Below are 72089 nucleotides of genomic sequence, written 5' to 3'. Positions count from 1 at the left end.
AAGATATCGGCTCTCCGGTGATCTTGTCTGTATGGCTTGATGAACCCGACATTCAACACTTTCGTGGCTTCTTCTAGAATATCGGCCTTCATCTGACGTGCACGTTGCTGGAACGGCCGAAATCCTTTCTCGAGAGGGAGCCGATGCTCCATGATGCTCCTGTCTAACCCAGGCATCTCTGTGTAATCCCATGCAAAACAATCCGGGTATTCTTTCAATAGAGCTATCATCTGGCTCCTCAGATGTGGATCTAACTTTTTGCTGATAAAAGTTGGTCGTGGCTTATCCCCAGGACCAATGTCAACCTCTTATAGCTCATCAGCCGATGTAAACCCATACCCTAGCTTTCTGTCGCCTGCTAGATCGATGTTAACCACAGGCAAAACGTATGGCGAGGATAGTATGGGCTGATTGCTGGAATCGGCCCCCATTTTGATTGTATTGCTCAATGAAGGTTTACATCTTGTTCGTGCTTTATTACGACTACGTGACATGCTTGAGACGAGATCATCACTTTTTATTTTTTGGGGCCGATCACAGGGATCGGCCTTGCCACGTATGTCGATTGCCTTTGCTCTTGCTATACTGTCAGGCCGGTGGATAAGACCAGCCTCACCCTGTTTTTTGTCACTTCGATGCACTCACAGCCGTCCAAACTGACTCCAGAGAGCGGCTCTTGGTCTTCCGCTTCCCAAATGTTCATGCCAGCCGTTGAGATTTCGGCTGAGTCATCTGCATGGACGATCTCCACTTCATCTCCATCCCACTGTATCAAGCATTGGTGCATCGTGGATGGAATGCAACAGTTAGCGTGGATCCAATCCCTCCCTAACAGGACAGCATAGGTGCTCTTGCTGTCGATGATGAAGAATGACGTAGGGATGGTCTTTCGGCCTATAGTTAAATCCACGTTCAGAACGCCTTGTGCTTCTGATACTTGGCCGTTGAAGTCGTTCAATGTGACGTTGGTTTTGATCAGATCTGCGCTAGCGCGTCCCAAGCGACGTAGCATGGAGTATGGCATTATATTGACTGCCGCTCCCGTGTCAACCAGCATCTTGTTGACAGGCTGCCCGTTGATATAACCTCTTAAGTACAGGGCCTTCAGATGCCTGTAGCTCCTTTCTCGTGGCTTCTCAAAGATAACTGGCCGTGGGCCGCAGTCGAGCTGTGCTACAGGTGCCTCTTCTGTTCCTGGAGCACAAAACTCCGACGGAAGAATGAACACCATGTTTGTGCCAGCCGATGTCTTATCATCGGCTTTCTTCTGTTTGGGGCGCCACTCTTTCTTCTGTGGACGACCCTCTTCGTCCAGAGTTTGCTGGATTTTCGCGGCCAGATCGGGCCGCGCTTTCCTCAGCGTGTGCAGGTATAACCTTTCGGCTTCCTCCAAGCAACGTAGTCGCTGAACCCTACGCTTTTGGGAGTGGCTGAGTCCATCAGGGCACCACCTTGGCCGGTGGTATTTATCTTCTTCTTCTTCGTCGTCATCTAACTCCTCGAGATCTTCCACACGAGAGGACTTAGCTTGCTTGTTCCGCGATGGGAGAGGCCCTAGACGTTTGAACACTGACACGTCTCTTGTGTCCTTCTTCTTCTGTCTACACTCTGGGCAGTTGCCGATTGTAGGCAATCGGCTCATTCCTGAGTCCTAGCAATGCTTAAAGAAAGGACAATCCCAGTGTCTGTTCACGTCGTCCTGCTCTCTTGACTTTTCCTTAGCACGACGCTCATATCTTTCGTCGTCTCGATCATACCGACGATATTTCCTGTTATCCATACTAGACCGACGATCTCTTTCGTCGTCGTCGTCGTATCGTCGGCGTTGGTCGTACTGACGCTCATATTTGCTGAGGAGATGCTCGGAGAGAGGTCGCTGGTATCGCACGTTCCTTACTTGCTCCTCTGTGACGTACCGTCTATCAGCATATCGGGGCCGATCGCGTGGACTGGCCTCCTCCTTTTCCTTGTCACGAGAGCGATTGCTCTCTTCTTTGTCCTTGCTAGGGTGGTATACAGGTCCTACCATATTGATGCTGAACGAGAAACCTGGCTGGCACCTCCCGGGGTAAGTGTACTCCACCATGTTAACGGCAGGGAAAGGATGCGTGTCCACTTTCATGGCGTACTGGCTAAAAATTAGACGGCCTTGTTCTATCGCCATTTGGATCTGCTGACGCAACACTTTGCAGTCGCTGGTGGTGTGGGTGAACGAGTTATGCCACTTGCAGTATGGCCTTCCGTTCATCTCTTGTACCGTAGGGATTTTATGGCCTTCGGGTAACTTCAGCTGCTTCTCCTTGAGTAAGAGGTCGAAAATCTGCTCAGCTTTGCTTACGTCGAAGTCAAACCCTTTTGCAGGGTTTAACCCATTTGCAGGACACGGGGTTTGCCCCCCCGAGTCCATTCAGCCACGGCTACCTCCTGATCTCCTGCAGAGTCTTCATCTTCTTCTGCCTCAACCAGGATTACCGAGCGCTTGAACTTGTCCTGGTACAATTCCGGGTGGCGCTGTTCATATAATGATAGTTTCTGAACCATATGCGCCAATGAAGTGTACTCTGCTTGGGAAGCCATATCCTTGATCGGCGACGCGAGACCCACCACTGCCACCTCGACTGCTTCTTTTTCATTCAAACGAGCCGAATAGCATCGGTTCCTGACGGTCCTGAAGCGCTGAATGTATTCCGATACTGTTTCTCCGCGCTTCTGTCGTACTTGTGCCAGATCGGCAATGCCAGCCTCGGAAGCTTCTGAGTGATATTGCATGTGGAACTGCTCCTCCATCTGCTTCCAAGTCCGGACGGAATCTGGTGGCAGCGAGGTGTACCACCCGAAAGCCGATCCTGTGAGGGATTGCGCGAAAAACCTCACACGTAACGGGTCTGATGCTGAGATCATGCCCAACTGCGCCAAATATCGGCTCACATGCTCAATTGAACTAGAGCCTTCTGATCCACTAAACTTTGAGAACTCAGGGAGCCGATACTTGGGTGGTAGTGGAATCAAATCATACTCATTGGGGTACGGCTTGGAATAGCCGATTGCCCTCCTCTTCGGCACCATGCCGAACTGGTCTCTCAAGATTGCACTGATCTGATCCACGGTGTTAGCTGCAGGAGCCGAGCTCTGATGATTCGTGGCGGTGGCATATTTAGCTAGCCACGCCTGCTTCTCAGGATCCGATCCAGAAACCCCTCCAGCTGTTCCAGAAATCCCTCCTACTGCAACCTGGTTCGTGCGTGCCCAGTTATTGCAATCTGGCACATATGTGCACATGTACCCGTGCGGGATTTCCTTAGGCGGTTCATACAAGAACTGGTAATCACTAGGATCGCCACTGATCTTGTAGACGACGTATGCCGGTGAACTCGGCAGTTCTGGTGCTGCTAGCGCGAATGGCAGCTGTGGTCTGGTCTGGAACGGTATCTCTCCTTGGTGAGTCCCTAGGGTAGGTCCTGACGGAGAGTACTGATGCTTCATGATTTCCTGGACCACGCGAAGCGCGACGCGCTCGAAGGCGTTCACCAGGCTCTCAGAATGGCGGTGTAGCGAATGAGCTACCATGTGATTGATCTCCTGACGTAGAGACCTGGTGCGTTCTTCTGAAGGAGTAGACAGATCCACTCCATCGAGAGCGCCTTCAGCTGAGAACCCTTTCCACCTGATGCCGTGTGAGCGGGTCCTCTGGAAAGAGCCGATGAGGTCGGCTTCGAAGAGAGCTTTGATTTCGTCATACTTCTTCTTGTACTCCTCAGTCAGATCTTCGTACGTGACTGGGTCTTCGGCCATCTCTGATGCAGATGTTAATGCAGTTGTTGTAGAAGAATGTCCCACCGGGCGTGCCAGAATGTGTTGACCACCAAAACCCACCGGCGAGTAGCGACGGGCAACATGTAGAGCCGGGAGGCTCCCAGGACTGCTGGTGGGCCCTGGTCCCTCGGGCGACGGCCCGCAATGCTCCGGCACGCACGTCCGATGCTGGTGCAAGGGCGTGCCACCTGACCTATACCTGGTCAGGAAGGTGATGAATTGCTTCGACTAGTTTTCTGCATGGCATACACGTAAACATTAAATACGGGCCTCGATCGGCTCTCAAGTTATCCTGTGAATCGGCTCAAGGAGCCGATCCACCCATGATTCGTATGAGATCTACGATAACATGGTGGTCCTGCTTGATCAATATTAAGTTAAAACGACCTACGACGATTTAGGGTTTTCACCACATAACCGGAACGTCCTACACGTGATTGAGCCTGGCAGACACGAAAGATGATAACAAACCAACCCTAGACAAGGCCTAAAAACCAACGTGGAGTTGATTCCCGGGACATCCTCTCTAGGATCGGTAAATTACACCTTACGTACTACTGGATCATTCAACCCGTTTGCAAGGCCTAACTATGTAGATATCAAACTAATCCTTGAAGAACAAGGAGCAACCGTAACGGATCGAATCTACCAAATAAAGACTAAGCAAGGTGCCACCCTTACACCTAAGGTAGGTACAAGGGGGGCTAGATATCCAGGGGTAGCATGACTAAGCAAATACATCAAGAAAATACCGATGCTAACCCTAAAATATCTGTGATAACGGTGTTGCTCGCCATCAAAAAGGCTTCAGTACGAGCAACACATGAACAACGAATAAACAAGATACTGCCTAGATTAGCGCTTACCCGGAAGAAACCCTCGAAACAAGGGGTGGCGATGCGTCTAGATTGGTTTGTTGTGAACGTGATCGTCCTTCTTTCTCAATAACCCTAGATACATATTTATAGTCCGTAGACTTTCTAACTTGGGAGTAAATCTAACCGTGTACGAGCTAAACTCTATCTTTTCATCCTAACCGACACGTATCCTACTATAATTTACAGATACACGGGCAATTTGGCCCAAACTCTTTATACAAGGCCGATTCATGAATAATTTCCATGCATATTCTCTAAGCCCATCTCAATCACGGCCCACCTCTGATTCGGTTAAAATCTGGTGATAACAGTACCCTATGCCAAATTCGATCTTCCGTTGAAAATGCCTTTATTCTTATGTATGAAACACATATATCATTCTTGTAGGCCTTTCCCGTCCCCTCTCTCCGCTCGCTACAGTAGCCAGAGGCTCATCCACGAGATCTGGCCCGATCCCGAGCCCCTCCGGCGGCGATGCCGGCCGGAGGTGGCGTAGGTGAGGCGCCAGAGTTAGTTTCCTAGGTTAGGAGTAGATTCCCGGCGGTTTGCCGGTTAGATTTGGAGTAGGAGCTCTGGTTCGCGGCCAGATCCAGAGCGGGCCGAGTTCTGGTGGTGACCCTCTCTGCTCCGGCGGCCGGAGTCCAGGGAGCCCCTCCTCGACCGATCTTAGCAATAAGGCCAGCGTCATCTCCTTCGAGCTCCTCTTAGCGCCTCTTCTTCCGCTCCTTGCCGGCCTTGGTGGTGAGGGGGAGTGGTCGAAGTTGGTGTCAAAGACTTGATCTGGAGGTGGCAAGGGCTGAGTGCCTCTCTGGTGCTCTCGCGCGGCACCAGGTGGCCCGTCGCCGGTGACCTCCTTCCATATCCATGGTGGATCTTTGACTGGAGTTCGTCGGCGGCTACGCTCTTCGATAAGGCGCCTAGGAGTCATCAGCTGGAGAGAAGATGGCCTTCTTGCCTCCTTGGTCGGCCATGGTGGCGGGGGAGGTGGGCAAGGGGTGGGCTGCTTGGTTTCTTACGGCATGTCCGGCCGTGGAGGCGAGGGGGCGGGAGGTGTCATGCAGCTGTGCTTCTCCCTCTTGCTGATGGCGCAGTACTAGTCGCGGTCGGCTCTCTCTCTCACTTGCTCAAGCCCCATGGTGGTGGCTTGCTTGCGGGAGTTGCTTGACGGCGACAGCGACTTTGTTGAGGAGCTCCTCTCCTATGCTATTTGGCGTCGGACTGAATGACAGTAGGGCTATCGCTCCGCCGCTGCTCTGCTCCGGCCAACGGTGTTCTCCTGTGCTTCGTCTCCAAGTGGTGTGTCCCCGGAGATGATGTCGCAGTCTGTCGGTCGAGCCCGATCTGGAGGAGGAAGACGGAGGACTTGATTGTGTTTCTGTTTTTCCTTTAGGGTCCTCTTTGCATATCCTAGACCCCTATGTAATTTTTGGTATCTTTTAGGGTCTCCTTGTACTCCAGTGATTAATGGGGTTTCACCCGAATGAATTTCAAAAAAAAGAAAATCATTCTTGTGAGAATTTACAACAAGTTGCCAATCATGATTATGTCATTCAGTTAATTCTCCATTGCTCTTAGTTCAAGCTCTCTTTTTTAACAAGTTCAAGCTCTGTTAGTCTATGATTGATGTGAGCCGGGTAACTTTTCATTTCGCGGCGGAAACTGTGATAAAATGACAAGAACTTGTCTCTATGCTTGTTTATCCTAGTGTAATGATTACTTCTATCTTAATATCATATCAAATGGAATGGATGCTATGCTACTCGGATGCGAACGGATATCTTCAAGTCTACAACCATTGTCCCTTGTGTTCAACCATGTAAAAAAACAACTATCTAAACCCTCTTCTTCTGTTCCAATCCCGTTCGTACTGGTTCGGGTGTGCGGGGTCGAGGTCAAGTGTATGTATCTTGGGTTATACTACCTCCATCATAAGGCTTAAGCCCTACTACCTCCGTTTTAAGGAATAAGGCGTCCTCGTTTTACGAGCTTTTTGTTTGACCAAAAATTACTTCAAATAGATAAAGGTTGTTTGTATGAAATTAGTATCATTAAAAAGTGCTTTTCAATACGAATGCAACGATACTATATAAATATAATATAATCAAGATTTTGTTGCTTAATTTTTATGGTCAAATTCGTCTTGGAATACGCGTGCGCCTTATTCTTTGAAATGGAGGTAGTATATTTTTTTTCAGAAAGTCAAATGAAGTAAAGTTTGACCAATTTTTTAGAAGAATTTATGAACAAATATGATTTTTTGTAGGTACCATATGAAAATATAATTCATTATCTATCTAATGATATTGATTTTGTACTTTTCATGTTAATGATTTTTTATAAAAACTTAGTGACTTTCTGAAAATAGTTCTTAATCTTTTTGAGTTTTAAAATAGTTCCTAATCTTTGGGATAGAGGTAGTATTAATTTTCTACTGACCAAGCTACTGTCAGTCTGTCACCGGCTGCTGAACTTGGCCTGTGTCTAGGCGATGTTACTAGTCATTTTCTTCGGAATGGCTACTGTCACTGTTCCGCCCAGTGACTCAGTAACTCTAGAGACGGTGTCTTCGCATGCAATTCCTGGGAGTTGTGCTAGTGCCAACGGCTAGATCAAGAGTTCGTGACAAGCTGCTTTGGTTGGTTGGTGTCCTGGCTGAGGTGATGGTTATCCTGTTGTGTGTGTATGCTGCTTTACTTCATAGCTTGGTGATGGTTATCCTGTTGAGGTGATGGTTATCCTATTGCAGTGGCGGTGCCAAACACAAAACTCTTTAGGCTGGTGCCAACGCGGGCGGCAGCGCGGGCGGTACCGCCCGCCGCCGGGCGAGAGAGGGGCGGGAGTGGGGGGGGACGGGAGCGCGGGGCGCTGCGGCTGGCGCCGGGCGGTACCGCCGCCGCCGCCGCTCCCGCCCGCGTTAGCGGCGATAAAGCGCGACAATGAGGCGATAAGCGGGCGGCGCGGTGGCGGGCCGGGGCGAGAGAGAGAGGGGGGGCCGGAATCGCCGGCGAGCGGCGGAGACCGGCGGCGCAGACGTCGGCTTGGCTGCGTGCTGGAGGAAGAAGACAAAGGGGGTTTTGCAGAAAACCCCCTGGACTTTAGGATTTGCTTAGGAAAAATAAAAACATGGTAGGATTTAGCATTTTAGGGTGTTTTGAGCCAAATTTTGAGGGGCTTTTTGCACACAAATTTAAATAGAGCAAACAACCACATTGGCAACATTGTTGCAAACCTTTTTAGTGCAAATTTTTATGTAATTTTTTTTATGATGTAATCGGTAACAATTTTGTTCAATAAAATAATTTCCTTGCATTATTTTTAATGTTGTAATCTCAAAAAGAAATGCTGATGTCGAGGAGAGAGAAATGGTGATGTGGACGAGAGAGAAGTGAGAGTGGGGACTATAGCCCGTGCATTGGCACCGTGGGGTGAGTGTGGGGTGAGAGTGGGGTGAGAGTGAGGGAAAAAGCTGACGTGGCGGGTGAGAGTGGGGTGATGCATTGGCACCAGCCTTAGGGCCAACTTATGGGATAAGGATTTTGTGCACATGGGAGTCAGTGCTCCCTTCACTTTTGAATTTTTGAAAATTTCAGATTCTCATATTTCTCTGCTTTCAATAATTATGACATTAAATATGTAGATAGATGTGTATACGAGGATTGGAATCAAAAAAGTCTCGTCAAAAAATACGTTATATTTTAGTCAGAAATTTGTCTTTTTGTATTTTCCAAAATACAAAGTATTTTTTAATGGGACTTTTTTGACTACACTCCTCGGGTCTAAATCTATCTACATATTTAATGCCATAATTTTTGAAAACATAAAAGAGCGAGATTTTGAAAATTTTCAAAAATCCAAAAGTCCAAGGAGCACTTGTGCACATGTGCACATGGTACTTTCCGCAACTTATGCAAACTCTTCATAGTTTGGTAAAATATCTTCAGATATATATGACTGTCAAAAGTTTGTTCACTATCTAACATGTTGAGTCGCAAGCAAGTTCATTTCAGCCCGCACATAGAATCGCCACTAGCCGACTAACGTGGCCTTAAATATTAGTGAAATGTTTATATTTCCTGTGCCTGCTAAGAGTTGTACAGTTGACGAGTGTGTGTTTCAGAGAGTTGAAAGGGTTTACATAGGAAGGATTACATGATGAGTTTGTATTGAGACCTGGAGTACATCTGATAGCAACTCCTTGTAATTGTCGAGTTATTATGTAAACGACTTCTTTCAGATTTGAACTTGCAAATTCTATAGATTGTACTCCAATTTTTTTACTATTTGTTACATTTGAAAGGTGTTTACTATTGAAGTTCCGAAAAGCTATCCAAAATAATCATATAATTAGATATTATACGTTCACTAATTCCGAAAAGCCATTGTGATAGCACAATTTCGAGCAGCTGGAGCGAAGCAAGAAGAAGAAGAAGAGTCGGAATGTGCGAGTCTCTCCGTACGTAAATAAGTGGACATTTAGAAATTTTATGATAAATTATGAAGTGGAGTAGAAAAATATATTGGTAAAATTTCATCCACCATCTCTCTCATATTTATTTTTCCTCCTCCAATAAGCTATTTTTTTAGAAATATCCTCCTTCAATAAGCTAAATGTATTGTAGAAAATAAAGATACCATGTGTTAGAATGTTACTCTTGAGCTTGATTGTCGTGTGATAAAAGAGAAGTAAATTTCCATTGAAAAAATAATATACACTTTTTATTGATACACTGAACGTCCGAAGCTAGTACTCCATCCATACGGGTTTATTAGTCCACTACATATTTCGAGAAAAAAATTGATCATTAATTTAGTCAACAAAATATAACATATATGTCATAAAATTATACCACTAAAAACTTCTTTTAAATATAAATACAATAGTATAAATTTACTAGCATATTTCTCATATTTTATTAATCAAATTAATGGTTAAATTTCTTTCTCGGAGAACTTAGTGACCTAGTAAATCGGTATGGAGGAAGCAGATATGTTCAGGTGGTGATAAGTGAGTGGTGGTCCAGACTCGATTGAATGTAGAATTTTGAAGTTTTACTGAGAACTGGTGGAGGTTTGTTGTTTGTTTGTGGTAAAAGAGAAGAGGCTTCACTGTGGCACATTTATGGATCAGTGAACTGCCAACAACCTCTGATACTACTGTTCCCGAAAAGCATCTGGAAAATTTATGTACTGTGTGCCATGAATGAGGTGGACGGATGATCGTGAACGATTCCGAGAGAGCGAGGGCGATTTGCACAAAAATAACCCAAAAGTGAAAGAAAAGCACAGACTAACCCTCCGGCGAAACTATTTCACCAATCTAACCCTTTTGTGTGGCGCCCCTTCCACGGGCGCCACACATGCCCATGTGGCTCCCCTCCTGCCGGCGCCACTGACCCAGCCGACGTGGCCCCCTCGCCGCTGAGCTGGTGCGCCCATCCGACGTGGCAGCATGTGTGGCGCCCCTCCCAACGGCGCCACACATGCACTTGGAATTGCCCAAACATACTGTGAGACAAATGCTCTGGGACTTAGCCGTTTTGCGAGGCTCGATGTGTGGCGCCGACTCCACTGGCGCCACACTAGCATATGTGGCGCCGATTCCACGGGCGCCACACATAGAGGCTCGCGAAAACGGCTAAGGACTTATCGTCCGGAGCCCCCTGGATGTTTTCGACCCAATGTTTGATATAAGTTGGCATGTGTGGCGCCGATGCCACGGGCGCCACACAAGCACTTGTGGCGCCAGTTGGAAGGGCGCCACACATTGACTTTTGTTCAAAACATGAAAAATCCTACCAAACTCCAACAGTTACGAGTACAACATTGGACACAACAAGTAGCAATTTCATGACATACACATATAACACTTCATAGGTCACATTGGAGCACGTAGATTCAAACAACAAGTAGCATTACAGACCATGGTTCGACATGACATAGGGTTCACAAATCGATACTTATGAATATAGAGTTCACAACAACACGTGGGCACATCCTAGTAGCGTCCTCGACGTGCCGTCCTCGCGGGCTGCTTCCGGACGGCCATCCTCTTCGTCCGCTGCCGTGGCTGCTCCTGCTGCTGCTCCTGCTGCTCCTGCTCCTGCTCCTCCTCCTCCTCCTCCTCCTCCTCATCCTCCTCCTCCTCCTCTGAAGAGAACGGCTCGTCGTTCCTCATCTTCGACAAAGCTGATCTCCGCCGCGGCCCCTCGTCCTCCTCAGTGACAACCTTCTTTCCTCGGTTGACATAATCTTCCGGAGTGTACCGGTTTGGACCCTTGCCCCTTGGCTTCAATCGGTAAGCCGACCGTGAGGCTTGCTTCGAGGTACGCTTTGGAAGTATGGCTTGACTCGTAATTAGCTCGTCCTCGTGAATCTTCACAGACACGAACACATGAGATTACAAAGTTGAAATTAGTAAGAACATGTTTGACAGCAACAAAATAGTCCATACCTCCCGCTCTTCTGAAGAGGAAGATGTAGCGATTTCGGCTTCCCGGCAACCTAGCAAGCTGGCTAACCGCCGCATCTTTCGTGCAGTGTTCTGCGTCATCCCGTTCATGGTTACAAATCCACCACATCATAGTATCGTACATTCAAAGTTGGTGATCATACCTTAATGAAATACCGCAACAGTCGGACAGGCTTGTCATCTCTCCCGCTCTGCTCCCACATAACCTCGCACTCCTCAGCTGTTTTTTCGATCTCCTTCCGCTGTGACAAATATAGTATACACAATTGAAGCGTTCACATGGCAATGTAGATGATGTACTAGTTAGTGAGAGAATAGAATACCACGAAGTTCAGCTCGGAAGCAATAGAAGTCGATCTCCCTCTGCGAGCAAATGCTGTCGTCTTTGGCTTTGCCCAACCTCATCGAATCGGATGGGGTCGTCCAAGATCTCCTCGGGATACGCGTGCTTAACTAACTCGATACGCGTGTTCTCATGGAACCACTCGAGGTAGTTGTTGAAAGCGGCGAAGTTGTGAGGCACAACCGCTCAGGGGCCGGCATTCCGTGACGCTTCCAAACACTGTTGGAACGCTGCGATGTGGCCGCTATGATGGACTGGCCAATTTGTGATCTTCCTCTGCCGCTGCCTATCAAGCCTGCAAGAATCAACAAGTTAGTTTGTACCTCTTCTATCAAGAATCTTCCATCGCATGATTCCAGAAGTTTACCTATGAAGCGCCTTGTCCGTGTCTTGCCACACTGGTGGGCACTCCACGAAACAGCCCAAAATGTCTCATCACTCTAAGAGGCTGGTGGTGTTCAACAAGCCACATGCATATGAGTGGGCAGCGCATACGCCAGAACCGCGCCTCCTCCGTGCACTTGTGGTTGAGGTCAGTCATCGACGCGCCAATACGGTAGTAGCTACCATATGGCTCCCATTCCACCAATGGGCCAGCTTCCCCCCACTGTCAGGAAAGAGAGTCCTCGAAATCATGTACCATAAGTACACGCGGGCGTACGTCCTCCGAGTGTCCTCGTCGGCCTCTTCCGGGCATTCTCCAAAGTTAGTCCTGATCCATTCGAAAGACGCGCCGGCGGGAGCTCTCTTCTTTGGTTACGTTGGCGCGGAGGAGCCATGCCAATAAGCACTCGCACCGCTCGCGCCACCCATCAGAAGCTGTGTTCATACACAGTGGCTCGCCCTGAATAGGTAGTCCAAGGATCATGGAGACATCCTGGAGAGTAGGGGCCATCTCGCCGGCCCTCAAGTGGAAGGTGTGAGTCTCCGGCCTCCACCGGTCGACAAGGGCGGTGAGTGCCGAGGGGTTCATGAGTGGCCCCCCACGGCTTACAAGGGATATGAACGGGAGAAGACCGGTAGGCCGGATGAACTCCGTGTACCTCTCGTCATACGGTATATCCGCTGTGCCATGGTAACGAATCTTCAAAGGTTGAAGATCCGTTCCCTTCTCCGTCATATGAACAGCCCGGTGCACCCTGTCGTACTCTTCATCCAAAAGCCACACCATCCTACATGTATGAGCAATACATACAACATATTATGAGCCATTCATACCAAATATGAGCAACACATACATGAGAATATATCCAAATAAGCCATCACACATACATTCCTAACAAATATGAGTTATTCCATCAAGAATACTAGGCATATGTAACACATACATTCCTAAATATGAGTTATTACAATAGAATGCATTTGCTAAGCTCCAATTTTGCCTTTCACCACATACATACATAGGATTTCAACACATACATGTAAATTTTCATTCAACACATCTAGGGTTCCTACATATCTAGGGTTCCTACATATCTAGGGTTCCTACACATACACATTCAACACATACATAGCCATTTCAAATCTAGTTTCCATGTCTAGGGTTCATGTACAAATCTAGCAAGATCTATGAAATTAGTGGACGAATGTGAGGGATTCGAAGGGGATTACCTTGAGGAATTGATGGGGAAGAGATTGGCCGGTCAGATCTGACGAATTTGTGCCCGATTTGTTGGGGGAGAGAGGGAGGGAGGAGGAGGAACCGTCGGCCGCCTTGGGGGAGAGAGGGAGGGACGAAAAGAAACAGAGAAGAAAATGGTCGGGCTGGGCGCGGGCGCGGGCGCCACACTTAAGTGGATGTGTGGCGCCCGTGGCATCGGCGCCACACATGCTAGTGTGGCGCCCGTGCCATCGGCGCCACACATCGAGCCTCGCAAAACGGCTAAGTCCCAGACGTTCCGGAGCCCCTGGATGTTTTCGACCGAAAACATGATATAAGTTGGCATGTGTGGCGCCGTTGGGAGGGGCGCCACACATGCTGCCACGTCGGATGGGCGCACCAGCTCAGCGGCGAGGGGGCCACGTCGGCTGGGTCAGTGGCGCCGGCAGGAGGGGAGCCACATGGGCATGTGTGGCGCCCGTGGGAGGGGCGCCACACAAAAGGGTTAGATTGGTGAAATAGTTTCGCCGGAGGGTCATTCTGTGCTTTTCTTTCATTTTTGGGTTATTTTTGTGCAAATCGCCGAGAGCGAGCGCTCTTTGAATGTGTCGCATCCTCTCCTCTCCTCTCCTCTCTATTTAACTCTCTACCGGACGCCCCTGTCTTCGCCGTGATTTTCGACACCTTCCCATCTTGCTTTGCCTTCTCTTCCTTTCGTGAAACCCTATCCACCACCCTTGTCGTTTGCGCACCGTAGATTGGAAGACGCAGCAGCCGCCGCCGGACGAGGCGATCCAGGTATGGCCGCCACGTATGTCACCGACGTGCCCTTCAAGCGAGCTGTGATCAGCACCACCGTCACCTCCTCCGGCGCAGCCGTGGAGCGCTGGGTCGATGAGGTGTGCTCCATGCACGGCGGCGCCCCGTACGAGATCATCGTCGGGCTCGACGTCGAGTGGCGCCCCAGCTACAGCCCCACGCAGAACCCCGCCGCGCTCCTTCAGCTCTGCGTCTACCAGCGCTGCCTCATCTTCCAGCTCATTCACGCCGACTACATCCCCGGCTCCCTCCTGGGCTTCCTCATGGACAGCCAGTTCCGCTTCGTCGGCGTCGGCGTGGACGCGGACGCTGACCGCCTGGGCCGTGACTACGGCCTCCAGGTGTCGAACCTCGAGGACCTCCGCGGCGTCGCGGCGGAGGTGACGGGCATCCCGGAGCTCCGGCAGGCCGGGCTGATCACTCTGGCGCGCCAGGTCCTGGGTGAGAGCATCGAGAAGCCGCAGCGGATCAGGATGGGGCCGTGGGACGCCTCCCGCCTCTCCCGCGAGCAGGTCCACTACGCCTGCATCGATGCCTACATCTCCAGCCAGCTCGGCGGGACGCTTCTCGACAGCGACTACTAGCAGGTGATGCCGTGGCAAGAGGCAAGTCTTGCAGGCTTGCATGCGAAGCGAGCTCGTCCTAGACTCCAGTGCGGTGGATTTTACTAGTACTAGTTTTTGCTGCATTTTAGATCTTGTTTTCGTAATAGTAATGTTTAATTGTTCTGTCGCGTTTCTTTTCTTAAGCTTATTACTATTGTGGCTACAGCTAGGACTGGTGCCATAAAACGTTCTGCTCGACATCTATTCGCAGTGGACTGCTACTGTTTTCATCTGTGCATGTGATGCTTTCCCTTGTTCATCTTTATGAATAAACTACTAGTTTTTGCTGCATTTTAGATCTTGTTTTCGTAATAGTAATGTTTAATTGCTCTGTCGCGTTTCTTTTCTTAAGCTTATTACTATTGTGGCTACAGCTAGGACTGGTGCCATAAAACGTTCTGCTCGACATCTATTCGCAGTGGACTATTCGCAGTGGACTGCTACTGGGATGCTTTCCCTTGTTCATCTTTATGAATAAACTACTAAGACATTTGCCTGTGCGTTGCTATGGTACATTGTAGTGGAAGACGAATGTGATGTGTTCTCGGTGGCTGTGCTCTTCTCCGTCATACCGGCCAGCGATCGCCATGTAGCCACCAAGCTCCTCTACCGCTGGCCTTCTCATTACTTCTAATATTACTAGTAAAGTGCCCGTGCATTGCTACGGGTAACAAAACATGTAAAAATAAAAATGATTAAGATAGAAACATTAAACATCAACCATCACTAAACACCTCCAAACAGGTAAGTGAAATCACGTACACCCTTTGATCCGTTTTAATTGACGCGGTTTTAATCAACACGGCACGCAATCTTCACAACTTTGGCGCAATTTAATACAAACAAAGTAATAATAATTTCATACGGCTCAAGAACATACATTTTAAAGGTCCCACTCTCATAAGTCAATTAGTTTATTAAATCATACCAGTCAGTTGAATAATAAAAACCACTGATTTCATAGTATAAAACAAACGATATATTACAAATGATAAAATTAGCCGTTGTACACTTGTAAAAGGGCAAACGATGTAGATTAAAAGTGCAACTGCATAAGCAACATAAAAACTGGATCGACTGATTTTAAATCTAGCATACATGTAGAATTGATAAATGAATATAATTGAACATTCATGAAACCTGCAAATACCAGTGGCGTTGAATATATGTTATGCATTTCCACTTGATTTCTTAGCTTTATAAAAAAAAATACTATTGTAGAAGAACTACACTTTAAGAAGAGCTAGCATTTCTTAGAAAGTGTAGCTAGATTTTCTTAGGGCAACGTACCTAATCATCGTGTATTTTTTTTTAGGACTCAGCCCTAGCTTCTTAATTTAGAAATAACAGCAGCGTAGCTTACCGTAAAAAAAAAAAAAACAGCAGCGTACCTAGCTAATCAGTCCTAGAAGTAATCAGTCTCTAGCTAGCTAATCAGTCCTAGCTAGCCAAAGGCCAAAGCAGAGAAGAGAACAGTTGCTCAATGTCACCATCTCTGTTCTTATCCAGCTATCAGTCTCTCTCTGTTTAGACGAAGATACCAAATCCCCTCGCAAACGCTCCTCCGATGGCTTAGCCCAGCCCGAGCGCCAGCTCCTCTGCAAAGCTAGGCGCGGCGGCGGCGGCGGTCAAGAGCGACTGCACGCCCATCAGATTCCACCAGGTGCGGCGCCCCTCCTCTCCTCCTCTTCCTTGCCGTTCGGAGTTAAACGCGAAGCCTCTGCCGGCCTGCAGCACGTAGCGGCCACCCCTCCCTCGGTTCTCCCTGCGGCCAGCTCTTCACGCCAATGCGTCGCCGCCGCCCCTTTCCCCGCCACGACTTCTCCTTTCCGCTTCCTCTCCACACGACGGCTTCGTCCGACACCTCCTCTCCCTGCCCTAGGGTCAATGGCCTCTTCCCCTCCCTGCACTGCACAAGTGCTACAGCCGGCTCGGTATGATTTCCGCTCTCACAATCCGACTGTCCCTTATCACAAGCTAATTAGATGGTAAGCATGAATGCTTCATCGAACTTACCCGAGACCAAATCGATATGTCGATGGGCTCCAACAATTTTCGCCATTGTAGCTGTTTGCTTAGATCGTCGTGTGCTCGCCTTGCTGATTGGCTAGGAGGCGTAGAGCGATATTTGGGAAAGGGAGGATGGTGCGGATGGATTGGTTGTCCGCTAAATCAATGGCGTAAATAAATCTCCATATGCTATTTGTTTGGAAAGAAATCATGGGCGCGTGGTATTTACGTTTTGTTATGGCAATATCTGTTCTTAAGGTTACCTGGAAAATATTATGTCGGTTTTTAAGGAAGATGATCTCTCATCTTAATTATTACCAGGCAAATATAGAGTGTTGTTCTTTGTTAAGTAGAATATAGGGGCTGAAGAAACCAACCTTTTATGCATATACCTTCTTTAAATTTGCAAAGCAATATGCCTAACTGAGACCGATTATGTAATTTTCTGGTGTGTTCAGCAATGGAATGGTCTTATAATTAGGTTTCTTATAAATGAGTGATCTCGAAAAGTTCACATCACCTGGAACATTTTTTAATGCACTGAAGTGATATGCTACATTTTTAGTTGCAAGCGTGAAGCGTGGCTGGTGCCGGAACAGACTTTGCAACTGTTGTGGATTGACGCATAGATTTTAGTAGCTTCATGCAACTGTTGTGAACTGACGCATAAGTTTGATACATATCATCATGGTAAATCTCAATGAAGTTGCACCTGAGTTTTTTTTTTATGTTGTACATTGCTGGCCAGTGGCTTTAGTTTCCTCTTTGTCCCCACAAGTTCATTACATGTTATGTTGCTACCTTCATGTATCATCTACTACATCTCATCCATGGTCTAGCCCTGGAAAACTTGCTGATTCATCTCTTTACGTGCATTTCAGAAGGTGTACATGAATTTCTTACCAAAAACTCATCTTTAACAGTACATATTTGTCTGCAAGGACTCTAGCTCGGTGCTTTTAATTCAATACCACTGTGACACAACTTCATATATTACCTCAAGAGCTTCATAGAGTAAGTTACGACACAATATAATACATGTTATAAGTGACTATGCAGGAAGTGAACAGATCCCAATACTATTGATTTATTTTGTGCCCTTATTTACAGGGTGCAAGCCATAATGATGACAAGGTCCTTCTTCTTGCTGCTACAAATACTCTATATGCTCTCGATCAGATATAGAACATCTATCAATTATTCACCTGCATGATCTTAACGCCAGGCAACGCATGTTCAAGGTAATGAACTGGCAACATCTGGGCATTGCTACAAACTTCAGCTACCCTTGATATCTCTGCTAAGTTACATAACATGCTAAGAACATGCTAATAAGTTCTGTTTTCACAAAGAGTTGGAGCAAGCACTTGGAATGTTTTTAGTCCCTCTACATTTATTTGTTGTTGTTCTGATTTCACAAAAAGTTGATTAAGTTACATAACATGCTAATAAGTTTTATACCACATATATTTATGTTGTCTCACCAGAATTTTGACAAGTTTTCATATATCATAACGTGCTAATAAGTTACATCAACATCGTTTGAACAATGCACTGTAGGCATGCACCAGGATTTCGATGAAATTACCTTGATGTTGTACAAAATTCATGATATACAGCAGGGTTTTACAGTGGCAGGTTATCCTTGAAACAATATAACCTTCAGTACACCCAAAGTTGTATGTAATCGAATTACATGACCTCTGTCATAAAAGAAAGCACTCTATTTGCGAGTCTACATTTTTGGACCAAAAACAACAGTAGACAATTAGTCACTTATGTTAATATGTTAATATTCAGTCTGTTTGGGAAGACGCTCATCTACAAGATTCTTACTATATGCTTGCTGCCGAAAACATAAAAGAAAGCATTCTATATTAATCAGGTATGTTACTATTCAGTACTTTTGGGAAGCAATCTATTTAGGAAGACCCTCGTGTACAAGATTTTAATTATATGCTTGCTGCTGAAAACATAAAAGAAAGCATTCTATTTGCGAATCTGCATTTTCGGACCAAAAACCACAGTTTACAGTTAATCACTTATGTTCATATTCAGTTTGTCTGGGAATCAATCTATTTGGGAAGACCCTAATCGACAAGATCTTACTATATGCTTGCTGCTGAAAACATGAAAATTATATTACATACCTTAACGGTAGGGTTGCAGGGCGCCGCCCCGCTTAGTTCCACAAAAACGGAATTAAGCCAGCATCTAGCGTTCGTTTTGGCCGAGGAAATACACAGTGGCTGGGTATGGCAGAAGAAAATCCGTCCCGCATCGGATCCCGTGTTGCAACCCTACTTAACGGGGACAACTTGTTGGTGCCCCGCCTGTGAAGAATCTTGATCAAATGTTTGAGTGGGAGATTTGAGTTGGGAAGGTGTTCACTGAGGAATATGGTGTGGGAGAGGCCGTCCTGATATGAAACATAATTTACTCTTGGTGGGTTTAGGGCGGGTAGGAAGGTATATATATAGTATTGAAAAAGGCTGGGCGTAAATCATGGTGTAACTAATGGTAGGCTGAAAAACATGAATTACTGTGATTGATCGTTATTTGACTGGTGCTAATACCAAATTAATGTTAGGGCGTAGTAGAAGGGGATTTCAATTGACTGGTGATTGAATTTGTAGGTTGACACTCTTTCAAATAAAAAAATTCGTAGTTCAACAGGTAGCTCAATTATCGGTTATCAGGAGGGCATTAGAAATGATGAAACATTGTTAACTGAAGTTATGTTGTATTTTTTTTTTGCTTTACCCGAGTTTGATAGCTTATAAAGTGTGTACCTGTCAATATCAAGGAAAGTTTATTTTTACATGCTGCTCTGTTTTATCTTCCAGGCACATGATCCCATGATTGAGCGCATCATCGCTCAAGGTCTCAGGGGAAGGTTGTTCTGACTGCTGACAACAACAGAACTTATGAAGCTCAACTCGATATTTCTATGGGGAAGGCCGGGACGCACAAAAATTGGGAGGATATGTTGTTAGGATGGTGTATTATATGCTGGTGAAATTAATTATCGCTGGAAGTAATGGTCATCGATTGATGGCGAAAGAAACTGTCCTCAATGGTGGCGATAACTGAAGGTTAACTTTTTTTTAGTGGACCTGAGCCTTTAATGAGGGTTTTTTTTGAGCATTTTTAATGAGGATTTCTTGATCGTGGTTGGGTGAGCGGAAAGTGACTGGATTAGTTGGGCTTGGCCCACTTAGGCCGGGTCGGGGCGATCAGGAAGAGCGGACGAAGTTTGACGAAGCAAACGTCGGACCATCTGATGACGGAACACTCTCCTCCTTTTTAAGTAGTAGAGATTTGTAATAACCCAGAACATAGGAACAACGAAGGGTAGATTTAGAAATGGGATGTGCATTTCATCGTAAAACGGGGGAAATTTTTGCGCTTTATTGCAACTAAACCTAAGAGGGATCGAGGTTCTCTCTCATTTTGCACTTAGGGTTAGGCAATGTGAGTTAGGGAAATTTCGACATGATCTCTTTTGTATCTTGTTGATTTGGGAATTGAATTCATTTGACAAGTGTTAATACATTTAACAATAAGCATTGAACAATATAAAATAGAATTCATAATTTAAACACAACTTATGAATTCAAACAACTTTGAATTTCAAAGTGAATCATAAATACAATGTTTATTCCAGAATATAAATATTACATAAATCAAAAGCTCATAAACAAAAACTTGGGCTTTATTGATATCACAACACAGATTACATTGTCTTTACAATATTCTTGATACAAGAATTGATGAATAATAAACAGAAATGAAAATAAAGATTACAATATTACTCCTAAACTAAAACCTAGACTATATGACTTGGAGAATATCTTCTGGCCATGTCCATCTTCAAAACCTGCAAAACAAAGAACCAACACTAGCCAGAATGTTAGTGTTAGCCAAATAATTCAGTTTGGACAGAACCAAGTGTCATGCACACTTGTGCTTGTCCAAAACCAGGGACAGCACAAGATAAGGGCAGCAGCAGACCAAACCTGAGCACCACCAGGGGCTCAAGTTTCAGCATATGAAAGCACGCAGCTCAAGTGTGCTGGGCAGCAACAACAAGGCCATGCATCAGGTTAGTCACCAAGAGAGCCAGGCTTGTGTGTCAATGCAAGGATAGAAGCAGGGCTCATATAAAAGGAACACAAACCCTAGAAATAGACACCAGTCGACCAGATAAGGATTCACCAGGTAAGGGTGAAGCAAGAACAAGCTCAGTTCATCCAGTTCTTGAGCAAGAACAGAACCAACACACACACCCACTCAACCACCAGAAATCATGGTGACCTGAGAAGATCATCCAAGACCTGGAGGTGAAGGGCTGTGACACAAACCCAAGTCTGCATCAACAAAACATTTCTTTCTAGGAGCTGGAACAAGGTATACCTAGTTCCTGGAAAAGATCCAAGGGATCTGATCCATCATATGCATAAGCATGGGATGAGCAGATGCTCATATGGGTAGATCATCACTTGGTTTTCATCAAGGATTACTGCCAGTCAAAAGCCACTAAAATAGAAAGCATCTAGGTACAGATCTTATACACAGAAACTAGCACATATGCACAGATGCACACACTAGCCAGATTTGATGCATAGATAGCACCAGTAGATGACAAAGATTAACAGCTAAGACTACACAGTAAATCCTAAGCATACAACCATCAGAAACCCTAGATTTCTTCACAGGCAAGCATATTGGCATTCATATGTATTATGATCCCCAAATATGCAAGCAAAGATGAGTAGCCAACAAGATCCAACCAACCATGTGAGCAACCAATCAGTAGCAAGGCTACTGAGGTCACATCACACTTAGCACCAATTAAGAGAAAGCCAAATAGATCACATCACTATCCAGAAATGGATTCAGACTCTAATTGTTTGTAAAAGAATCATGAACAGCAAATTCATATACAAGCAAATCATTTAAATCATCACTGCATAAGCAGTTCATCATAATCTAATTAATACAAGCATGAATTTATCACAGATCCATGCTAAGCACTAACAATGGGCACACCTTGTTAAGCAACACGATTAATCTATAGCCACTAGAACAAGTCTAGGTAGCTAAGATAAGAAACAAGACAAGTAAGCAATAAAGACGGTGATGCTTGAGCATCAAGATCACCGAGATAATTGACTCATATAGCCACGATTAGCCAAGAAGCAATCATCGACAATCAATTGATCAAATGGATCAATTATAGCAAGCCAAGTTACACAGAGAGGTTAGCCAACAAGCAAGGAATGATCCAATGGATCATTGGCACTGTGAGGTAGCATCAAGCATATCACAGGCACCACTGGCACACACACAAGTGTCACAGATGCAACACAAGTACACCTAGACAAGCAAGCATGATATACCAGTAAGCACAAGCAAGCATAGCATGGCATAGTTAGCTCTTGAGCAAGTACAACAGAGCATGGCAAGTGTAGAGCATGCTAGGAGCAGCAGAGAAGCAAGCACAAAGATGAACAAGCAAGCAAAGCAAGATGTGCCAAGATCAAGAAATGGTAATTGGGCCATGAACTTGCAATTAACAGAAGCACAGGCAAATTGCATAGGAATAGCATGGCTCTGTGTGATCACAGGATCACCAGAGAGCAGCAGAGCATGAGGAGGAAGAAGAACAGTAACAAGAGGAGGCGCACAGAAGAGAAGAGGAGATGCAACACTTACTTGCGCCTGGAAGCAGAGGCTAGGGCATGGCGAGGCAGTGCTCGCGCGGCCCTAACAACGCAAGTCCAGGTAGGCGCCGACGTTACGCCGGCGAACCTGCATTCGAACCAAGACCACCGTAGCGATCGAGGCGACGGCATGAGTATGCAAGCAGACACCCGCGCCAGTCAACCCTGTGCACGTACCCATCGTCGGCAAGGACGAGATCTCGCCGGAGTTCATCGAGGCGATTCTCCACGAGATCCAGATCGGAGGCGAGTCGCCAGGAGAGGACGAGAAGGGGAAAACTGCGCGGACAGATCGATAGATCTGCTCGCGGCGGTTCAGGATCGGTAGGTGGCTACGGCGGAGGAGCACGGCGGTGGCCGGAGCGAGGCGGCGGCCATGGCGGCGACGCCATCGCCACGGGAGTCGCCAGAGGTTATGGTTAGGCGAGCGAGTGAGAGGGCCGAGTGAGGAGAGTGAGGTGGGCCGCTTCGGCGCCACCGAACCCAAAAGGGGACCAGCCTTATTGGGCCGTCCCTGGGTTTAAGTTGTTGGGCTGGGCCCAATATGGGTCCAGAGGGGTATTTTGGTCTTTTTACATTTAATAAAAGATCAAAACTTTACCAAATTTTAATAAATTAAACACAACTCTAAAAATCCATTAAAAAATTGGATTCATGAATGAAAAATAAATCTTAACAAGAATAAAATATGAAATGAAATTTATGAAATAAATTCAAATTTATGAATTTTAAGAATTTAAATACTAACTTGGAATTTAAAATTATTATTATTTCCTTGTAATTAAAATTCAAGGAAAAATCTCAAATAAGTTCAAATACTTATTTTCAAACATTTCAAAATGAAATTCTATTATTCCAAGTCATTTCTTTTGAAAAAGGGTATTTATCCCAGAAAAATACTATATTCCTTTTATTTCCAGAAACTATAGAGGTAACTCTATAATTTTCAATTATTTTTGGAATGATTAAAGGAATCACCAAGTAAATAGTTTTACTTTGAATTGTTGTACCTTGTGTAAATTAAAATGGTTTATACTTTTAAATCAATTGTAAATTACTGTCAAAGACATAAATCTTAAATACAACCCTAAATTGTAATAACTCAACGGGGTAAAGGGATTCAACATAAAATAATACATCCATGATTGCATTATTTGGATTTTATAACATTGTCCTTACCGGACAATGATGCTTCTTACAGAACCCGAGGTCCAGGTTCCATCAACTGCATTGAACTGCACTATCTCGCAGTCCACAGGCAAGTTCACCCTTGCTCATGTCAACTTGAGTATTTTATACTACTTTAATGCAAATCTATATACTTATCATTCCTGCATCGCAAATGAAATGTTACTTTACAACTATGAATATGACTATGTGGCTGGCAATGGAACCATGGTATGTGTTGATATGGTGGAGGTTCCATTGCAATGGGTTATATCACCCTAGGATTAAATTACCAATGACGTCCAGTGATTCTAGCGCCGTACAAATCGCGTTGACCATGAGATCTATAATGGCTCTGGGGAAGCCAGTCGTATCTTTTCCCTTCTGCACGCCAACGGATTGGTAGAGCCGGCGGGGTGCTGGAGGCACTGCCATAGGTTGGGATAGCCTTTTAAATCCCCATCCATTAGTGATGATGGCTCTACAATCTATGAAGGATTGTCCAAAGTACACCATGAGTAAAGCCGTATTATCGGGGGAAGTCTACTGGAGGTGTGCGGGTGGACAAAAGGGTGGGTTTGCAGTCGCGGAGAAGGCGGTGTGGGCTTGGATCTTTATACCGGCCTCACACCAAAGGAAGTGTGAACGGGGGCAAGTCCTGCGGATGGCAAAAAGGGTGAGATCTCTTGTGGGAAAAGTAACGCAGCACCTCTGCAGAGTGTATCAAATTGTCATTGTCACTCCTTGTTCGGGAAGGAATCGCGAACGCGGCAGGAAAGGAACTCCACGAAGTTCTAGTCAACCTGTGGAAGACCGACGGGCATAGTATTCATCATAAAAGCAACCTTTTGAAGAAAGGTTTTCAAAACATGCATTGACCTGCGATTTCCTGATCAATGGTCGTAGCTAGTGCATCAAACACCTTTTTACTCTTTTAGAACTTGCTGAGTACCTCTGTACTCACTTTCTTTCGACACCCTTGCTAGACTGTGATCCGGAAGTGGAGGCTATCAACGATGGAGCACCAGAAGGAAGCTACGAGCTGGTCTACGAAGAACCTGATCTTACCGGTGGAGTGGAAGGCGTAGACTATGGGATAGTTTACGGACCAGATGACACGGAGGTGGAGGAGTAGTGACATACCCTAGCATCATAGAGCCGAGCAACGTAGAACTTACCTAAATAAGTTGTTGAGCTCTTTATATTTGTTATGATTTGTAATCGTACTTAAGTAGTATCTTAGGGTGTTCTCATAGGACCTGTGAGAATACCAACTTGTTAAGACAATGTTTGTAATAAAGTATGGAGTGTTATGACCTGCAATGTTTCTGTTGTACCACTCTGAGGGATATGGCAAATTGTGAAGAAGTCCCTTCGCAAAGATCATATCAACGACTTGTATACTACAACATGCAAAGTGGTATGTCGGGTCACCATGAATTTGGTATCAGAGCAAATGTTGCGACCTTAGGTTGGAAAAACCTAGTATAGGGAAGAAACCTGTAGGAGTCTAGTAGAAATAGTAAAGGATTCTCTAGATATATGGTGATTATTCACTTGAGAATAGCAAAATCATGTATTTTAGTGCGATAATTCTTTATTATAGCTATTATGATGCATTATCACTACTAATATTCTGCTTTTGTATACAGCCATAATGGCGAACACTTTTCCTAAGAGGACTTTGAGGAAGGTTGAGGGTTGGCTCGGTGATTATGATGGACCAATAACAGCTCTCCTGTGTGGGATGCTGAAGGAACTTCATTGTGATCCACGGATACCTGTTATCAAGTATACTTACTATGATGGGGAAATCCTAGCCAAGTGCAGAGTATCGGTCCAACTACCGGAAAAACTGCTGATGAGTCGTATAATGCCATACGGAGAAGCCAAAACTATCACCACAGCCTACCATATGGGCCTATTCAAGGCAATCCTTGAGATAAGGCAGCACAAGTCAGTAGAACTGCTATGTTCAGAGTTTTCTCATATACCTCATGCCGAGGAGGATGAGGATCCTACTCTGAATCATTTGGTGTTAGCACACGTAAGTCCGAAGGCTGCAGCACAAAGACATGGATAGCTGTAAGTCTTTATTGACCACGATGTACCTTTTACACATGAAGATGAGAGGTGAGATTGACCACATGCTAGCTGAGTTCACGGACCCTGATAAAGTCCAAACTCGGATGCGTGATTTGAGGGCACAACCACAACATACTACACCTTTCTTTAGCCTAGACAGCTATGTAGATTTGAGTGACCAGTGGTCCAAGAGAAATCCACTTACAAGAGATCCACTTACACCTAACTTTGTCCCGCACTATCCACACGTGTCAGCATCATATGAGTCTGGATATGGGGGTGATGATTCCAGGAACCTAAACTACTCGGAGTCACCAATCGAGAATTCGACTGGTTGGCGTTTCGGGGAACCTTTCGGAGATGAGGAGGAGCCAATTCCATGTGATACAGGAGATGAGAGTGATGCGGTTAACCAGAATGTTAACCAAAGCTTTGAGCAGAAAGAGAAAGACACCAACTCCATTTCTTTAGATTTGGAGATGGGATTACCCAAAACATCCCAGTACGTCGTAGGTGAGAGTTCTGGAACAAAGAAAAAGAAGAAGAAGAAGATGAGGGGTCAAGTGAATAGGAATCCTCCATGGATGACTGGAGAAGAGGAGCTGTATTCCACTGGGGATATGTATGAGTCTTTATCTAGTTACTTTGGCATGACAGATCTCTGTCTCGGCACTTCGTCCGATTCAGACTATATACCTACGGGAAGAACCTTTATTCCGGACGGTCTTCGGAGGACAGACCGCTGTACCGGATGGACCCCAGGGATGTACGCGAAGGCGAGCTATGATGATGAGGAGTAGAGCTCCGAGGAAGAATAAAGTAATCTAGGTGGTATTGTAATAAAACGTATTTTAAATTTCCGTTGGCTTGGGCTTTGAGCCAAATAAGTGGTTTATATGTACCACATGTAATATAAGTTTGTGAGTGTGTTATGTATTATACAAAGTATATGCATAATAAATGTTTGTTTTGTATTTGCTTCTTGATTTCATCGTGTGACTAGTTCTGGGCATTGAGTTGAGCTCAGAAAACATTTGCATGGTGTAATTATGAGTAATCGCTCTTTGTTACAGGACTAGGGGGAAATGGCGTTAGTAGAAACCGAAGAGGCTCGCAGAGAGCGGGAAGCCAGAGAGAAAGAGGAGGCAGATGCAGCAGCTAGAGCAGAGAACGCACCACCACCACCACACCCAATGTTGCACCCAGACTTCCAACAGTATATGAGGTCAATGGAGGAAGATAGGAGGCGTTACCAGGAAAGCCAGAGCAAGAACATGCAGGATTTCTTTACCCATGTCATTAATGATAGGGGTAATGAAGGCAAGGGAGTAACTCTATCGGACTTCCAAAATGCAAGACCACTACCATTTACATCAGCTCCAGAACCAATGGACGCTGAAGATTGGCTCATGGATACGGAACGGAAGTTAAAGACCGTTGGTTGCAACGATGAGGAGAAGATCAGATATACCACTTATCTGTTGTCAGGACCAGCAGCATCATGGTGGGAGAACCTTGTAGCAGTACACCCTCCAGATAAGGTATTCACCTGGGAGGAGTTCAAGAAGAAGTTTCGGGATGCTCATGTTCCGGACAGCGTGGTGGAGTTGAAGAAGAGGGAGTTTGAAGAACTAAGACAGAATACTGCACCAATCATGCAGTATGTTCGGGATTTCAATAGGTTATCCAGGTATGCACCTGAGGATGTAGATACAGGGGAGAAGCGGAAGAAACGGTTCATGAAAGGCATGAATCCATACATGAAGATGCAACTAAGGTTGGCAAGGACTGCCGAATTCCAGGAACTGATTGACTCGGCAATCACTTTCGAGGATGATTACCGGCAAGTCCAAGAGGACAGGAGGAAGAGGGCTCGTATAGAGCCAAGGAAGTACCCAATCAGTAAACCAACACCTGATCGGAGTTTCAAACCCCGATACAGACCTACTACTGGTAATCAATACAACCGGGGAGGTCAGAGTCAGAACCCAATCAACCAAATCATCTGCAACAATTGTGGCCTAAAGGGTCATTTGCAGAGGACCGCTCGAAACCCGTAATCATCTGCTATGGTTGTGGGAAGGAAGGACACATCAAGCCGGAGTGTCCAAACAAGTCATCTTGGAGCGGACAGAGCTCTGGAGGACGAGGTGGAAATAACAACAACAACAACAACCGCAACAACAACAACAACAACAACAACCGCAACTACAACAACAACAACAATAAGAGGGGAAAGCCTTATGGAAAGCTGAATTGCACATCTTTGGAACAAGCGGAAGAGTCGGATCAAACAGTCTTAGGTACGCTAAGCATTCTTACTCATCCTGGCAAAGTATTATTTGATACTGGAGCAACCACATCATTTCTTGCATTGGAGTTTGTGGAAAAGTTCGGGCTTAGATGTTCTAAGTTAGAAACCCCTATAACTGTTCTATCCGCGGGGGGGACGATCTTAGTAACCCACGTGAAAGAAGCACAAGTCCTAACCATATGTGACTGTGTGTATTTCGCGGACCTATTCATCATACCCATGAAGGACATATCAGTCATCTTAGGGATAGATTGGTTGACAGAAAATGGAGCGGTGATTAACTGTGGAGACAAAACAGTATCACTTCGCAACTCCATCGGAGGTCGAATAGTGTTCCAAGGAGATAAGTACGAGTGAGTTGGAGATCGGATTGGAACTAAATAGCCTGAAGGAAGTGAGAATTGAAGATATTCCTGTAGTGAATGAGTTTAAGGATGTATTTCCTAAGGAACTACCGGGAATGCCACCCGATAGAGAGATAGAATTCACAATCGATTTGATTCCGTGCACAAAGACCAATAGCACAACCACCATATAAGATGGGGCCAAAGGAGTTAGTGGAACTGAAAGCTCAGATAGATGAACTGGAACAGAAGGGATTTATTCAAGAAAGTGTGTCACCATGGGGTACACCAGTTATTTTTGTGGATAAAAGAGATGGAGGAAAGAGAATGTGTGGAGATTACAGAAATTTGAACAATGTAACTATCAAGAACAAGTATCCTTTACCTAGAATTCAAGACCTTTTTGATCAAGTTCAAGGGGCAGGAGTCTTCTCGAAGATAGATTTAAGGTCAGGATACCATCAAATCAAGATCAAGAAGGAGGATGTACCAAAAACAGCGTTTGTATCAAGGTATGGACACCATGAATACTTGGTTGTACCATTTGGACTAACAAATGCACCAGCAATTTTCATGAATTTGATGAACAAGATATTCATGAAGTACTTGGACAAGTTTGTGATAGTGTTCATAGATGATATTCTAATCTATTCCAAAGATAAAGAAGAACATGCCAAGCATTTGAAGATAGTTCTACAAACTTTGAGGGAACATCAGCTATATGCGAAGTTTAGCAAGTGCAAATTTTGGTTAGATAGTGTTGAATTTCTTGGACATGTTATAACCAAAGAAGGCATAGCGGTGAATCCAAGCAAGGTTCAATCCGTATTGGAATGGAAATCACCTAAAAATGCTAAGGAGATACGAGGATTTCTTGGTATGGCAGGCTACTATCGGAGATTCATAGAGGGATTTTCGAAGATTGCAGGACCAATGACTAAGTTACTCAAGAAAAATACTCCATTTGTGTGGACTGATGAGTGTGAAGCCAGCTTCCAAACACTCAAAGATAAGTTAACCACAGCACCGGTGTTAGCAGTTCCTGAACCTGGAAAGGATTACACGGTGTATTGTGATGCTTCCAAGAATGGACTTGGATGTGTTCTTATGCAAGATCGGAAGGTAATAGCTTATGGATCAAGACAGTTGAAACCACATGAACACAACTACCCAGTACATGATCTCGAGTTAGCGGCAGTTGTATATGCTTTGAAGAGTTGGAGACAATTTCTATATGGATCCAAGTGTGAGTTATACACCGATCACAAAAGTTTGAAATATTTCTTCACCCAGAAAGAATTAAACATGAGACAGAAGAGATGGTTGGAGTTGATTAAGGATTACGACCTTAAGATCAACTATACACCAGGCAAGGCTAATGTAGTAGCAGATGCCCTAAGTAGGAAGAGTACGGAGAATCAACCTACGGAATGGGAGATTCCAAAGGAACTTCGAAAAGAGTTAGAAGATGCTCAGATTTTGTTTATTCAAGGTGATGTCAAAGGAAGTATAGCAACCATGAGGATTATGGATGAGATGTACTCAGACTTGAAATATGAGATTATCCGAAAGCAAGCGGATGATTTGTTCATCCAAGAGGAAATCAAGAGGATTGGCGAAGGAAGACCATCAGAATTCCATCTAGGGGATTTTGATTCATTATACTTCCACAAAAGGATCTGCGTACCAGATGATCCAGAAGTGAAGTCAATCATATTAAAAGAAGCACATGAAACCCCTTATTCCATACATCCGGGAAGTACTAAGATGTATATGGATTTGAAGGAGATGTTCTGGTGGAACAACATGAAAAGAGAAATAGCACAATATGTCTCGGAATGTCATACATGTCAACGAGTGAAGGCAGAGCATCAGAGTCCTGCGGGATTACTCAAACCACTAGAGATACCGGAATGGAAATGGGATGAAATAGAAATGGATTTTGTTACTGGTCTACCAATGACTAGTAAGAAGAAGGATATGATATGGGTAATAGTGGACAGACTTACCAAGAGTGCTCATTTCATAGCTGTAAACACAAAAGATACTGCAGAAAAGCTTGTGGATATATATGTGAAGGAGATTGTTAGCAAGCATGGAGTACCAAAGAAGATAGTCTTAGATAGAGGTTCAATTTTCACAACAGCATTCTGGAAACAACTACAAGAATCTTTGGGATCCAAATTGGATTTCAGTACAGCATATCATCCACAAACCGGAGGACAAACCGAAAGAACTAATCAGATACTTGAGGACATGCTTAGAGCTTGTGCTCTGAACTTTGGAGGCTCATGGGAGGACCATTTACCTTTAGCAGAGTTCTCATATAACAATAGTTATCAGAGTAGCATCCAGATGGCACCGTACGAAGCATTGTACGGAAGGAAGTGTAGATCACCAATTTGTTGGTTTGAAACTGGAGAAAACAAGGAATTTACACTGGACTACATAAAGGAGAGACAAGACATCATCGAGGTGATCCGGGATAGACTCAAAATAGCTCAGAGTCGTCAGAAGAGTTACGCCGACTTAAAGAGAAGAGATTGGGAACCGAAAGTGGGAGACATGGTTTATCTGAAGGTTAGCCCAATGAAAGGACTTAAGAGGTTCGGAGTGAAAGGAAAGTTAAGTCCTCGATATATCGGACCATTTAAGATAATCAGTCAGAATCGAGGAACAGCTTTTGAGTTGGAGTTACCGGCACAACTAAGTCAAGTTCATAATGTATTTCATGTATCACAACTCAGAAAGTGTTTGAAGGCACCAGATGATCCCATCACATATGAAGAAATTGAATTGCAATCTGACCTAACTTATGTGGAAAGACCGGAAAAGATTTTAGAAGTACAGTGGAAGAAGTTAAGGAACAGGGCAATCAAATACTGTAAAGTGCAATGGCAACATCATCCTGAGCGAGAAGCAACTTGGGAGACGGAAGAAGAATTAAGGAAGTCTTACCCCGAGATGTTCAGGTACCAATCTTAACTTCGGGACGAAGTTTCTGTTAAGGGGGAGAGGCTGTAATAACCCAGAACATAGGAACAACGAAGGGTAGATTTAGAAATGGGATGTGCATTTCATCGTAAAACGGGGGAAATTTTCGCGCTTTATTGCAACTAAACCTAAGAGGGATCGAGGTTCTCTCTCATTTTGCACTTAGGGTTAGGCAATGTGAGTTAGGGAAATTTCGACATGATCTCTTTTGTATCTTGTTGATTTGGGAATTGAATTCATTTGACAAGTGTTAATACATTTAACAATAAGCATTGAACAATATAAAATAGAATTCATAATTTAAACACAACTTATGAATTCAAACAACTTTGAATTTCAAAGTGAATCATAAATACAATGTTTATTCCAGAATATAAATATTACATAAATCAAAAGCTCATAAACAAAAACTTGGGCTTTATTGATATCACAACACAGATTACATTGTCTTTACAATATTCTTGATACAAGAATTGATGAATAATAAACAGAAATGAAAATAAAGATTACAATATTACTCCTAAACTAAAACCTAGACTATATGAATTGGAGAATATCTTCTGGCCATGTCCATCTTCAAAACCTGCAAAACAAAGAACCAACACTAGCCAGAATGTTAGTGTTAGCCAAATAATTCAGTTTGGACAGAACCAAGTGTCATGCACACTTGTGCTTGTCCAAAACCAGGGACAGCACAAGATAAGGGCAGCAGCAGACCAAACCTGAGCACCACCAGGGGCTCAAGTTTCAGCATATGAAAGCACGCAATCAAGTGTGTCAAAAGAACAAAGAAGGCCATGCATCAGGTTAGTCACCAAGAGAGCCAGGCTTGTGTGTCAATGCAAGGATAGAAGCAGGGCTCATATAAAAGGAACACAAACCCTAGAAATAGACACCAGTCGACCAGATAAGGATTCACCAGGTAAGGGTGAAGCAAGAACAAGCTCAGTTCATCCAGTTCTTGAGCAAGAACAGAACCAACACACACACCCACTCAACCACCAGAAATCATGGTGACCTGAGAAGATCATCCAAGACCTGGAGGTGAAGGGCTGTGACACAAACCCAAGTCTGCATCAACAAAACATTTCTTTCTAGGAGCTGGAACAAGGTATACCTAGTTCCTGGAAAAGATCCAAGGGATCTGATCCATCATATTCATAAGCATGGGATGAGCAGATGCTCATATGGGTAGATCATCACTTGGTTTTCACCAAGGATTACTGCCAGTCAAAAGCCACTAAAATAGAAAGCATCTAGGTACAGATCTTATACACAGAAACTAGCACATATGCACAGATGCACACACTAGCCAGATTTGATGCATAGATAGCACCAGTAGATGACAAAGATTAGCAGCTAAGACTACACAGTAAATCCTAAGCATACAACCATCAGAAACCCTAGATTTCTTCACAGGCAAGCATATTGGCATTCATATGTATTATGATCCCCAAATATGCAAGCAAAGATGAGTAGCCAACAAGATCCAACCAACCATGTGAGCAACCAATCAGTAGCAAGGCTACTGAGGTCACATCACACTTACCACCAATTAAGAGAAAGCCAAATAGATCACATCACTATCCAGAAATGGATTCAGACTCTAATTGCTTGTAAAAGAATCATGAACAGCAAATTCATATACAAGCAAATCATTTAAATCATCACTGCATAAGCAGTTCATCATAATCTAATTAATACAAGCATGAATTTATCACAGATCCATGCTAAGCACTAACAGTGGCACACTGTTAAGCAACACAGTTAATCTATAGCCACTAGAACAAGTCTAGGTAGCTAAGATAAGAAACAGCACAAGTAAGCAACAGCACAGTGATGCTTGAGCATCAGCATCACCAGATAATTGACTCATATAGCCACAGTATTAGCCAGTAAGCAATCACTGACAATCAATTGATCAAATGGATCAATTATAGCAAGCCAAGTTACACAGAGAGGTTAGCCAACAAGCAAGGAATGATCCAATGGATCATTGGCTTGCAGAGGTAGCACTGAAGCATATCACAGGCACCACTGGCACACACACAAGTGTCACAGATGCAACACAAGTACACCTAGACAAGCAAGCATGATATACCAGTAAGCACAAGCAAGCATAGCATGGCATAGTTAGCTCTTGAGCAAGTACAACAGAGCATGGCAAGTGTAGAGCATGCTAGGAGCAGCAGAGAAGCAAGCACAGCATGAACAGCAAGCAAAGCAAAGATGTGCCAAGATCAAGAAATGGTAATTGGGCCATGAACTTGCAATTAATGAAGCACAGGCAAATTGCATAGGAATAGCATGGCTCGTGTGATCACAGATCACCGCAGAGCAGAGCATGAGGAGGAAGAAGAACAGTAACAAGAGGAGGCGCACAGAAGAGAAGAGGAGATGCAACACTTACTTGCGCCTGGAAGCAGAGGCTAGGGCATGGCGAGGCAGTGCTCGCGCGGCCCTAACAGCTGCAAGTCCAGGGTAGGCGCCGACGTTACGCCGGCGAACCTGCACCGAACCAAGACCACCGTAGCAGTACCTGAGGCGACGGCATGAGTACTGCAAGCAGCACCCGCGCCAGGTCAACCCCAGGCACGTACCCATCGTCGGCAAGGACGAGATCTCGCCGGAGTTCGTCGAGGCGATTCTCCACGAGATCCAGATCGGAGGCGAGTCGCCAGGAGAGGACGAGAAGGGGAAAACTGCGCGGACAGATCGATAGATCTGCTCGCGGAGGTTCAGGATCGGTAGGTGGCTACGGCGGAGGAGCACGGCGGTGGCCGGAGCGAGGCGGCGGCCATGGCGGCGACGCCATCGCCACGGGAGTCGCCAGAGGTTAGGGTTAGGCGAGCGAGTGAGAGGGCCGAGTGAGGAGAGTGAGGTGGGCCGCTTCGGTGCCACCGAACCCAAAAGGGGACCAGCCTTATTGGGCCGTCCCTGGGTTTAAGTTGTTGGGCTGGGCCCAATATGGGTCCAGAGGGGTATTTTGGTCTTTTTACATTTAATAAAAGATCAAAACTTTACCAAATTTTAATAAATCAAACACAACTCTAAAAATCCATTAAAAAATTGGTTTCATGAATGAAAAATAAATCTTAACAAGAATAAAATATGAAATGAAATTTATGAAATAAATTCAAAATTATGAATTTTAAGAATTTAAATACTAACTTGGAATTTAAAATTATTATTATTTCCTTGTAATTAAAATTCAAGGAAAAATCTCAAATAAGTTCAAATACTTATTTTCAAACATTTCAAAATGAAATTCTATTATTCCAAGTAATTTCTTTTGAAAAAGGGTATTTATCCCAGAAAAATACTATATTCCTTTTATTTCCAGAAACTATAGAGGTAACTCTATAATTTTCAATTATTTTTGGAATGATTAAAGGAATCACCAAGTAAATAGTTTTACTTTGAATTGTTGTACCTTGTGTAAATTAAAATGGTTTATACTTTTAAATCAATTGTAAATTACTGTCAAAGACATAAATCTTAAATGCAACCCTAAATTGTAATAACTCAACGGGGTAAAGGGATTCAACATAAAATAATACATCCATGATTGCATTATTTGGATTTTATAACATTGTCCTTACTGGACAATGATGCTTCTTACAGAACCCGAGGTCCAGGTTCCATCAACTGCATTGAACTGCACTATCTCGCAGTCCACAGGCAAGTTCACCCTTGCTCATGTCAACTTGAGTATTTTATACTACTTTAATGCAAATCTATATACTTATCATTCCTGCATCGCAAATGAAATGTTACTTTACAACTATGAATATGACTATGTGGCTGGCAATGGAACCATGGTATGTGTTGATATGGTGGAGGTTCCATTACAATGGGTTATATCACCCTAGGATTAAATTACCAATGACGTCCAGTGATTCTAGCGCCGTACAAATCGCGTTGACCATGAGATCTATAATGGCTCTGGGGAAGCCAGTCGTATCTTTTCCCTTCTGCACGCCAACGGATTGGTAGAGCCGGCGGGGTGCTGGAGGCACTGCCATAGGTTGGGATAGCCTTTTAAATCCCCATCCATTAATGATGATGGCTCTACAATCTATGAAGGATTGTCCAAAGTACACCATGAGTAAAGCCGTATTATCGGGGGAAGTCTACTGGAGGTGTGCGGGTGGACAAAAGGGTGGGTTTGCAGTCGCGGAGAAGGCGGTGTGGGCTTGGATCTTTATACCTGGCCTCACACCAAAGGAAGTGTGAACGGGGGCAAGTCCCTACGGATGGCAAAAAGGGTGAGATCTCTTGTGGGAAAAGTAACGCACCTCTGCAGAGTGTATCAAATTGTGGCTGTCACTCCTTGTTCCGGGAAGGGAACTGCGAACACGGCAGGAAAGGAACTCCACGAAGTTCTAGTCAACCTGTGAAGACTGACGGGCATAGTTTTCATAATAAAAGCAACCTTTTGAAGAAAGGTTTTCAAAACATGCATTGACCTGCGATTTCCTGATCAATGGTCGTAGCTAGTGCATCAAACACCTTTTTACTCTTTTAGAACTTGCTGAGTACCTCTGTACTCACTTTCTTTCGACACCCTTGCTAGACTGTGATCCGGAAGTGGAGGCTATCAACGATGGAGCACCAGAAGGAAGCTACGAGCTGGTCTACGAAGAACCTGATCTTACCGGTGGAGTGGAAGGCGTAGACTATGGGATAGTTTACGGACCAGATGACACGGAGGTGGAGGAGTAGTGACATACCCTAGCATCATAGAGCCGAGCAACGTAGAACTTACCTAAATAAGTTGTTGAGCTCTTTATATTTGTTATGAGTTGTAATCGTACTTAAGTAGTATCTTAGGGTGTTCTCATAGGACCTGTGAGAATACCAACTTGTTAAGACAATGTTTGTAATAAAGTATGGAGTGTTATGACCTGCAATGTTTCTGTTGTACCACTCTGAGGGATATGGCAAATTGTGAAGAAGTCCCTTCGCAAAGATCATATCAACGACTTGTATACTACAACATGCAGTGGTATGCTGGGTCACCGCAAGATTCCTGAAAATAGACACCTTTTTGTTCTTTTGTTTTTTAAAAGTAGATTTTTTTGGGAAATAGAAATAAAATCTTTTGAGTGCGAGATGGGCACATTTGCCCACCCGGCCACCTCCTTCGGCCCAAGTCAACGAAACACTGTCTAGGCATCTCATTATGTCTATATCTCTCTCAAGTACGATACACAATTAGATTTTTTTCAGTCACACCAGGTATGTCGGGCCGTCGAACATATCTAGTGATACCACACCTTATTTGATACATGATACCACTCTTTAAAATTTAAATTGTAAATGTAAAAAAAATTGGAATCCAAATTTTGAATGTTCACACATATCATGTAAATTTCATAACCAAATTCGAAATATCCTTAGAGAAAGAAAAAAGAGAAATCCAACATAAATAGTGTCACATAAAGACAAAAACACAAAATTGCCACTATTCACACAATATTTGTCTTTTTTCCCCTCTTTGTGTATTTTAAATTTTGATCTGAAAATTTTAGACAATGTTAACACACATCTTGTGAACAGCCACAAATTTATTGTAATTTTTTTTATCACTTACACATTTGAATTTTGTGAAGTGGTATCATGGTACCATGTGAGGTGTGGTATCACTAGATATTTTTCCCGTCCATTGTCCCCAAGCCAGGACTCCTGACCGCAATCTGAGAGTTGCCTTTGCCGAAGTGCCGCTGACACTAGGATGCCCTCCACCCGCTTCACTCGGCTAAAGAGAAAGACCATCACCACTAGTCCACTACTGCGTCACTCATCATAGAGATGCTTGTGTAGTCTACCTTCTAGGTCCGCAACCTTGGCATCCACAAGCTTGAGGCTAGGTAGCAATAGATCGATATAAACAAATCCAAGATCGTGTGGGTGGCAGAAGTTTAGTAGGCAGGTGGCACCGTGTTGTCCATCGATGGCACTCCGCAAGCATCGACAAACCAGATGTGGAGACTGGTGCCATCAAGCCCGAACGTTGCCTCCGGCCACGCCACAACCATCGGGAGGAGATTCGACGTCCTCCATCCTCCACCGCACTAGGTTGATGCTTTCGGTTGTTAGTTGTTACCAACTTGAATTTGGATGTTACAAAAAGTTTCAACCGCAATCCACTTATCGTAGTCACTTTTAGGTCATGTACAATGGAAGTTGCTTAGAACGGTGCTTAGAAAAATAAATTGGTTTTTTTTTCTGAGCACCGATACTTATTTGTACTAGACATGTGCCTAACTAAGCACCTCTCATATATAAATAAGGAAAAATGCTTAGAGAAAAGCTTAATTTATTTATGTAAGCACCTTCCACTATAGATGGCTTATAACATTTTGTCATGGTTTTAGTTGAATTTTGGTTTATTTTTCTTTTGTTTAGTTAGCATTTAGACACGCGAAACCTCTCTCTCACGGCTGACCGTGCCACCCTCACGTGACGTGACTTGCCTCTCTCCCTTATCCCCTTTCCTTTCTTTCTTTCTTTCTTTCTTTCTCGTTCGTTCGTCTTTCTCCCCGTCCATTCTCACGAGACAGAGCTCCAACACCGGGAGGTTACCACCGCCAGCACCGAGCCGGAGTGGAGGCAGACGCGGCTGGCGGCGCCGGAGACGACGAGGACAGATCGAGCCGGAGGAAGGCTCCGCGGCGGAGCGTACTCCGGTGAGGAAAAATCTTAGGGTTTAGGGGTGAGATCCCAAATCTTCCCGTCAACAAAAACAACAACACCCAAATCAGCTAGAAGCTCCGCCGCTCCGCCGCTCAGCCAAATCCCCCACCATGCACCGCCCTCGTGGACCGCACCGGCCATGGTCGGACGGCCTCCCACCCGAGCTCCTCCGCGTCATCCTCCTCAACCTGACCTGCCTAGCCGACCGTGTCTACTTTTCTGCTGTCTGCCGACCGTGGCGCTCCGCCGCGAGTGGACCGGACGCCCCGCCGCGCCAGCTCCCTTGGCTCCTCCTCCCGTCCCCCGCCGCGCCCTCCTTTTTCAGCCTCCACTCCGGCGCCACTCGCCGCCTATACCTCCCGGAGAAGGTCCGCGGCGCGCGCCTATGCGGCTCCCACGATGGCGGCTGGGTCGCCCTCGCGTTCGACCGGTGGAGAGGGTATGCGGCCGTGAACCTCCTGTCCGGCGCGAGGGTTCTGCTCCCTGACAGGCTCAGGACCAACCTTCCCAACTTGCACGGGAACGGCGACTGCGAGCACCCCATGTTCATTCATACCATCATCTTCTCGGAGGCGCCCTCGACAAAGGGCTGCCTTGCTGCTGCACATGTCTCCAGCGCCTTCAACATCGCGTTCTGGCGGCCCGGGATGGACGGGCACTGGGTTGCGTACCAGCATGCTGTGGATGTGATCCAGGACATGATCTATTTCAAGAGCAAGCTGAAGGAAGGTTTCCATATCCTGTCAAACACAGAGGATGTTGTTGTGTACACACCCAACGGCGGCCCAAGCGCCCCTCTGGTGATGTCTCGGAGCTCCTACCAGGTCCAGAAGCGCCCTGATTACAAGTCTGACGATCTCAACTTGTCCCGCTATCTGGTGGAGTCCCGTGGAAAACTGCTGATGGTTCTGCGGCAACTCAAGGAGTGTCGGGATCCCAAGGGGAGTCCCACGTTTAGGTTCAGAATCTTCGAGATGAACCATGGGATTGCTCCCGGCGGGGGTTCTGTAGTTTCCTGGGTGGAGCTCCACACTCTTCCTGGTCGGTTGCTCTTACTTGGCCGAGGCTGCTCCAGGGCATTTGAGGTGTCTCAGTTCAACAGGCTCGAAGTGGGTCACATCTATTATTCGGACGATACTAGATTCAACATATCATTGGCACTAAAGAGTGGCAGTATGCATTCCAGTACTGATATGGGCGTGGATGTTCAGAAAAAACTCAATCGCAGGAAGCGCACTTGGCGCTTTCCGCGACAATTTACTTCAGAGTGCTATCCAATCTGGTTTGCACCCTGAATCGGTATAGGGTTTTGGAGAATTTGGCTGGGTCTGGCTAGGCACTTTCTGCAGTTATGCTAAAGGATGCTAGGCACTGTATTTCAGAAATAAGAAATTTTATTCCAGTGAAGAAATATCAATCAATTATGTTTTGTGTCACCTGCTCGTTGTTGGGGCTCGGTTTACTCTTTTCTGTCACCAAAATTAGCATTGGATTTTATGATAGTTCTCCAACTCTGGATTATGCGATGCACAAACTCTTGTTGGTGTATTTCTCATCCACATTACAGGCACAAAATGGTATGGAGTAGCCAGGAATTGAATCACTCAACTCCATACACATGAATTTCAGAAGGGCTATATCTTTACTATTGAAGCCTCAAGCTTAGAAAGCTCTTGTCTACAACTGATGGTCATGTCCTCATATGTAAGTCCTTTGTTAAACTATGTAGCAATTTTTTGCAAGAGCCAATTGAAAGCAAAGAGATATGCATCAAATAAACAGATACATGGCCATTTGCTACTTGAACATGATTACGTGAGCTAGTTTACATTACATGTTTAGATTATACTCCCTCCATTCACTATTATAAGATGTTTTAGTTTTTTTTTCTTCAGAAATGCATGTATCTAGCCGGGCTTCAGTGTATTGGTTCACTCTTTTCGGTCCGTATCTAGTCCATATTGAAATATGTATACCATGTTATAATAGTGAATGGAGGGAGTATTGGGATCAGACTTTAGAAAGTTTGGTTATTGGGTTCAGACTTAAGCTTGGAAACAAAATAGTTACATCACTTCTATAGTTGTTCTATATTCATTCCCTGGCAGTACTTATATGTAATAGAATACAGGAACTTTAAATTTTCTGTACTCTGATTAAGTATCTACCTTCCACACATACAGAAAAGTTTGAACTTTTTACTGTACTTACCTGTCATTGGTATATACAAGAAAAAACCAGTTAAAAGCTAGAAAAGATATGACAAGCTACAATACGCTGTAAAATATTAAATAGCCCACATGATGCATCAGGAAGACAGAGTCTGTCAAACTAATCTCATCTAAAGATTAAAAAATTATGTCTACCGGGTTGATTTCTTCCAAATCTGTTTGTAGAGAAATAGGAGCTCACAACAAGTGCTGATTCCAAAGCAAGAACAACGGAAATCAAGTCAAGACGGAGAAACTTTTCTGCCAGCCAACATAGACTCCGTCTTCAATTACAAACAGGGGGAAGAGTGCAAGAGCTATACTGCCCATAATTGGATGGAATTGGAGCAGGAGCCAGGGAGGATGTGAGGTTACCGATGAGAAGACCGCCGCCAGATCGCGCGAGTTGTAACCTGCCTCCCGGTTGCCGCTGGAAGAGAAAGACGAAGCAAATATATTTCATCATGTCTGCAACTTTTCCAGTTCCGCTCTTTGTTAGTTTTATAAGATCTGTAAAACATTCAGTTTACAACTTTAAATATTGTGAACAAATAACGGCGCTTTTGCCTCACGGTATCGTAGTCTTCATATATTAGCTTCCTAAATGACAAGGAAATCAATCAGGTAAGGTTCCATCTCTCCCATTCTTTGGGTGTTGCAGTTGACAATGTCGCATCCCTTCCTCAGGGGCAAGGTGAGTCATCTTTATCCTCTTTCTAACGCCAACAATGTTCTTATTTGTTTGGTTTTAGTATGTTGAATATTTGAGATTTTGAGTCTAGTGACTGGTTAGTTTCTGGAGCGATTGAGCTATATATAGAGTTTCTTGGTGAATATTTTACATGGAGTGTGGTACATTGATAGATAGAGATGGAAAGCAGAAAGTTGGATTTTATTTCTGTTGAAGCTCTGCTACGGATGACCAACATTTTATAGTTGGTGTGCTTCAGCCCCTTCCCAATTTAAAGTGACAACCAACCATGGTACATTTTATGGCCAGGGCCTAGGGGTGAAGTATTTGATTAGTTTCTTCATAGACTGAACTATATATTCAGTATTACTTGGTGCACATGAATTTTTTATTATGTAGCTACCAAATAAAATTACAGTGTCTTATGAGGGTATCATGTTGCAGCACAGAAAGGTGTTGAAAATGACAGAACCCATTACAGATGCAAAGTATACTATATACTACTACAGGGTTTTCACATTATAGTATCCATCTGCAGTATGGAGATTGTCTTCTCCATTTATTTTTCTTTCTTTGTGTTTCTGCATTCAGCATGCCATTGCATTTTATGCTAATGTTTTTTTTGCAAGTTTGGCCAAGGGTAACCATTTGGTCTTTGTGTGTATACATCAGGAATGGCTACTGTTACCTAAACTACCTCAGCCAAGAGGTCAGTGTTCCTTTTTTTTAGGCCATAAGGCCCCCGTGGGGGTTAGAGTTGTTCATTGATTACTTTCACAAGAAACATTACAGTTCTTGGTCCCATAATGAATAGTAGATAGGATGGTAGGCTTAACAGGAGTGTTGTTCAAATTTGTACATTGAAAGGTATAGGTAGGCCATGTAATCATTCTCGATTTTTTTCTAAGCATCAGCTTCATAGTTTATATGTATTTGGACACGTTTGAGAATGAAGCTTCTGCTTCTGCTTCTTGCATTTTGCTTGATAAGCAATAGAGTAGGCCTTATCTGTTGCTCTATATTTCCAATCGTGTTGTCTTGAGATTTGAAAGCTTGGCTGGTAGTTATATTGCAACATAGTCTAATAGCTGAATCATGCTTGTAATAAAAGTACCAAGAAGGAGACCATGAGCTCAAGCATCAGCTAAGAAGAACAGGAACAGTGGCCAGAGTTCTCAGCGTGCCCATGAAAAAAGGGAGTTCACCTATATAATATAGGGGACAATAAGCATCAGAGAAGGAGAAAGTAGAGTTTATTGCCGCTGTCTTTGTCATCGAAGGAATGTATTCCCTTGTGAGCATTCAAACCGTGCAATAAAAAGTTTTGTTTTGTAGGAGCTCCCTTTTTTCCAGTGTAAACATCAGTTTGTGTGCACTATGCAACATTAGCAAAGTAAACAGGGACATCTTTTGGTTCTTAAATTTCAAAACATGCTTTTTTAATACAATTTGCCATGGGATATAGTTTGCGGTACCAGGTTGTCTGGTCAGCAGTCCTTTTGAGTCCATAGTGTATGGAGTTATTTCCTTTTACATACTTCCTCCCATTGTGGCTGTGTGTATCACATAATCATGGTTCTCTTTTACATAGGCTTGCAAAAAATCTAGGAAAAAATGACATGTCGGATTCGAATGTCAAGGTAACACCATACGAAGTTTGTCCAATGTATTTGGCGTTGTTACTTTTGAATGCTTCAATGCAGAGGCTGGTGTAAGGGGCCTTGGAAGAAGCTGATTTGATGGCTTAACTGTTGATGCTTTGAGGAACTGGGTGTACCAAAATGTCCACATGAAGCTTTGTCAACAAAGTTGTGTTATTAGTCAAGTTAACATGAAGTTTCTATGAACAACCAACATTTGTGGATGGTTATTAGCACCTGAGAGTTTGAACATTAATTGGCAAAATATATAGATGGGTTCTCTGAATTCTGCATTGTGCGAGAGCAGCTATTTCCTTAAGGCCTCCTGCCCGAGAGTAGTTGCGGCCTCCTGATCAACTAATGGTAATGTTAATGGCTTTGTCCTTTGATTCTGCACAAGTTGGTGTTTGGGGCTTTGGTGTTTATTATTGATTCCTTTGGTTCTCTACTAGCTGGTGCTGCAGGGAGTTTAGTTAATGTGGGAAGTGCCTTCACAGCTGAACCCAGGGCAATGTTGCATGCAGTTCGTCATGTAAGTTTGCTGGGCATGGAATTTTTTATCCCGGAGATCTGCCTTGATGTTGTAACTAGCAATGTTGTGACTACGTAGACATGAAGTGTGTCGACATCTTCCCTTTAGTTTGTTCTTTTGTAACAGCTAGAGGTTTGTCTATGTGCCTACGTAAATGGAATCTTTCTTCCCTAAAACCGTGGCCGATATGGGTGCAGATGGTGTGAGTCAAATGGACCCAAATTTTGGCAAGAAATGTGGTTATGCAGTCAGAAGGCGGACCGGTCGGTGTGACTCAAATGGACGTGGACGATCACCCTAGGCCCATGTGTCAGTGACCCACCGCCTCTGTCTCTTGTGTTGTTTTTAATGTTGACTGTTTGCTGGTCCTTTTTAGTGCTAACCGCCGTGTCCATGTCCTAGCCCCATGAGAACCCTAGGTCCCCCATTCCCGACAACAACGAGGAAGGGCGGTTGGCCGTGGAAGAAGGGTTGGAACTACCATGAGGTTGCCTCCTCCTTTGGGTGCCATTGTCGTAGCCATGTTTGTGTGGGACTGCATAGACGTTAGAGTGTAGGCGGCCCACATGTTATGGGAGGCCAAGGATTCCGTGCCACGGCTGGATGTACATCCCCCATGCGGGTGGCATTTGAACTAGGCTAGGATCCTAGTGATGCCGCGAGAACCTGCGTCTCCAAGCTGTCCTCTCAGCTGATCCGCGTGGCGACTCAACGTATTGCCCCAACTTGCTCCTGTGGGACATGTGGCTAGAGTGGGAGCACGAGCTGCGGCGCTGTGCCTACTTCACGGTCGACATGATGATGCCACCCCTCGAGACAAATGACGGCGAGGAGCAGGAGTGGGATGACTTTGAGGACTACACCGCCCTCATCAAGCAGGAGTAGGAGCCGGCGCCCGCCAAATAGGAGGACGACATCCCTGCAGCTGGCCCTTGAGGCCTCGACCAGGAGGAGCTAGCCATATGGCCCTAGCTTGCAACGGCTATGCGCGAGTCGGCGCTAGCGCAGCAGCGACCGACGACACCACCACGCCAACTGGCTTCGGTCTAGCTGTGGTCACCCTAGAAGGCACGTGTGGCATGCTCCAACGCCTTGGCCTGAGGTTCCCGCGCTGGGGCCCTGCTCCTGGCCGCCTCATGTGGTATCACCATACACGACGAGGACACGTAGGCCACTGATGTCGCAAACCCTAGCTAGCTATATGTTAGTATTTCATTTTTTTTTTCTTTTTCCAGCCTACGATTTTTTTAATGCAACATGATTCTTTTTACGTCCCTTTCTAGGGGCACCTTGTCCCGAATGGACCAAGAAGGACCCCCACGAAGCGCAAAAAATAGCCCAGGATACCAAACACGCTCTAGGTGAGCTCTATACTAGGTCTTAACATGTGGGCTCAAGTCAAACTTGCATCTATGGATGACTCCTGTAGGATATAAGTACGAGTGGAGCCACCCATACCTGTTTATGTCCCCTCAACCTTACCCGTCATTTGTGAAGGAGATATGCCCAAGAGGCAATAATAAAAGTGGTTATTATATATCTTAATGTTTATGATAAATGTTTATATACCATGCTATAATTGTATTAACCGAAACATTGATACATGTGTGATACGTAAACAACAAAGAGTCCCTAGTATGCCTCTTAACTAGCTTGTTGATTAATGGATGATTAGTTTCATAATCATGAACATTGGATGTTATTAATAACAAGGTTATATCATTGTATGAATGATGTAATGGACACACCCAATTAAGCGTAGCATAAGATCACGTCATTAAGTTATTTGATATAAGCTTTCGATACATAGTTACCTAGTCCTTATGACCATGAGATCATATAAATCACTTATACCGGAAAGGTACTTTGATTACATCAAACGCCACTGCGTAAATGGGTGGTTATAAAGGTGGGATTAAGTATCCGGAAAGTATGAGTTGAGGCATATGGATCAACAGTGGGATTTGTCCATCCCGATGACGGATAGATATACTCTGGGCCCTCTCGGTGGAATGTCGTCTAGTGTCTTGCAAGCATACGAATAAGTTCATAAGAGACCACATACCACGGTACGAGTAAAGAGTACTTGTCAGGAGACGAGGTTGAAAAAGGTATAGAGTGATACCGATGATCAAACCTCGGACAAGTAAAATATCGCGTGACAAAGGGAATTGGTATCGTATGTGAATGGTTCATTCGATCACTAAAGTCATCGTTGAATATGTGGGAGCCATTATGGATCTCCAGATCCCGCTATTGGTTATTGGTCGGAGAGAGTACTCAACCATGTCCGCATAGTTCACGAACCGTAGGGTGACACACTTAAAGTTGGATGTTGAAATGGTAGAACTTGAATATGGAATGGAGTTCGAATATTTGTTCGGAGTCCCGGATGAGATCCCGGACATCACGAGAAGTTCCAGAATGGTCCGGAGAATAAGATTCATATATAGGAAGTCATTTTATGAGATTTAAAATGATCCGAAAGGTTCTATGGAAGGTTCTAAAAGGTTCTAGAAAAGTCCGGAAGAAACCACTATGGAAGGCGGAGTCCCAAAGGGACTCCACCTCCATGGCCGGCCAACCCTAGAGGGGGAGGAGTCCCAAGTGGACTCCCCCTAAGGGGGCCGGCCACCCCCCACATGGAAGGGGGGAATCCCACCCCAAGTGGGATTCCCACCTTGGATAGGTTTCCCTATCACATGGAAGGTTTTGGGTTCGGGTCTTATTCGGAGACTTGTAGTCCAACACTTGGGGCTTCCACCTATATAATGAGGGCCAAGGGGAGGGGGCCGGCCACCCCAAGACCACAAGGTGGCCGCACCCCTATAGTGGCCGGCGCCCCCTCTCCCCAAACCCTAGCCGCCCCGCTCCTCCACTTCCCGCACGCTTAGCGAAGCTCCGCCGGGTTTCTCCACCACCACCAACACCACGCCGTCGTGCTGTCGGATTCAAGAGGAGCTACTACTTCCGCTGCCCGCTGGAACGGGGAGGTGGACGTCGTCTTCATCAGCAACCGAACGTGTGACCGCGTACGGAGGTGCTGCGCGTTCGTGGCGCCGTGATCAAGATCTTCTACGCGCTTTTGCAAGCGGCAAGTGAACGTCTACCGCAGCAACAAGAGCCTCATCTTGTAGGCTTTGGAATCTCTTCAAGAGTGAGACTCAATAATCCCCTCGTTGCTACCGTCTTCTAGATTGCATCTTGGCTTGGATTGCGTGTTCGCGGTAGGAATTTTTTTTGTTTTCTATGCAACGAATCCCTACAATTTGTACCCGTATATCTGTTAATGATATGAATTTTTCTCATACCCGTCTCCACCTAGTAGGCTAAATGAGTACATGCAGATAAAAATCTGCGTTCACAACATATTAAATTGAGCAAAAATAGTCGTAAACCATAACTTATACACTAATGAACAACAACATGTTATAAACAACAAAATCTGGCCATAAACAACAACACATCAGAATATCAGATATGAACCGCGGCAGTCACATACATGAGGTAGGTGATGCGATGGGCTCAATCTTAACTACCTACCATCGATCATGGAACCGGGATGCGTGAGGTTCAGCTTAGATACATAAATGCCTAGCACAATATTATTGAAGTCTCACTTGTCAAATTTTGAATGGGTACATAAAACACAGGCTGGTTCTACGATTCTATATTCGTACCCGCTCTGTTGTTCAAAAAAAATATATTCGTACCCGCTCTATTGAATGCGTATGATATTTTCCATGACTCTAATTTGACGTGCTATACCCATCTTCTAAGAAATTATACCCACCGGATGCACACGGGTAAGGACATCTCCAACGGGACGACTCTAATGGGGAGACGCAAACGGCCGCTGAGCGATCGTTTGCATCCGCCGGGCCAAAAAATGCGTCTAGCACCATCTCCACCGGAGCGACGCAAAGTGATCGGACATTCGGACCATCCGCGGCGACGCAAACCCGACCCAAATATGCACTTCGGATGCGTCTCTGCAGACGCTGCGAGAACGCGTAAAGTGTCCGCTCGCGTCTGGCGGACGTTTCGTCTGGTCTGCCTGGCAGTGACCCAACATCGATGCGTCTTCTCAGCGGCGCCAGTACTGGCGCCGAGGCGTCTTCGGCAGTCTGCAGCCGCGTAAATGGCGATGCCTCACATGGCGCGCGGCCGTCGCCTACCTCTGCGCACGAAGTAATGGCGATGCCACGCGTGCCGCGGTCGTCGCCCTGCCTCCGATCTATATAAACAGGTGCACGAGCATCTCATCTCCTCCCCACAAAACCCTAGCCACCGCACAACCTCCACCGTAGCGCCGCTGCCGCTCAGCGTCCACCGGAGCCACCATGAGCAGCGCCGGCAGCGGCCAGGCTGCCGCGCCTCCACCTCCACCTCCCACTCCACCTCCCCCGGCCTCGAGCTCCAATGAGGAGTTCGACGACGACGACAGCACTGACCTCTTCGACCCGGTCAGGGACGCCGAGGCCCTGGCTGAAGCGGAGAAGGAAGAAGAGGAGGAGCGGGCGGCCCATGCGGCGGTCGACGCCGAGATGGAACAACGCAGGCTGGCGGCCGCCGCAGCCGCAGAGGACCCCGACTCCGATATATAATGGTCTTCCGATGACCCTGATGCGCCTACCTCGGAGGAGAGGGCGGCGGAGCAAAGGGCTATAGTCGAGTCCTTCGAGACGCTGAAGGACGACGCCGCCAACGCGAGGCTGCGGCAGTGCCTGCTAGAGGACGCGACGACGCACCGAGCCCTAGCGGCCGCACGAGAGGCGGCAGAGAAGCAAGCGAGGGATCGACGGGGCCGGCCCGTCAGGCAGCAAGTAGTCTAGGTTTCTAGAACTACTTTGTATAGTTTGAATGTACTACTTTCTATGCTTTTAAATATGTTACAAATCTAAAAATAGGTTGCCCGATGGGAATACACCCAGACGCAAATGAATGCGTGGATAAAATATGTCTACGCGGCGACGTAAACGGACGCTCGGGATACGTCAAGCCCCGTTGGAGATGTGTAATGGTAATGGGTCGTTTCGTGTTGCAAAGTCACGTGCGACGAAGTCGCAACCCAAGAAGGCAAGAAAGCCAAGGCACGACGGAGACTCCGAGGCGCGAGTGAGGCGTGACGAGCAAACTGCAAAGCCAGCTCACTGCACCGTGGCCCACCTCTTCGACCCCCGTTCGATACAAACGAAGCAACCAGCTTAAACCCAAACCCACCCACTGCCGACGACACAGGCACACACGGCTTGCACGCCTCACCACCTCATCTCCAATCCCGAATCCAGATGGCGCAGGTGGTAGCGGCGGCGGCGGGCGGGGCGGGGGCCGCCAGGCCGCTCGGCGGCGCACCTGGGTCTGACACGCTCCGGCCGGCGGCGAGGCTGCCCTTCGGGCCGAGGGAGAGGTGGAGCGGGAGCGTGGCCTCGAGGGTCCGACGTGACTCCCCGGTTGCCTCCGTGATTAGCCGGGCGCCGCGCCCCGACACCGAGGTGCTGCCCGTGTCGCCCGACGACGACGCGGTCCTTAAGGTAGCGCTTGCTCCTACTTGACCACTGACCAGCACCTCAGCTGCTCGCTAGTCGGGAACTACGGTGGATTTGGGGTCGGGGTGCGCTTTTGTTGTGGTCTTCGGTTACTTTCGGGCACGAAATTGGCTTTTCCGTGATGGTGAAATCGGGGTTGTCAAGTCCTGGCGTCATTTTCGTGCGTGTGGCTGGAATTTAGAGCCCGGGACTATTGGAAATGTCTTTTCCTCACAAAATTCCTCCATGCCTAGTTAGTTGAATTTTTGCGTCTGCTTGCACCCTTGTACTTCCAAATGTTGTAAGATGCAAATTTCGATGTGAAGCTGACATATATCCCCCTTCTTTTTAGGCATATTTTTCATCTAACTCGCTAGTTTTTTTTATTGAGTGGATACCAATTTAATTATGTCACTGTTCGCAAAATTGACGTTGGAACCATTGGATGTAGTCAAGAAGTGTTTCCTTGGATGCAAAACTTATAAACAATTGGTGATATTCATTTCACTGAAATTATTACTTGCAGGAATAATTCCCATCAGAATCTGCACCACGTAGCTTATTTCCTGGCACGTAAAATATGGAACCCCTTCATCCTATTGAGAAAATCTTGGCATGGGATGGGCTATTTCAAATAAGGATGTGCTACTTTCTGATCACTCTGGTTAAATCTCAACCCTGAGTCTTCTGAAGCTACTCATCCAATAAGCTATGAAAGCGTACAGCCAACGTGAAGATTTTGATTCGTTGTGTGTAGTTTTTTCTGGCTATGATAAGCAATTATCCATCATGACATGTTCTTCTGCATTGCGTGTTGCAGTTACTCATTATATAACAGGGTGACATTTTGGAAGGAACCTTTATGAATTGATCAAATAAACTTACTGGCAGTAATACCTCTCCTTGACAGGAAGAAGAAAACTTCCAGCATCTTAAGGCTATTCAACAGCTAGCAACAGCCGCCAATGGTGTGTGGTCTAAACCAAATGTTAGACGCAAGACCAAGATTGTGTGCACCATTGGTCCCTCAACTAACACAAGGGAGATGATCTGGAGCCTTGCCGAGGCTGGCATGAATGTGGCAAGGCTTAATATGTCACATGGAGACCATGCATCACACCAGAAAGTTATCGACTTAGTGAAGGAGTATAATGCTCAAACGAAGGACAATGTGATCGCGCTTATGGTTGACACCAAGGTTTGTATTTCCCTTTTTCAGAGCTTTTACACTATGATGGATGGGTATTCATGCTCTCAGATGGCCTATTTGCATTAGCCTTGTTATAACTCTGTCATGCTCATGCTAATACATGATTTTCTCTATTACTAGAGAGTTAGAGACTGTAATTGTACATTCTGATTCTGTCCTTCTGTCACTATATCATTTTTTGATTTCTCTGAACTAAGCAGATTTTAATCTCAGGGTCCAGAAGTTAGGAGTGGAGATTTGCCTCAGCCTATATTCTTAGAAACTGGCCAAGAGTTCACTTTCACAATCAAGCGGGGAGTTGGGACCGACACATGTGTTAGTGTTAACTATGATGACTTTGTTAACGATGTAGAAGCCGGTGACATGCTCCTTGTGGATGGTACGTGGATGTTTTTTTGTCCTCTGATATCTAACTATTTGCTCTCTTGTTCGGTGACACATAATTGTGTACAGTATGTGCGGACTCAGAAAACCAATTTATCTGAAATGTTCAGTACTAAACTTCAGATGGTGATTGAATAAATTTGTATAGTGGCAGATAAACATATAACTGAAGTGGGTAGATTCATAATGAGCTGGTCTTGGTTAAAATGGCTAAGCATAGTTGTCAGTTGTTTAAAATCGTCTGGTTTTGTCCAGAGTAATCATACTCTGCATTTTGTCCGCTAAAACTTCTATTGCTTCACAACGCTCATAGTATTGAGAGCATTGGTACCCACCATTATTTGTGTACTTAAGTCAACATTCTGAGATGGAGTTTTCCAACATTTATGTGCAGGTGGTCTTGCTTATTTGTGCACACTTGATAAACATTTAAATTAGAACACCAGATACATGTGTAACATCCTTCTACCTTATCTGTATTTTTATACTTGTAAAGATCGTTGTATTTCTCAATTATGTAACTTCAACAATTGTATGATTTTATATTCTGTTTACTGATCACTGTGTTCCGTATTTAGGAGGAATGATGTCATTTTTGGTCAAGTCAAAAACTGAAGATTCTGTAAAATGCGAAGTTATTGATGGGGGTGAACTAAAATCCAGGCGTCACCTGAACGTCCGTGGCAAGAGCGCAACCTTGCCATCAATTACGGGTAATAGTCAGCATATACTTTATTAAGTAAAATAGATGCCATGTGATGCTCATTTTCCAAGTTTGCAGATAAGGATTGGGATGATATTAAGTTTGGAGTGGAAAATCAGGTTGACTACTATGCTGTTTCTTTTGTCAAAGATGCTCAAGTTGTGCATGAATTGAAGGATTATCTCAGAAGTAATGTTTATTCCATACTTCATAAAAAATATGTAGGAATTGTTTTGACTCTGTCTTGATAATGTGTCTTGACTCCCAGGCTCGAATGCGGATATCCACGTAATTGTGAAAATTGAAAGTGCAGATTCTATTCCAAACTTACATTCAATCATTACAGCATCTGATGGGGTAAGGGGTTGATATTGATCGTTTTATCAGTTCAGTGAGATGCATTCAAAACATACATCTTTGATATGAAAGGTGCTGAGTTGTATGGGCATCATGAAAAGGGCTTCATCGCTCCTTTCTGTTTTGTAGTACAATAACTGTACACGTATGTGTCACCTTTTTCTTAAGTTTTGATGTATGGAATGTTGTATTCTGTAGGCTATGGTTGCCAGAGGTGATTTGGGAGCTGAACTTCCTATTGAGGAGGTACCATTGCTGCAGGTATGCTGTAATTGATCATATTGCTCACAGTCTAAATGCCCACTTCTCTGCTTAGTTATTTGTTTAAGCTACAACCTACGAAATTGAGTGTTCAGTACAATACTAATCAACACCCAGTGTTATAAATGTAGTTTATAATCGCTTGGAAAAATATTTACTAACTGAGGGTCGATTTGCACTCGCTTGTATATACATGGTGCCTAGGCAGTTTTCCAGTTTGAACACCTATAACTGAACTTTCTGTGCTTCCTTGATTCTATATAATATATACACGACATTCTTAAAATTTCATGTGTCTCGATGTAGGAAGAAATTATTAGAATGTGCAGGAGCATGGGAAAAGCTGTTATTGTCGCCACAAATATGCTGGAAAGCATGATCGTTCATCCAACTCCAACCCGAGCAGAAGTTTCGGATATTGCTATAGCTGTTCGGGAAGGTGCTGATGCAGTTATGCTTTCTGGGGAAACTGCGCATGGAAAGTACGTGCTTTCATTTTCTTATGCATGGAAAAATATTTATTTTTTAACGGAAAGTTATATGAGTACACACAAGCCATTGATAATAATTTAAGTGACTGAAGCCAGCTGACCTTTTTACAAAGTCATATTCCAGCAGCGATATGCTGCTATTTTTAAGTTTTGGTGCTATTGCTCTCTTTTTATTTCTGCTGAGTAAATCATGCAATTTAACTTTACTTTTAATTTTCAACTCTGAACTTGTAGTGCCATGTTGTCAGGTTTCCACCTATGTTAGCTCCTTCAAACAGTTTTATGGTGTTCATGAACTGCCACATGAATTTGTTAATTTTTTTATAAACCATAAATATATGAGTTGTTCTGCTGTTGTTAGTAGCAACATTTATGCCTTTTTGGTTTGGTTAAAAGATGCTCGCTAGTTTTGTGACATTTATTTTAGATACATTACTAAGCTTACTACCTGATCTCTCTGGCAGATTTCCCTTGAAAGCTGTCAAGGTCATGCATACTGTTGCACTGAGAACTGAAGCAACTATTACTGGTGGGGAAACACCGTCTAACCTCGGTCAGGTGTTCAAGGTCTGAACTGCAATGTCCCAACTGCATCGTATGTATTTTTCCTCACTTACACCAGAATCTTCCTTCTCTAATATCCCTTTTCTCCTGTAGAACCACATGAGCGAAATGTTTGCCTACCATTCAACAATGATGTCAAATACTCTTGGCACATCAATTGTGGTTTTCACCAGGACTGGATATATGTCCATCCTACTTAGTCATTACCGCCCATCTGGCACCATATTTGCCTTCACAGATCAGTAAGATTCCTTTTCTTTTGCTCCAATGTGTATGCCATCAATAAGATGAAACTCCCATGTTTGTTTTTGCATAAAAGTAAATCAGCAAATAAATTGTCATATCTGACATCTATTCATCGACTAATAACATGTTGAGAAACAAAAGCTTATGCTGCTGAGATATTCAATGTTAGTCATTAGCGATACCGAATTCCGCATTTACTTGCCTTGGAATCAGGTCATAATGATAAATTTTTGATCAAACAAGAGCAAATGGTGAGCATAGGCTCTTACTATTTGTCCATGTACCAAGTTTAGTGATAAACCTTTGTATTTCATGCATTCATTGACTCATTGTACAAAATGTTAGTCTCTGGTCTACTAGGAGAATGGGATGTTGTAATTCATCAGCATCGTAGGAGCTGGAAACCAGCTTTGCTAAGTTCAAGGTCATCTCTCTAACATGCGTATGAAGACATTCGTAGACCCTCCATCGGGAATATTTTGCCCCATACAAGTTCATTTTATAGGCGAATCACAGTCACTAGTATTATCATAGGAGAAGAGGTTATCAATGATGAGACTTAAATATATGGTGGTATATACTCTTTATCGTACTATTGAGGGAGAACTGATCTAAAGATGATCCTAGATTTTGTATTTCTGTAAGAATGATATTTTTGTTACTCCCTCCTTCCCATGAAAGTTGTCTGAAATTTGTCTAGATTTGGATGTACCTTGACGCTAAATAGCATATAGATACATCCAAATTTTAACAAACCTCAGGCAAATTCTATGGAATGGAGGGAGTAATTTTTTTTTCACATTTTCCTTCATAAATCTGGTATTTCTGCACGTAACTTATGTTGCTTATAACTCTTACAGGGAGATAGTAAGACAACGATTGGCTTTGTACCAAGGTGTATGTCCAGTTCATATGGAATTTTCTGATTGTGCTGAGAAGACTTTTGGTGATGCTTGTTCTTACTTGCTGGTAATCACTGATATATCCTATCCCTTTCGTTTTTTTTTGCTGGCATCAGCTTAAGTGGCTACAATTTGGTCCTTCACGACGAAATCGTTAAATTACCCTAACACAGCCTGCACTGAATTGAAGTTAGTTAGGCTACATTGTCAGGTGCATGATACAGAGAATGTATTGTGCTTTAAGACTAAAACAAAAATAATGACCTTACTGAAAACGACAAACAATTATTGGATTATAGTCACAGATGGCAAAGTTCTTCCTTCTCTTCGCGAGTTTCTTGGGCTATGTAATATACTACGTAGCATATCTGCACTATGTTGCATTCTACTAAAGCATCGTTCTTCAGTTATGATATGCACAGAAACATATACTTGTTCACATAGCTTCATCATGATAAAGCTGTTAACCTATCATGCTAGGAGCTTTGATCTATATTGAAGCTGTTTGCGAAACATTCATTTTCGCCCCCTCTCTCTCTCTCTCTCTCTCTCTCTCTCTCTCTGCAGTCTTATTTCAGATCAAACTGACAAATACATGTAGGAAATATGGAGTATTCAACAGAACATTAAATCTCGAACCCTAAGTTTATTTATTTTGAAGGAATGCTAAAACTAAACAAGCAAGCAAATTTGACCTTGATATGTGTGCTTAATTAGAATGGTGAGTAGAATTAGATGGAAAAGTTGCAGAATTTTGCAGCAGAGTGCATGTTCAATTCTAGTATCCACTATTAAACATATGTTTTTGTACTATTGTAACATGAGAATAGGTAGTCTAACATGATGTGCTACATTTCACAGAAACATGGTATGGTGAAGGAAGGTGAGGAGGTTGCACTCGTTCAAAGTGGCAGACAACCCATCTGGAGGTCCCAATCCACCCACAATATTCAGGTTAGGAAGGTCTAACGAGGAATGCCCCGAGGTATTTGGATTCCACGGCCAATAACCTAGGTATTGCTGTGCTTCCGGCAAGTGCACAGGCCCGGTTATAATACCATACGGGCATTACTGTCCTTGAGCCATGAGCTTGGAAGCATATGTAGCTGTTGTTATTTAGGGTGAGTGTTGTGATTCTATTCTCTCCTGCCGTTTACTTTTCTTCTGTGTAAAATGGTTTGGCCGATTGTTTCCTCCATCTGTTGTTAGCTGTAGCTTGGGAGTACTGTAGGATTTCTTTGTTTTGTGGAACAATTTGTGTATTACTACATGTCAAGGACCAATAGAAAAAATTCAGTGGTTTCATGAAGTGCAATGGGACAATCTATCTTTGTTGAAGCCGACAGTCACTTTGTTGCAGAATATGTTTGTCTTAAATTCCAGAGCTAAACCATCCTTAAATTGGCACATGTTAATAGTCCGTTAACAACTTTTTCCTTCATTTACTCCGTCCACGGTGTAGAGTTAAATTCTCACATTTTAGTTTCTAGTTGTAGAGTTAATTTTTTTGCTCATGCTGTCATGTAGAAAGCGATGGTAAGCTCACCAAATATGGTACATGGTGACCGTAACGGGCCATTAGTTGGGCACCCAAATAAGCTTATCTCCCATTTCAAGGACCAAATAGGAGAACGGAATTGCCTCACGTACGGTAATAGGAGATACACAACCTAGCAAACAAGTGCGGTAATGTCCCAACCAATACGAGCCATTTAATGCAGGCTACCAAACGGACTGCCCAACATAGCCTAGTCCATGTCTTTTCCCATCCATGCCCACCACATCACTGCTAGACTGGACAAAAAAACGTGCAACTGATGCATGCAAAATACATCATGAACTTTGTAGTTTATTGTATTAGAATATTTATTATTATGTAATTTTATTATATTTATTGTTACTAACTTATTAATAGTTGTAAAAGGGCATACGATTCTTGTTTTGTACTTTGTTGTTTAGTAAATAAATAGGTAAATATGGAAGAAAACATGTTATTATGGTGAAATCTGGAGTTTCCTAGGATCTGTTCCTCCAAAACTTTTTTCGAAGATCGCCACGGTATACCCCGAAGACAGCGTTAAATAAAAAGTGCCAATTGACAATGCTATTGGGAATTTCAGGCACATCATTTTAGACATAAAATTCACCCCAATCGAAGTCTGTATGCCCTAGATTTGCCTGGATTAATGAAGGGTCTAGAAGAAGTTTCAAGATTCCGAAAATTAGTGACGTGATTGACACAAACTCTTGCCATACTTGATGGATTCGGCCAAGTTATGCATGTAAAATGTATGCATGAACTTTGTAGTTTGTTTACACATATTCTCACATATTTGCAACATATATGATGTTATATTCATGTTTTATATTGATTTTTGAGGATTTACCAAAGATCCCTTTATTTGGGTTATAGCTCTAGAGGACAAGAAGAGCTTTTGTGTATTTTTAAATTTTAGAGATCTAAAAGGAGTTAAATTTCAGGGATCTAAATCGCCAGCAAAAATCCTTTGGGGTATATGTAAAATCATCGGCTAAATAGTCGCTGTAGAGCATGGCATGACCCTCCATTCTCTGCCTTACTTCGATTTCTGTCTCCCACACTTTGAACCTCCACGGTTGGGTGCGACGTTCTTTTCTGCTTGTAATTGTTCAAGAGCGGCGAAAATCATGAAGTGCTCCTCTTCACCGGCGTTGGCATTGGCTTACTAATCCATGCATAGATTCATCATCATCTCATCGTCAATGTCCATACCCTATAAATAAAAAAGCGAAGGAGAGCAATGAACTGAATGACGACGAGAGAGGCAAAAAGCCGTCACAAGCATATGATGGTACAACTTGTGAGCAAGGGCGACACGCGAGGTTGCCGCACCCTCTGCATGGAGTGGACGAACGATGAAGAGGGGGAGGGGTGACAGGCGAAGGTGCAGTCGGCGTAGCGAGGCGGATGATCGACGGTCGGCATCAGATTACGTGGTGGCGGTGGTGGTGATTTGGTACGGTTGGAGCAACGTGACACAAGAGGAGGCGATGTGGCAGTTTGAATGCTTCTCTCACTGCAGTGTGGAACCCGACTGTCGGTATACTACGTGGCTTCGACTGCGGCTCGTGTCCGGCGCGCTCAACACGTCTCATGTGGGTCAGGAATGGCCTAAAAATGTCGGAAATGCTATTGGGCCGCACCAGATCAAAAAATACTTTACGGGTGCGCCGCTGGGCGTGGATTTTTGTCCGGCTTCCCCAAATTTCTTTGAATGGAGAATTGGGGGAGGCTACAGGATGCTCTTAGGGCATCTCTAGCGGCCCGAAACAAAACGGACGCGTAAAGTGATAGTCTGCATCCGTTTGGGTCGGGCTGCGGACGCATAAATTGGATGAAAAGGCCCGACCATCTAGGGTGTTCCCAGTGGCCCGACGTAATTTTTTTTTACTGTGAAACTCTTTTAACGGTGATTAACTAATCGTCAATTCTTGCTACCAGAGATTACCGGTTCACGCGTCCCACGCGAGGCCGAGCGTTTGGCGCGCTGCATCGCATTTCGCGCGCGCAGGGGAAACCAGAGGCTGGTTCCGCCCTGCCGTGCCTTTTTAATGGCAGCGGCTAGGTAGACTGTGGCAATCACTATCTACAAAGCCATGGATGGATGGCCACGAAAGCAACCTGGAGGCACATCACCGCCATGGCTTGCGCCCGCTATCCTGAAGATCCAGACGCAACACATTTTCACGTGCTGGCTGAGTTCGAGGAGGAGTAGACGGCCGCCTACCTCCGCGAGGACTCGCTCTATGGCCCCTATGGGAGGGCATGAGGGAGGTGGCAGTGCGCATAGCCATCGCCTTGGTGGGTGAGCCGGCGTCCCTCGAGTCGCGAACCTCCATCGGCCAGCACCGCCAAAATCCAAGAGGCCAATGCTGAGCTCGCTGAGGCGAGGGTGCTGCTTCGGGAGTCGCATGAAGATCTGCGCCCCTTAGGCCGCCAGCCCGCGGGCATCGTCTACCTCGCCGATGACGCCGACCTCGACCACATGGGCGACGAGGAGGCCGTCTGCGTGACAGACGAGCAGCGGACGCTGCTCGCTAAGCGCTTACTATGAGGCAGGCGTATAAGATGTCAGCCTCGATGGCGGTCCACCGCGTAGAGCGTGAGGAGGTGGTGGTGAGGCAGCGGGAGCAGCCGCACGTGGACTGGGATAACCGGGAGCTAGAGGTGTCCGCTTAGACTATGTTCGACGCGGAGGCCATGGTAGCGATGGACATGGCCCGCTACCAAGCCATGGAGGCAACAACGAGGAAGCGGTGTCAGCGGCGGCGAGGAAACGGCGGTGGCGGCCAGAGCTCGCTGGGATGAGGCTCTGGCCCAGGGGCAGGCACGTCGCCGACGGGAGGAGGCATCCGCCTCCATGAGTCGCCGGGAGGCCTTCTCCGCCCGTGTGGTGGCCCACTGTCGGAGGAGCTCCGACGGGCCATGCCGTCAGGGCACGCCGGCGTCCAGTAGGCAACGCGACTGCCAGTAACACCGGTTATAGTAGGCCGGCACAATGGCAAGTAGGTATGGCCGATCATAGTTTAGGTTAACATCATTGGGATGGTTCTTTTTTGACCAACAAACATTAATGAAATATTGTTTGCTTACATGAGTCACTGCCCCGACGCGCCACGATACTAGTCAGGCGGACGCGTGAGCTGTCTATGGAGCGTTAGGTTTGGTAGCTTTTTAGGTTTACAAATCCACATGAACAGGACAATCCCTGTTAGACATGCTTTTGTAGCAAGGGAATGAGAATAGAAGTACCTTAGGTTTGGTTCAAAATTTCCATGTTTGCATCTCACGAGCCAATAAAACAAAAAATATTGCAGTGACACAGAGCACATTAAAGAAATATGAATAAGCCGAATCGACTACGACATGTAATTAGACTCAACAATGTCAGTACAAACACAACGGATTGGAGCTTCACAATGGCATGGTTCGATCCGGTATGTTCTTTTTCTTCTTTGAAATGGGGAAAATATTGCCCCAGCTTCTGCATCTAAGAGATGCACACGGGTTTTTATTAGATTATTCACAACACCTTACAAGAGCAATACAGAATATCAAACTCGAAGCCACCTCACTAAACCTATAGAGGGATGAAGGGGGTGACAATTCACCAACTCACATCAACCAAAAACCAAATGCCTTCCCACGCCGCCCAATAGCAGATGGGAAGCACATCCAGTCAAGCAGACTCTCAACATACGTCAACGCACACGCCATAGAAGTTGCTACCGTCGTCTTTCTCGACTCCATCTTCATGAGAGATCATCACATTGACCATGCCAGGTCTACCATCGATGCCGCCACAGCGCCAGACGACTCCACCATCCTGCGCGAGTCCATCACACTGCATCCGTCCTGAGACACCACTGCACCATGCCGCGGCGACTCGACGACTCCGACACAGCAAAAGCACACCGCTCCACCTCAGCACCACCGCCATCCATTGTCTGCTCCAAAAATGATGCCCCCAACAGGGAGAACGGTGTTGCGCGCCGCCATCGTCCGATCCGGGAGACCCGAGTCTAGGGTTTCCCCTGGAGCAGCCCAGGCGAAGAACGCAGGCTGCATAGACAATGCCTTCAACAAGGTAACGACGAAGCACTCCGCCATCATCCGCCATGACCGAAGTCCGGACCGGCTTTCAACGGCAGCTGCGCCTCGCCATCGGGATCTAGGCGACGGATCACGAGATCCGCCACGGCTAGCCACACAACTAGCCGATCTCCTCCGGCGAGAGAGAAGACCACCACCGCGGTGCCACGGTCAGTGGCAGCAGACGCCCGCCACCTTCCACCAGGTCGACACCGTCCCTGAAGGAGATATGCCCAAGAGGCAATAATAAAAGTGGTTATTATATATCTTTATGTTTATGATAAATGTTTATATACCATGCTATAATTGTATTAACCGAAACATTGATACATGTGTGATATGTAAACAACAAAGAGTCCCTAGTATGCCTCTTAACTAGCTTGTTGATTAATGGATGATTAGTTTCATAATCATAAACATTGGATGTTATTAATAACAAGGTTATATCATTGTATGAATGATGTAATGGACACACCCAATTAAGCGTAGCATAAGATCACGTCATTAAGTTATTTGCTATAAGCTTTCGATACATAGTTACCTAGTCCTTATGACCATGAGATCATGTAAATCACTTATACCGGAAAGATACTTTGATTACATCAAACGCCACTGCGTAAATGGGTGGTTATAAAGGTGGGATTAAGTATCCGGAAAGTATGAGTTGAGGCATATGGATCAACAGTGGGATTTGTCCATCCCGATGACGGATAGATATACTCTGGGCCCTCTCGGTGGAATGTCGTCTAATGTCTTGCAAGCATATGAATAAGTTCATAAGAGACCACATACCACGGTACGAGTAAAGAGTACTTGTCAGGAGACGAGGTTGAACAAGGTATAGAGTGATACCGATGATCAAACCTCGGACAAGTAAAATATCGCGTGACAAAGGGAGTTGGTATCGTATGTGAATGGTTCATTCGATCACTAAAGTCATCGTTGAATATGTGGGAGCCATTATGGATCTCCAGATCCCGCTATTGGTTATTGGTCAGAGAGAGTACTCAACCATGTCCGCATAGTTCACGAACCGTAGGGTGACACACTTAAGGTTTGATGTTGAAATGGTAGAACTTGAATATGGAATGGAGTTCGAAGATTTGTTCGAAGTCCCGGATGAGATCCCGGACATCACGAGGAGTTCCGGAATGGTCCGGAGAATAAGATTCATATATGGGAAGTCATTTTATAAGATTTAAAATGATCCGGAAGGTTCTACGGAAGGTTCTAGAAGGTTCTAGAAAAGTCCGGAAGAAATCACTAAGGAAGCCGGAGTCCCGGAGGGACTCCACCTCCCATGGCCGGCCAACCCTAGGAGGGGGGGAGTCCACCTTGGGCTCCACCAAGGTGGCCGGCCACCCCCTCCCAAGGGAAGGTGGGAATCCCACCTCTAGTGGGAGTCCTAGCTTGGGTAGGTTTCATGTGATATGGAAGGTTTTGGTTTGGGGTCTTATTCGAAGACTTGTAGACCAACTCTTGGGTGTTCCACCTATATAATGAGGGCCAAGGGGAGGGGGCCGGCCACCCCAACACCACAAGGTGGCCGCACCCCTCAAGTGGCTGACGCCCCCTCTCCCCAAACCCTAGCCGCCCCACTCCTCCTTCTTCCCCGCACGCTTAGCGAAGCTCCGCCGGGATTCTCCACCACCACCGACACAACGTCGTCGTGCTGCCGGATTCAATAGGAGCTACTACTTCCGCTGCCCGCTGGAACGGGGAGGTGGACGTCGACTTCATCAACACCGAACGTGTGACCGAGTACGGAGGTGCTGCCCGTTCGTGGCGCCGTGATCAAGATCTTCTACGCGCTTTTGCAAGCGGCAAGTGAACGTCTACCGCAGCAACAAGAGCCTCATCTTGTAGGCTTTGGAAATCTTCAAGGGTGAGTCTCGATCATCCCCTCGTTGCTACCGTCTTCTAGATTGCATCTTGGCTTGGATTGCGTGTTCGCGGTAGGAATTTTTTTGTTTTCTATGCAACGAATCCCTACAGTGGTATCAGAGCCGTGTCTATGCATAGATGGTTGCACGAGTAGAACACAATGGTTTTGTGGGCGTTGATGCTCTTGTTGTCTTTAGTTTGAGTACTTTGCATCTTTGTGGCATAGTGGGATGAAGCGGCTCGGACTAACTTTACATGACCGCGTTCATGAGACTTGTTCCTCGTTCGACATGCAACTTGTATTGCATAAGAGGCTTTGCGGGTGTCTGTCTCTCCTACTATAGTGAAGATTAAATTTACTCTTCTATTGACAACATTAGTATCACCGTTGTGGTTCATGTTCGTAGGTAGATTAGATCTCTCTCGAAAACCCTAAACCACGTAAAATATGCAAACCAAATTAGAGACGTCTAACTTGTTTTTGCAGGGTTTGGTGATGTGATATGGCCATAATGTGATGATGAATATGTATGAGATGATCATTATTGTATTGTGGCAACCGGCAGGAGCCTTATGGTTGTCTTTAAATTTCATGTTGAGTAGTATTTCAAAGTAGTTGTAATAGTTGCTACATGGAGGACAATCATGAAGTCAGCGCCATTGACCTTGACGCTACACCGACGATGATGGAGATCATGCCCGAAGATGATGGAGATCATGTCCGTGCTTTGGAGATGAAGATCAAAGGAGCAAAGACAAAAAGGGCCATATCATATCACATATGAACTGCATGTGATGTTAATCCTTTTATGCATCTTATTTTGCTTAGATCGCGGTAGCATTATAAGATGATCCCTCACTAAAATCTCAAGATAATAAAGTGTTCATCCTTAGTAGCACCGTTGCCAAGACTTGTCGTTTCGAAGCATCTCGTGATGATCGGGTGTGATAGAATCAACAAGTGCATACAACGGGTGCAAGACAGTTTTGCACATGCGGATACTAAGGTGGCCTTGACGAGCCTAGCATGTACAGACATGGTCTCGGAACACGTGATACCGAAAGGTAGAGCATGAATCATATGGTTGATATGATGAACATTTTGAGTGTTCGCCATTGAAATCACACCTTGTCTCGTGATGATCGGACTTAGGTTTGGTGGATTTGGTTCATGTGATCACTAAGACAATGCGAGGGATATTGTTTTGAGTGGGAGTTCACCTAGATTTTTAATTATGTTGAATTAAAATTTGAACTCAATTTGTCATAAACTTAGTCTAAACTTTTGCAAATATATGTTGTAGAGATGGCGTCCCCAATCAATTTTAACCAGTTCCTAGAGAAAGAAAAGCTTAAGAGCAACGGTAGCAACTTCACTGGCTGGTTCCGTCATGTGAGGATCTTCCTCGCTGGCGGAAATCTGCAATTTGTGCTTGATGCACCGCTAGGTGACCCTCCTGCAGAAACTGAAACCGAGGAAGTAAAGAATGTTTACGCAACTCGGAAAACTCGGTACTCTCAAGTTCAGTGTGCCCTCCTGTGCAGTCTGGAAGCCGATCTTCAAAAACGTTTTGAGCACCACGATCCTCATGAGTTGGTCAATGAGCTGAAAGCTATATTTGAGACTCATGCGGCCGTGGAATGCTATGAAGCATCAAAACACTTCTTCAGCTGCATGATGGAAGAAGGCAACTCCGTTAGTGAGCACATGCTCATTATGACCGGGCATGCGAAGAAACTCAGTGACTTAGGAATAGTGATTCCTAATAGACTGGGGATTAATCGTGTCCTTCAATCACTGCCACCAAGTTACAAGAACTCTGTGATGAACTACAATATGCAGAACATGAACAAAGAGTTACCTGAACTCTTTGGCATGCTAAAAGCTGCTGAGATTGAGATCAAGAAAGAGCACCAAGTGTTGATGGTCAACAAGACCACCAGTTTCAAGAAACAGGGCAAGTCTAAGGGAAAATTCAAGAAGGGTGGCAAGAAAGCTGCCACGCCTCCTATGAAACCTTAGTACGGCCCTAAGCACGATCTTGAGTGCTATTAGTGCAAGGAGAAGGGACACTGGAAGCGTAATTGCTCCAAGTATCTGGCTGATCTGAAGAGCGGCCTTGTCAAGAAGAAGAAAGAAGGTATATCTGATATACATGTTATAGATGTTTATCTCACTGGTTCTCGTTCTAGTACCTGGGTATTTGATACTGGTTCGGTTGCTCATATTTGTAACTCGAAACAGGAACTAAAGAATAAACGAAGACTACTGAAAGATGAAGTGACGATGCGCGTTGGAAACGGATCCAAAGTCGATGTGATCGCTGTCGGCACTCTTCCTCTACATCTACCTTCGTGATTAGTTTTAAGCCTAAATAATTGTTATTTTGTACCCGCGTTGAGCATGAACATTATATCTGGATCTTGTTTAATGCAAGACGGTTATTCATTCAAGTCCGAGAATAATGGTTGTTCTATTTTTATGAATAATATCTTTTATGGTCGAGCACCTGAAAAGAATGGGTTATTTCTGTTAGATCTCGATAGTAGTGATACGCATATACATAACATTGATGCTAAGCGAATTAAATTGAATGATAATTCTACTTATATGTGGCACTGTCGTCTTGGTCATATTGTAGTGAAACGCATGAAGAAACTTCATACCGATGGATTACTTGAATCACTTGACTTTGAGTCACTTGATAGATGCGAAGCATGTCTAATGGGAAAAATGACTAAGACTCCATTTTCTGGTATGATGGAGCGAGCTACTGACTTATTAGAAATCATACATACCGATGTGTGCGGACCAATGAGTGTAGCATCGCGTGGTGGTTATCGTTATGTTCTAACCTTCACAGATGATCTGAGTAGATATGGGTATATCTATTTCATGAAACATAAATCCGAAACTTTCGAGAAGTTTAAGGAATTCCAAAGTGAAGTAGAAAATCAACGTAACAAGAAGATTAAATTTCTACGATCTGATCGCGGAGGTGAATATCTGAGTTATGAGTTTGGCATGCATTTAAAGAAATGCGGAATACTTTCACAATTGACACCGCCGGGAACACCACAACGAAACGGTGTGTCTAAACGTCGTAATCGAACTCTCTTAGATATGGTTCGTTCTATGATGTCTCTTACTGATTTGCCGTTATCTTTTCGGAGTTATGCATTAGAGACAGCCGCATTCACTTTAAATAGAGCACCATCAAAATCCGTAGAAACGACACCGTATGAATTATGGTTTAATAAGAAACCTAAGTTGTTGTTCCTTAAAGTTTGGGGTTGCGAAGCTTATGTAAAGAAGTTACAACCGGACAAGCTAGAACCCAAAGCGGAGAAATGCGTCTTCATAGGATACCCTAAGGAAACTATAGGGTACACTTTCTATCACAGATCCGAAGGTAAAATCTTTGTTGCTAAGAACGAAACCTTTCTTGAGAAAGAATTTCTCACTAAAGAAGTGACTGGAAGAAAAGTAGAACTCGATGAGATTGATGAATCTATACTCGTTGATCAGAGTAGCGCGCATCTAGGAAGTTGTACCTGTACCGCCTACACCGGCAACGAGAGGAAGCTAATGATAATGATCATGAAACTTCGAACGAGGAAACTACTCGAACCTCGCAGATCGACAAGGGAACGTACCACTCTGATTGGTATGATCCTTGTCTAAATGTCATGATTGTGGACAACAATGATGAGGACCTGCGACGTATGAAGAAGCGATGATGAGCCCGTATTCCAACAAATGGCAAGAAGCCATGAAATCCGAAATGGGATCCATGTATGATAACAAAGTATGGACTTTGGTAGACTTACTCCGATAGCGACAAGGCTGTCGAGAATAAATGGATCTTCAAGAGAAAAACAGATGCTGATGGTAATATTACTGTCTATAAAGCTCGACTTGTCGCAAAGGGTTTCCGACAAATTCAAGGAGTTGACTACGATGAGACTTTCTCACCTGTAGCGAAGCTAAAATCTGTGAGGATTTTGTTAGCAATAGCTGCATTTTTCTATTATGAGATTTGGCAGATGGATGTCAAAATGGCGTTCCTTAATGGAGACATTGAGAAAGAGTTGTATATGGTACAATCCAAAGGTTTTATCGATCCTAAAAATATTGACAAAGTATGCAAACTTCAGCGTTCAATCTATGGACTGAAGCAAGCATCAAGAAGTTGGAACCGATGCTTTGATAAGGTGATCAAAGACTTCGGGTTTATACAGTGTCATGGAGAGGCCTGTATTTACAAGAAAGTGAGTGGGAGCTCTGTAGCATTCCTGATATTATATGTAGATGACATATTATTTATTGGGAATGATATAGAACTATTAAGAAGTGTAAAAGGTTATTTGAATAATAGTTTTTTAATGAAAGACCTTGGTGAAGCATCGTATATATTAGGCATCAAGATTTATAGAGATAGATCAAGACGCCTAATAGGGCTATCACAGAGTACATACCTGGACAAGATTCTAAAGAAGTTTAGAATGGACGAAAGTAAGAAAGGTTTCTTACCTATGTTACCAGGCAAGGTCTTGAGTAAGACTCAAGGACCAGCTACGGCAGAAGAAAGAGAAAGGATGAGTAATATCCCCTATGCCTCGGTAGTAGGATCTATCATGTATGCCATGCTATGTACTAGACCAGATATAGCACATGCTGTTAGTTTGACTAGCAGATATCAAAGTGATCCAGGAATGGAACACTGGACAGCGGTCAAGAATATCCTGAAGTACTTGAAAAGAACTAAGGATATGTTTCTTTGTTATGGAGGTGACCAAGAGCTCGTTGTAAGCGGTTACACCGATGCAAGTTGGAACACTGATCCTGATGACTCTAAGTCACGGTGCGGGTACGTGTTTATATTGAATGGTGCTGCGATGGGTGGGCAAGCTCGAAGCAGTGCACGGTGGCGAAGTCTTCAACAGAATCAGAGTACATAGCGGCTTCAGAGGCTTCATCAGAAGCGGTATGGATGAAGAGGTTCATTGTAGAGCTCGGTGTGGTTCCTAGTGCATTGGACCCACTAGTCATCTACTGGGACAACATGGGTGCCATCGCCAATGCACAAGAACCAAGGTCACACAAGAGGCTGAAGCATATCAAGCTGCGTTACCACTCGATTCGCGAGTACATCGAAGATGGAGAAGTAAAGATTTGCAAAGTACACACTGATCTGAATGTAGCAGATCCGTTGACTAAAGCTCTCCCTAGGGCAAAGCATGACCAACACCAGAATGCCATGGGTGTTAGGTACCTTACAATGTAATCTAGATTATTGACTCTAGTGCAAGTGGGAGACTGAAGGAGATATGCCCAAGTAAAAGTGGTTATTATATATCTTTATGTTTATGATAAATGTTTATATACCATGCTATAATTGTATTAACCGAAACATTGATACATGTGTGATATGTAAACAACAAAGAGTCCCTAGTATGCCTCTTAACTAGCTTGTTGATTAATGGATGATTAGTTTCATAATCATAAACATTGGATGTTATTAATAACAAGGTTATATCATTGTATGAATGATGTAATGGACACACCCAATTAAGCGTAGCATAAGATCACGTCATTAAGTTATTTGCTATAAGCTTTCGATACATAGTTACCTAGTCCTTATGACCATGAGATCATGTAAATCACTTATACCGGAAAGGTACTTTGATTACATCAAACGCCACTGCGTAAATGGGTGGTTATAAAGGTGGGATTAAGTATCCGGAAAGTATGAGTTGAGGCATATGGATCAACAGTGGGATTTGTCCATCCCGATGACGGATAGATATACTCTGGGCCCTCTCGGTGGAATGTCGTCTAATGTCTTGCAAGCATATGAATAAGTTCATAAGAGACCACATACCACGGTACGAGTAAAGAGTACTTGTCAGGAGATGAGGTTGAACAAGGTATAGAGTGATACCGATGATCAAACCTCGGACAAGTAAAATATCGCGTGACAAAGGGAATTGGTATCGTATGTGAATGGTTCATTCGATCACTAAAGTCATCGTTGAATATGTGGGAGCCATTATGGATCTCCAGATCCCTCTATTGGTTATTGGTCAGAGAGAGTACTCAACCATGTCCGCATAGTTCACGAACCATAGGGTGACACACTTAAGGTTTGATGTTGAAATGGTAGAACTTGAATATGGAATGGAGTTCGAAGATTTGTTCGAAGTCCCGGATGAGATCCCGGACATCACGAGGAGTTCCGGAATGGTCCGGAGAATAAGATTCATATATAGGAAGTCATTTTATAAGATTTAAAATGATCCGGAAGGTTCTACGGAAGGTTCTAGAAGGTTCTAGAAAAGTCCGGAAGAAATCACTAAGGAAGGCGGAGTCCCGGAGGGACTCCACCTCCCATGGCCGGCCAACCCTAGGAGGGGGGAGTCCACCTTGGGCTCCACCAAGGTGGCCGGCCACCCCCTCCCAAGGGAAGGTGGGAATCCCACCTCTAGTGGGAGTCCTAGCTTGGGTAGGTTTCATGTGATATGGAAGGTTTTGGTTTGGGGTCTTATTCGAAGACTTGTAGACCAACTCTTGGGTGTTCCACCTATATAATGAGGGCCAAGGGGAGGGGGCCGGCCACCCCAACACCACAAGGTGGCCGCACCCCTCAAGTGGCCGGCGCCCCCTCTCCCCAAATCCTAGCCGCCCCACTCCTCCTTCTTCCCCGCACGCTTAGCGAAACTCCGCCGGGATTCTCCACCACCACCGACACCACGTCGTCGTGCTGCCGGATTCAATAGGAGCTACTACTTCCGCTGCCCGCTGGAACGGGGAGGTGGACGTCAACTTCATCAACACCGAACGTGTGATCGAGTATGGAGGTGCTGCCCATTCGTGGCGCCGTGATCAAGATCTTCTACGCGCTTTTGCAAGCGGCAAGTGAACGTCTACCGCAGGAACAAGAGCCTCATCTTGTAGGCTTTGGAAATCTTCAAGGGTGAGTCTCGATCATCCCCTCGTTGCTACCGTCTTCTAGATGGCATCTTGGCTTGGATTGCGTGTTCGCGGTAGGAAATTTTTTGTTTTCTATGCAACGAATCCCTACAGTCCCCGCCATCCAGGGCCGCCGCCCTTGGTGCCGTGGTCCCAGACCTTGAGGAGATCCATTTGTCAAGTTATAAACTGTTAGATACTCCACAAATGACGTGATATCGTATATCAGAATTATTCATGATTATAAATGTACTGCACATACCCCCTCAAATTAGTCAGGCTTCCTTTTTTTTGAGAGTAACCACATATTTCATTAATCGAACACCAAGTTACATAAAGCAACACATGTGGAAACTAAAAAACAAACCGGGATAAAATGATTATCCTGAATTTGCAGATAAAATCCTAAAAGATCGAAGAATACAAAACGATCCTTAGGGTTTCCTGCAACCACCGTAGCAAGCGGCCGCCGTACAATTCCAACGCCGTCGAGACGAACGCAAGAAGAAACGCCGAGCCTCCACCGTTGCAAGATCCAAAAAAGCACCATTGCCAATGAAGCTTTGTGAGTCGGTGAACAGGCCTGCTGCAAGCAGCGAGGCACATGTCGCTCTGGCACGTCGACCGGGGGATGTCCCCGTGCTGTCTTGAACCAAGATACGCCGCATCCCATCGACGAAGTCGGAGAAGAACGGCATAACCACCACCTCCGGACCAACATCTTCGCTCCAGAAGAACCACCTCGCCCCGGCCCCCAGCGCCGTCGTGGACAACGACAAACACCAGTGACACATCGAGAAACAGATCTCGCCAGATCTGAAGAACGGCGAGAAGACCAAGCTGCCGACCTGAAAGATCGACAAGCACACGTTTCCAACAACTCCGAGACACCGTCGTGAAGGTCACCGCCGGTGTGGGAGTGGAGTTGTGGCAGATTTATTTGCCCGGACGCCGCTCCCACCACCCCAACGACGCACCATAGGAGACAAAAACTAACCCTAACTACTAGGCCAGAACGGAGGAACGAGGTTCCCCTCCCTCATGCTGCCGCCAGAGCGGCAAGCGGAGGAAGAGGAAACCAGGCCCAACACCCTGACCGGAGATTGGGAAGATTGGATCCCACCTCCGCCTCTCACGAGCGACGAGGGAAAAAACGGTTCGCGTTGGAGATAGGCTTCCTAGGACTAGAAAAATAACAAGAACATAGGGGACTCCACTCCGGCTTTGTCATTAAGATAGAGGTGAGGATTCAAACCCAAGTGTTGGCCCTTTGCCCTTTTACATGCCAGCCATTGCACCACGGGAGTCTCCTCGGCTTCCTAGGACAACGGTGAACCAAAATTTCGAAGGATGTTCTTGATGCCATCTCTTTCAGCGTGCAGTGAGCCAGTGACAAAAATTAGGGGCACCCAAGTTTCTTGACTTGTTCTATGAAGTATGCCGAGTGGTTTCTCCGCCTTAGATATTTTTTTCGTGATCGAGCTACCATGCATCTGGACCTCTTAGTTAGGCCCTCCATGTTTGCATCGAGTTTCGTGTGTGGCAATTTCTTTTTCTTGCAATAAAAAAATTCAACTTATGTATTTGCAAGTCAATAATACACGAGTAATACACTGTATATAGATTATATCAGTTTTTTATAGTATAACATAAGTATCTAAAATGATAAAGCTTAATCTAAACTCTTATCACTTTAGATACTTATGTTACACCAAAAAGATCTGAATACTTTTTCTGTAGACTATAGTACTAATATTTTCCTCACCCTGCAAAGTTTCAACTTCAATTGTTTAGGAGAAAAGAAAAGGAGATTCTTTTACTGTTAGGGAGCATAGATCTTGATGAAACCTGGATGATCTGGATAGGAGGTGTACCTGTATGCATGGGAGCTCAAAAGACCCATTATAGTGATGAAGTGCAAACTGCAAAACCATTTCCGGAATATAAGAGCATCCTCAGTCGTTGGGGCTCCCCGCGACGAAATACAGCGCTATTTAGCGCCGGATTGGACGAAACTTTAGCCCGGGGAGCGCCGAAGTTCCAGCCATCTCCCCGGTAGACACACCCGGGGTTCGCCGTTTTTAGAGAAAAACGTCCCTGGATGACAAATTTCATGCATAATTCGGCGAATTTGACCACTTTTGCCAACATTTGGCTTATTTTTACAAATAAACGTACAGTTTAACAAAATAAGACAAGTTTTCAAACAAATCAAATGGCAACTAGTTGGTGTTGCCTCGAAGCATCCATAAGTGCTCCACCAGATCATCCTGCAGCTGTTGATGCATTGTGGAGTCTCGAATCTCCTGACGCATAGCGATGAACGCAGCCCACGATGCCGGCACCTGGTGGTTAGGCTGTGCAAGAGGAACCTCTCTGTCATATGGTGCAGCTTGTTCGTTCAGAGGGACCGGATGCTTCCACTCATCCTCGATAATCATGTTGTGTAAGCACACACAACAGGTCATCACCTCCCACAGCCGATCTTTCGACCAAGTCAAAGCGGGGAACCGGACTACAACAAATCTCTGCTGCAAGACACCAAATGCACGCTCGACATCCTTTCGGCAAGCTTCTTGTTCCTTGGCAAACTGCTGCTTCTTCGGAAGGCCGGGGTTTGAGATAGTCTTCACAAATGTTACCCACCGTGGATAGATACCGTCTGCAAGATAGTATCCCTTGTTGTACTGCCGGCCATTGATCACAAAGTTAACCGGGGGAGCATGACCCTCAACAAGCTTGGAGAAGACCGGCGAGCACTGCAAAACATTGATGTCGTTGTTGGATCCCAGAATACCAAAGAAGGAGTGCCAAATCCAGAGATCATGGGTAGCCACTGCCTCAAGTATCACGGTGCAGCCTTTTTTGTGACCCTTGTACATTCCCTGCCAGGCAAACAGACAGTTCTTCCATTTCCAATGCATGCAGTCAATGCTTCCAAGCATCCCTGGAAATCCCCGAGCTTCATTGATAGCGAGGATCTTAGCAGTGTCCTGGACAGTGAGTGATCTCAAGTAGATGTCCCCGAACACTGCTATCACCGCCCTGCAGAACCGGTAGAAACAATCAAGGGCGGTGGACTCCGCCATCCGAAGATAGTCATCGGTAGAATCACTAGGAGCTCCATATGCCAGCATCCGTATAGCCACCGTGCACTTTTGGAGGGCGGAAAACCCTGCCATGCCGGTGCAATCCAAGTTGCATCTGAAATAGTAGTCGTACTCTCGAAGGGCATACACAATTTTCAGGAAGAGCTTCCGGCTCATCCTGAAACGACGCCTGAAAACAGGTTCACCGTGCAATGGATCGTCGGCGGAGTAGTCGGCGTAGAGCATGCAGTACCCCTCCATTCGCTGCCTCGGCTTGCACTTCCGGCGACCTGGTGCCGACCCACCATGGCGACCAATGACAGACTCGGCGTACAAGCTGGACAGGCAAGCGAGGATGAGCAGGTGCTCCTCGTCTTGGGCGGCGGCAGCCGTTTCTTCTTCAAGAAGCTCGACGAACATCTGCTCCTCCTCCTCGTCGGAGTCCATGTCCGGCCAGGCAGTTGGACGAACACCTGCCGGGCGTGTCGACGAGGAGCGACGCGAGGGAGCTGCCTGGCGGCGGAAAATAGGCAGAGGGTACGACGGGCGGCGGAATATAGGCTGCTAGGTGGAGGAACGACGGAGTTGGGGCAACCCGCCGGTGGATTGGCGAGGGGTGGTGCCGGCGGCGAGAGAGCAAAAGGAGGGGAGGAGGGATTTGCGTCGACAAAGTGGTGGGGTTCGTTTGTTCTCTCGCCGATAGAGTGGGCCCGTCCCCGCTTTTCTCTCCTACGGAGTTCCCGAGCGCTCCCGGGGGGTCGGGATGGCCTAGGCTCTCCGGACGGATGAAAGGCCTAATCCGGACGAAAACGAGGAGCCAGGGACGCGATTGGGCCGTTTTCGTCCAACCGGATGAAAAAAAGCGTCCTGGAGTCCTCGTCGGGGAGACAGCTGGAGATGCTCTAACTTCCATAGGTACATACAAA

At 45.1% G+C, this 72089-nt stretch overlaps 3 protein-coding genes and 2 long non-coding RNA genes across 8 annotated transcripts; all 5 read left to right on the top strand.

Moving 5' to 3' along the window:
- Nucleotides 1-13879: 13879 nt before the first annotated feature.
- On the top strand, nucleotides 13880-14759 carry LOC127343196 (3'-5' exonuclease-like). The gene has a single exon (XM_051369314.2). It carries the CDS (start codon nucleotides 13904-13906, stop codon nucleotides 14504-14506), a length of 603 nt encoding a protein of 200 aa, XP_051225274.1. The 5' UTR covers nucleotides 13880-13903; the 3' UTR covers nucleotides 14507-14759.
- Nucleotides 14760-15983: 1224 nt separating this feature from the next.
- LOC127343197 (uncharacterized) lies at nucleotides 15984-19647 on the top strand. Of its 4 annotated transcripts, none has more exons than XR_007877070.2 (5): nucleotides 15984-16190; nucleotides 16262-16461; nucleotides 17103-17551; nucleotides 17648-17778; nucleotides 19384-19647. It is a non-coding gene; the product is annotated as an uncharacterized lncRNA (long non-coding RNA). The 4 variants fall into 4 exon arrangements; XR_007877071.2 differs by having other exon boundaries at nucleotides 15988-16461; nucleotides 17103-17227; nucleotides 17419-17551; XR_007877069.2 differs by having other exon boundaries at nucleotides 15986-16461.
- A 17988-nt stretch (nucleotides 19648-37635) lies between these two features.
- Nucleotides 37636-43098, top strand: LOC127343198 (uncharacterized). Its single transcript, XR_007877074.2, has 4 exons — nucleotides 37636-37859; nucleotides 39434-39570; nucleotides 40263-42770; nucleotides 42860-43098. It is a non-coding gene; the product is annotated as an uncharacterized lncRNA (long non-coding RNA).
- On the top strand, nucleotides 37858-39302 carry LOC127343189 (uncharacterized). Its single transcript, XM_051369306.1, has one exon. The coding sequence runs from the start codon at nucleotides 37977-37979 to the stop codon at nucleotides 39159-39161; it is 1185 nt and encodes a 394-aa protein (XP_051225266.1). The 5' UTR covers nucleotides 37858-37976; the 3' UTR covers nucleotides 39162-39302.
- A 5063-nt stretch (nucleotides 43099-48161) lies between the features above and the next one.
- LOC127343186 (plastidial pyruvate kinase 2) lies at nucleotides 48162-54894 on the top strand. The gene is made up of 12 exons (XM_051369302.2): nucleotides 48162-48473; nucleotides 49378-49665; nucleotides 49891-50056; nucleotides 50640-50774; nucleotides 50843-50953; nucleotides 51033-51121; nucleotides 51320-51382; nucleotides 51689-51864; nucleotides 52338-52440; nucleotides 52531-52679; nucleotides 53544-53652; nucleotides 54447-54894. The coding sequence occupies exons 1-12, from the start codon at nucleotides 48231-48233 to the stop codon at nucleotides 54552-54554; spliced, it is 1740 nt and encodes a 579-aa protein (XP_051225262.1). The 5' UTR covers nucleotides 48162-48230; the 3' UTR covers nucleotides 54555-54894.
- Nucleotides 54895-72089: the final 17195 nt, after the last annotated feature.

The sequence above is a fragment of the Lolium perenne genome, chromosome 3, assembly GCF_019359855.2.
Source record: "Lolium perenne isolate Kyuss_39 chromosome 3, Kyuss_2.0, whole genome shotgun sequence".
Taxonomy (NCBI): domain Eukaryota; kingdom Viridiplantae; phylum Streptophyta; class Magnoliopsida; order Poales; family Poaceae; genus Lolium; species Lolium perenne.
The sequence above is the reverse complement of the archived record's forward strand: the minus strand, read 5'-3'. Positions and strand labels throughout refer to the sequence as shown.

What these genes read in the sequence shown, in the direction of transcription:
- LOC127343196 (XM_051369314.2), top strand. Translation starts at nt 13,904, where the DNA reads ATGGCCGCCACGTATGTCACCGACGTGCCCTTCAAGCGAGCTGTGATC.
- LOC127343189 (XM_051369306.1), top strand. Translation starts at nt 37,977, where the DNA reads ATGCACCGCCCTCGTGGACCGCACCGGCCATGGTCGGACGGCCTCCCA.
- LOC127343186 (XM_051369302.2), top strand. Translation starts at nt 48,231, where the DNA reads ATGGCGCAGGTGGTAGCGGCGGCGGCGGGCGGGGCGGGGGCCGCCAGG. An exon ending in TCATTACAGCATCTGATGGG is followed by an intron (nt 51,122 to 51,319) that starts GTAAGGGGTTGA and finishes TGTATTCTGTAG; the next exon opens with GCTATGGTTGCCAGAGGTGA. An exon ending in ATATTTGCCTTCACAGATCA is followed by an intron (nt 52,680 to 53,543) that starts GTAAGATTCCTT and finishes TAACTCTTACAG; the next exon opens with GGAGATAGTAAGACAACGAT.